Here is a 72,089-nt window from a genome sequence, read left to right on the forward strand (position 1 = left end):
TTCCCGCTGCTTAGCTGTATTTATTTTCCACTGCCTGCCTCTCTGCCTGCAGCACCACTAATGTTCCCAAAGCACCTGAAGTCATTTATTTTCTACCTCTGCCTATGGCAGTGGTATTGCACCCTAGAAGGTTTTTCTTGAAGCCTTCTGGGCTTTGTTGGGTGCGCTCTAGGCATGTGAGAAAATAAATGGGCATAGAAGCAGTATGTGTTAAATCCACAGCGGGTGTCTAGACTGCCAAGGCTTGTATATGTTTTCACTTTTAATAAGTGTACATAGATATATTACTAAGTATCTAGTAGACAAACATACTCTAGATGCTGGAAACTTGCTGCTCCTATGGTCCTCACAGGAGCAGTTTGAACAGCATCATCTTCCCTTTATAAACACTGTAACATTTCTCTAAGAACTTAGATTACTTTTGATGCTCTCCATTTAATTAGGAAAATCTCTGCTTGTTTTACAAGCTTTTCTGGGTCATCCAAAGCCCTGTGTGAGAAAAGATGCTTGGATGTTGCTGGGGTTGTGCGGGTCTCCCTGCTCTGAACTGAGCTATGCATGCATAGACCAAGGTTCAGCATTTTGGTTAAGAGGAAAGGAGCCAGTCAGCTGCTTTTTCAAAGAATGATGAGGTTTAGAGTGATTAAATGTCTACAAGCTTCTAAGGTAACAAGGCTTCAATTCTTCTGTGATTATAAATGGCTGAGAGTCAAAATGGGACTATTTATTTCCATGAGTGACTGCGTAGGAAGTGCCTAGTTCATGCTGTGAATAACTTGTGTTTTTCCTCTTCTTCATTCCCTCGGCTTCTGATGGTCTCTTGCAGACGAACTTAGACACATTTCTATTAGCTGTCCCCAGCTGGTGTCACTGGCATCTCCTAGATCTACACCAGCAGTTTTTTGGCCTCAGTCATTAAAAAATACATGAGTAAAAATACAAGTCACTGGCTCCAAGGTGGACATAGTGAGCTAGGCTTCTTTCCCCAGTATCTAGCCAGTCTGCATCTAATGGTGAGCCTGCAACCAATAAAGTCCTGAGGAAGGCACATAAGATGTAAAGCCTTTCCCCTCTTATTTCCCTTGGACTGTTTTTCCCATCTTTCCTCATGTGTTTTGCTAGCAGAAGCACCTGTTGTTTGTCAGACAGCTACTTAAGACTTAGGCTGGAACAGGCACATGATACAGTCAAAACTTTTGTAATTTGAACTCCTATGTAACTTTCCTACTTACCACAGGGGAGATAAATCCTCTTACCCACCTGTCAGGTAGGCCCAACAGAGCAGCTGGAAAGAAGAAAACAAGCTGTGCATGACCATCCAATCCCTGCTGACCATTGCGGGTGTTGCTGGGAGCATGCTTTGCTTTCTCCTGTGTAGGAGATATTACCTGGAGCTTTACCTCTGGGGTCTTCCTAGGCACTCTGGTGCTGAAAAGTCCATTCTGCTCAGCAAAGTCATCAGAGGTGAAAAAAGCAGTTTGAGCAATTGATAGAGCTTAAAGTTACAGATGAAAAGGGAACTTCTCATCAAAGGCTTCAACTTTTTCTATAATGTTGCTGCCCCCAGGCTTGCTCTGCTGATGACTCTCTGTTGGCCTGTGCTCCTTGGGGTCATAGGAAAACTGCTTTGTCTGTTGAAGATGGGGGTGGAGGAGGAGAAAATAATAAGTTGGTCTTTCTTTTTTCTTATTTTTTTCCTCTCTGGAATTGAAAAACATGCAGTTTTAGAAGACATTATGTCAGTCTGTTCCTGCTACGGAGCAAGATTAGTGTTGTATACAAATGGAGATGTTAGGAGAAAAATGTAATGCAAAACAATGTCTTGTTCCCATGCAAGCTAGAGTGGCTGCATAATAAATACAAGGCATCCAGTCTGTGTTTAACATACTTTTTTGAAGCCATGAAAAAACCTTCAGTAAAAGTCTCCTAAAAAGCTATGAAATGAAAAAGTAGCAGCTGATTCTTACAAATGTTTCTTCCTGGAGGTTTATGTTTATCTTCAGTATTTTTGTTTAGGATTGTTTGACCCTCACACAGCCCTGTGCAGAGGGCATATATAAAGTCAGAACAGCTCCATTTTGAAACACGTGGGGTGGCTTCTGAGCTCACTGGCTCTGCTGTAACTAACACTGCAGCACCTCTCTATCTCTCTCTTAAAACTGAGACATCAAAAATGTTTTCTCCAGCCTCCTCCTCCTGGCCACACTTCACCAACATGTACCTTGCAGAAGATGAGGGATAGCAATCCATGAACTTTACGGCTTCAGTGCTGGGGTTGTTCCTGGGCCAGCTGCTCCTCTGGGTCCTGCTGATGGTCAAGGTATGCATCTCTGGAAAAAGCTGGCTTCTGAAGCAAGAGGTATAGCATTGAGACCTATTTGAGATCAGTTCAAGTGCACTGATGAGCTGTAAAGCAATAAGGCATCTAGTAGGAACACGTAAGGTGGTATTTCAGCACTTGCCAAGGAAGGGCATTTATCTGCTATTAAGTCAGCACCCATCAGGATAACAACTAATTGAAACCAAAGGGACCGCTCACAGCGTAATATACCAGGCAACGTGAATAATGATAATACTATTTGGCCCTCAGTTAGTCATCTACAGTTTCCTTCTAGAGCTAGAGAGCTCTGGCTGTATCTCCTGCTGCTGCACGTGGGCTCTGTGTGGATTAATTTGTGCCTCTGAAGAGGGGTGACTGCTGCTCATGTCTGCAGGTGTTTGGCCCAATCTTACCCCTTCCATTTAAGAACTGAAAAATCAGTTATTTTTTTCTTCCTCCTTTACCACAAACTATCTGGGGTCTCTCAAGTGTCTCAAATAAATCTTTCTGATTTCTCTTTGTGCCTGCTAAATTATGGCATCTTTACTGCAGGATAACAAGCCTGGCTGCCTCCCAGCTGTTTTCTTTGCTGGTTGTCCAGCTGTTAGCCTGACCAGAAAGGTGACATGGATGTCTGTCACAACGCAGGGTTTGCCTTTTCTTTCACATTACTTATGTTGCTGTAAGTATACTTGATGAGGTTCAAACACATGAAGTCTGTGGGAATGAAAATTCCTTGTTATTGCCCATTAACATCTATGCAGGGAGACTGGTACTCAACAGTACCAGTGGATGGGGATTTTTTTTTCTTACTGCTGGGCTTGTTTCTTTTTGTAATATATCTTCCTGGAAACTGATTTTGGTTCTCCCGTTGCTGTCTGTGAACTTTAACAAGTAGACAGACTACTGTGATGGCTGCTGCTGCTGAACAATATTGGATGAGCAGACAGGGTTAGTGCTAAGTTTTGGAACACACTCAGCATGTGCCCCTTGAAGTCTGGATTCTTTCCTGGGACTTGAGGTCCTTCTGTGGACTGCTGCTGTGGCATTGCCTCTGCTCATTAGATTTGATACTTCTGTAAGTATAGAAAGGTGGCTTACTGTTAATAAGCTTCTCTGTTAATCTCAAGCGTGTCCCCTTACTGTGTAAAAGCTCCTTGCAAACATAGACTCCGAATCTCATCTTGGCTGTGCTTCTTCGTTTCTGTTTGTGCCATGCATTGCAGTAACGTATCATTTTCTGAATCCTGCCAGGAAGAATGTCTGCTATTCTTCATAGTCTTCTTTATAAGATGGCTTCTGTAGTGTTAGTCCTTGCCTGCTCTGGGAAACAAATACTTTGCTGACAGTGTTTTTCACTGATACATCTTGCTGTACTATTTTTGAAAGCTGGTCTCGTCTTTGCACTTGGGCAATTCTCCCTTTAGAAAATGTGACAATGAAACCCACGTGGCACCTTTTGTTTTCGCCCTAGCTGCTGATGAGTCATTGGTAGGAGACGCTCTCAATGAATTTTAAGTTTGCACAGCACCAAATGAAAGTACTTATTTGGACACTTCCAGTCGATGTTGTGCTCAAGCACAATAGCAGCAATTAACTTGAATGTGATTATTGTGATTTCTGGTTTTGATCCCACCAAAGATGTCCTCAAACACATCCTGCACTGTGAGCTACCAGATCTGAGGGTGGGAGGGCAAAGCACAAGGATGTGTATTTTGGCCACTTCTGAAAACAGAAGCATCTGGATGTAGATTCTGTCTAAAGGTCTCACCCTGCAAAAATGTCAGCCATCATAGTACCAGATTAGATCTTCACTTAGCTCCAGTATGTTTATCAAACTGCAAGGTTTTGCTTCCCCCATTCCCCTGCTTCTGCAGTCTAAAGCTGCTGAGGAGTTTCATAAGAATATGTAGCTGTAGTTCCTGTAAATGGGTGAGAAAAATGAACTGCCAACAGTCGTATACTTTATCAATTAGCAGACTGGAGCTGGAAAAAAGAATTATGCCCACTTGTCCTCAACAGTTTCCTGTTTACTGGATTTATTGAGCCCATTCAACTTGACTGAAACATACATCTGGATATGCAGGACTGCTGCTTAATATGTGTGAAGCGGGGGATTTAAAAATCAATCATATTGAGGAGCAACTATTTTCAATCCTTCACTCTTTCACATTTCTGCCTTTTCATTGTGTTCTCCAAGCTGTGAAAGCTTTTAATTTCAGTGTGTTTGACTGACACCCCAGAGGATGTGACTCATGAGTTAAGGGATGGACAGGAAGTGTTCAGTGGTTTCTCAGTAGGGATACATCTGTCCTGAGGCAGTTCTCCTTTTTAAGTGGCAGGGGGCTTTAGTGGGAAGAAAGGAGGTTTTGACTAGGAATTATAAAGGGTATCTAGTAGAGGCTTCTAAGAAAAATGCTCACATAAATTCTTTTAATTCTGTGCTAATAGGGACTTGTCAGTGAGCATCCAAAGGTAAAGTTTGGCCAAGTTTGATCAGCACAGAGAGCAGAAAAGGATGTGGCAGCCCAGAGTGCCTTCTTTCCCCAAGTTTCCCTGGTTGGAAGAGCCACTTCTCTGGTCTTGACAAGAGGTCTAGAAAGAAAAAGATTCTGCCTACACTAGAAATAAAGCTATGCAATATGCCTACGTTCTGACACAGAGCTCCATGGGCAGTTTTCTGTGGGCAATTTCTTATTCTTTCCTTGCTTCCTTATGCTGTTCTCTTTGTCATGGTGTCAAGATGTCCTGTGGATTTTATGACTTGAATTAGCTCATGCTAAGTAATTTACCTGAATGTTAACTATATAATAACACAGGGGAGGTTCAGGTTGGATATCAGGAAAAGGCTTCAGCCATGGGGAGGCTGGGCACTGGAACAGGCTCCCCAGGTCAGTGGTCATGGTTCCAGACTGCCAGAGTCTTAAAAAGGTCTATTGGTCAGTTTAATCCTACAGCCTAAGCTGACTAGAACAAGATATGTTGCAACTATAATGAGTCTATTTATTTCAGTGTATTCTTATTTATTTATCTTTCTGTTCCATGGGTTCAAACTCAGCTATAGCCCTAATCTATTTTATATATGGTTTTCCCTGGCTTCAAAGTTTTGGTTCAGACCCCTAGGAAAGTGCAGAGAGTTTCTCCAGACAGAAATCCGTTCAGCTTTCTGATGTGTCATGGAAAGACTTTTTTTGGGTGCTCATATGTGGAGCCAGTGAAGCGTTTTGAAGCATCCCTCACCTGCAGACCACTCTTCTGACTGCTTTGTGAGGGAGACGCTGGGTAAGGGATCTGTGAAAAGTAAAGCAGCTTGAAGCTTTTCTTGTGATCTTGCCAAGCGGGATAAATGGCTTCCCCATTTAAACAGGTCAGCCTCTAGGAGGTTTCTTTTCCAATTGGCTGCTGTGTTAGGGCACTCTGGGAAGACATTCTGTGATGTCTCGGAAAAGTTCAGAAAATGCATATAATGTTTCTCAGTCTTAAATTCTTTCATTACCATTGAAGGAACTTCTGGGATTTTGCTTTTTTATTAAAGAAGACTACAGGTGTGTAGGAATCAAACTTCATAAGCTTATGAACTTGAAGCAAATGAACGCATTTCCTCCAGTTTCCTATGGCTCTAATCTCAATAGGCTTTGATAATATAAGAACAGGGAAAGGACAGCTTGTGGTGATGGACAGTTTAATCTCACCTGCCTGCTGTGAAATACACTGGTCGATCTAGAGAACTGCAAAGTATAAATTGCCTTTTTAATACTGATAAACAATAAAGGGGTAAACAAAAACTTAAGGAAATATTACATCCTAATTGTAGTTATCTGCTGGGATCAACAAATCTGGTTCATCCCACAGCTTCTGCTGTTTATTGAGTCTCTCAGCCCCACAGTAATTATTTCCTTAGCCCTTAGTTTGTTTGTGCTGTAACAATGGCTTGAGGATGAGAAATTCTGTCCATGTTTATTATGCAACCAAAGCAGCTGACCAGCTAAGTATCTGTCTGATTTTTTTTTATCAAGGAGTTTGTAAGCAAACTTATAATCTAAATGATGCCCCGATGTAATGTAAAGAAAGGGAGGTGATGGATAATCCTCTACCCCTCTCCATCCCATTCCTTACAAGTCAATAAGCTGCATTCCGTGCTACTTCAGGCTGTTTGCATGGAAAAGAGGTAAAGAGGGAATAGACTGAAATTATGTAACTTGTTTAATCGTAGAATTATAGGGCTGGCAGCAATGCTTCAAGTCTCCCTCACACCCAGCCTTTACTTGTGCCCTCAGAAGAAGCAGGATCCTTTCAGAAACTCCGAGCTGAGTCTCGCCTCTCTATCACAAGGCAGAGATGGATCTTACCAGATTTTCAGGCTGATCTGATGAAAGAGAGATGGAAAAATGCTACATCCTGTCAGTTTACAATCAGGCAGCCTCCAGGTGCCACAGCTTGGGAGTACAAACACCATGAAGAGCATCTGTTTGAGAAGATCTAACACAGGGAAAGAGAATGAAATTGAGACTGGGAAGAATATCAGAGCAATGTTTCACATCAGTGAGGACTACTGAGTATGACTGGGAAAACAGCAGAAATGATCTTAAGAGTGGGGTGATAACTATGAACCAACCCATGCACACTGCCCTGTAAAGGAGGAGGAGCTTGTTATCTGCCTGGTGGGGAAACTGTACATCAATTGGTTGTTTGCAGTCTAATGAAGGATCCAAGTGTGCTGCCCAAAGGTGGACATTTTCACTGATTTGTGCCAGAGGAAGACTCCTGGTAGCACTTCAGCTCAGTCTGATTTCAGTGTGTTGCACTCATGTCTTATTCTAGTGAATTAGGCCAGAGTGGAGTCCTTTGTTAACATAGGGTGGTCAATTGTATTTTGCCTGTAAAGCTTTATTTTTTATGCCTTTTTCTCCTTTTGCTTCAGGATCCCAAGTCCCGAAGCATTTAGAAGAGCAGGCTCAGTTAGAAGCACTGTAAGGGCGGTGGAGATGTGTGGCTGCTTACAACTGTCATGGACAGATGTCATGGGAGCTCAGCATTTTGAACAAGAGACAGGCAGAGCTGTGCTGTCATGTCTAAGGAATATGATCCCCGTAAGAGGAATGATATCTGCTATCCTGTAGGGCATCATGTTGATGGGTGATGTTAGCCTCTGAACTGCTTTTCATGACACTTGAGTGGGTCACTGGTAGCTCCCCAAAGAATTAACTGCTGTGGTGAGGTGGGAAAAGATGTCTGACCTTGGATAGCTGGCCTTTGTGCCTCAAGCACAGCAGCTGGTGCCCTCCCTCTGCAATTGTTTTGTGGGAGTCTGGGAGGGCAGGCAGGCAGGCATGGAGACATCCCTTTCACAGAGCAGAAAGGGGCTTGTCTGGCTGTGCTTGTATGCTTGAAACGTGGAATGAACTTAAATATCCCCTTTAACTTTCTTAGAAGAAATCCCATTTGCATGTTACACCATTATTAGCAGAGACAATGGGACAAACACTGGTATCCTGTTAATTATGGGCATGCTAATGATATATACTTCTGCAGTCAAATAGCTCTGTAATTCTATTTCCTGTCTTAATTTTGTGCTTTGCTGTTTGAAATGTTAATGAAGCCAGAATTCTCAAAGGTCATCCTCTGAATATATCGGCTTTTTTATTTTTTATTTTTTTATTTTTAATTTTGTTTCAGAACAATTTAAATGAGGTTTTGTTCTTAATGTTGCTAACAATGTTAACTTTTCTGTTTAATTAATGAAGGTGTAGGAATATGCCTTGGCCCTGGTCAGCGAGCTAAATGAGAACAGCTCTGTGTTCTTCTCTAAACCATTCCCTGCCATTTTCTGCCCTGATATGTGTCCTGTTGCCCTGTTTCCCCCAGCAGCCCCTGCCTCTTTCTCTTCAAAGATGACATGGAAGAATAGTTAAAGGAAAAAAGAAAAAGAAAAAACAAGAACAAAAAAAACCCAACAGAAAAGTGCAAATTTAGCAGAACTGAGCATTGCATTTTCCACGAGGCCATTTATCATCCTCAGAAAGTTTAGGTTCTTCACAAATAATAAAGCAAAGAACTGGTAATTGCAGTTTTCGGCTAATTGGCAGAACTGTGTCATGCAAAAAGGAGAATTTCTACACTGCCTTTGCTGACGATACTTGAAGGTTGTTTTAAACTTTCTACTAAATTAAGTGATTGTCCCTTGTCCGGGTTCAATGTTAATCCAACAGGTGGGGTTTTCATTTGTTTTTAATACTCTTAGATGACGGCAAGTGTAAGAGGTTGTTTCCACCAACTCGATTTGTGTGATAAAGCTCTCCAGGTCTGTTGTATGCACCTTCATATTGTAAGCTAGGTTCTGCTTTCTTTTTCACTGGAAAGCAAATGGAAGCTCTGGGTTATTTGGTGCTTTTGTACATGACCATACAGCTTTTTGGTGCCTTAAATACCTCTCATGCAGCCAAAGCTTCTCAGTGGTTAGAAAATGCGGGAGCCGTTTGTCTGGCTTTTTTCAGTCTGAACTGCTGACAGTTTCCAGCTTTAGGAAGCTCTCACCTGGCTCCCAGTGTTTAAGTCTCTGATACAGTGAGGCTGAAAAGGAACTGGCCAGGGGGAGGATATGCAGGTATTTGTTTCTAATGAATTAATCGAAACTGGATCAGAAGGGAGTGGTGGAATTTTTAGCTAGCTAATCTATCAGCTGTACTTGCATGTACCTACAAATCTGTGCATGAGAGGCAAGCCAAGAGCTTCTGCAGTAAACTTGCTATTTTTCACATATTTAGATAGCGTGATCATCCTGCATGTGGAGGGCAAATGTGTGAGTGGAATTTTACCTGCTTCTAATATAATCAACAGAGAGTTTGCTTACTTCTCTCATACAACGTGAAGGTGACTTTGGTCTACCTCTTACATTTCTCACTTTACAACTGAGATTGTCAGTGTCTTTTAGCTTCACTGCCTAGGGCTGGATAGTTCCTCAAATATTATTTTACAGCAAGTGTTTCCACCTACAGCGCTGAATTTGCATGCAAGAGCACTTCAAGGGCAGCTTCCCAGCCTACAGACCCTGCTGTTCAGGTAGATAGAGGACAGTTAATCAAGTGTCTGAATGGAGTTCAGCAAGCTTTGCACAGGTATTCCTGGTGTGTCTCAGTGTCAAAATGGGGCAGTATTTACCCTGTGGTGAACAACCCTGGATGCAGATATAACAGCTGCTTGGGGAGGAGTCTGTGGCATTTGTAGCTCAAGAACACCCACTAGCTTAAAACCAGGGTTGTGGCCACATAAACTTCTAATCTAACACAACTGGAGAGACTATAAGCCTCTTAAACCAGCTTTTCCTGGTTTGTGGACATCACTTGTCCATCAGCCATGGTAGTAGAACTGCCCCAAAACTGGGGAGGAGAACCATGCTACTGGTTAATGTCTCCTGCAACACTGCTGTTCTGGGGGGTGAGGCAGTTCGATTATCTGAATGCTTACTACACTGATATTGCCAACTTTTCTTTTTTTCCTCCACTATTATAGATCTAATCATAAAGTCCAGCTTGTACCCAAAGCACTAGCACATCCATCAAGACGCATTATGTTCTCTAGGGCTTTTTATTTTTATTTATTTTTTTTAAATAAAGACTGTATATTTGGCATTATATAAGAAATCAGTTTTGAGAGAAGATTGATGTTTTCAGCAGATTTTGGTATTTTATGATATTTACAAAGCCCAGAGAAGTGCAGAGGGAGAAAAATATGACTAACTTTTCTTGAGTACTCCAAATAGTTAAATTGAAGTGAAGCTCTTTGTTGTTCCCCAGCAAAACAAAAACAAAAGTCTCTTTTGTTTTGTGTGGTAATTATGGATTTTCATGAGCACTCCCTGGTAATCAGGTTTAATGACACCAAACCCAAATCACATTATAGTCATTTTCCAAGGCTGTGTTGGAGACATGCCACATTAACCCAAAAGAACAAAGCTTTCGACGACAAGAAGAGTAAAAAGACAAAGGGAAGCAGCAAAGAAGTAAGATTTTTCTTACCTGTGACTGTACCCTTTGCACAATGTGATGCTGCACTAGAGGAATAAGCACTGATAAAAATATTGGAGAAATAATGTTGTCCTTGGATATCTTGGGAATCTAAGGGATAAACTTGTGTAAGGATTTACTCTTAATTTTATCTTCTTTACTATCATGTCTATTTGATTAAGCTAATAAAAAAACCGTGCTGCAGGTTGCATTATGTTATTTTAATATGCTCTTTTTCTTCTTGCTTGCTAAGCCTGACTTAGCTCAGTTGTCGAGTGCCAAGGGTTATGGGTTAGACTGTTCTGTGAGCTCATGAGCTGCAGAAAAAGGTTGGGGCTTGGTGGGTTGGAGGAACTTTCTATAGGAAACTAATGGGGGAATCTCATGTCTGCTGTGATGAGTAATGCTTTAGCAGATGCGCATGAAATGATGGAAATAGATCAACCGTACCACCACATTGAGCACTGAAAATAATTTTGGAAAGCCTGTCTATCCAGGCTATCCAAATAAAAACTTGATAGGAATTTCATTGCTGAGCTGAGGAGGGGATGTGGTCAAGAAGTAGGTAACTTAAAATTCATACAGGGAGCATGCTTTAACATAAATGCATGTTTTGAGTTCTGGTAAGATATGAAGTGTGCACACTGGCACACTTGTATCCATTTTTCTATTATGTCATATGCACTTATTAGTGAAAACCTCCATGTAATTTTTAATATGTGCTGAGTGAGTAAGATAACTCTCAGTGTGAATTTTCCTGCACTATAACTTTTGCTTTCTGGCTTCCACAAAGCACCGTAAGGACTTCATCTGTAATTAGTGAGTTGTTCGCATTGCTGTAAAGTGGTAACCTGCTGTAGCTATTGTCTTCTTGGCTGTACACAACTTTCAAAAATATGGTCTAGGATGTCATTCTTTTCTTTGTGGTTCAGAAAAGGAATCCATTTTCTTTGATAAAAGACCCATTGATCTTTGTGATCTATAAATCATTCTTTCAAAAGAAGCCCTTTGAAATATCAATTCAAGGTATTCTCACAGAATATAACTTTATAGCTTTTTCTAGTGATGGAAGATAATCCTTGCGCCTATCAAAAAGGAAAATCCATACTATTTTTCATTGAATTTTGTGACTTTAGTTGAAGCTTTCTGAAGGCCCAACATTACCATCTCTAGCCTTGTATACCATATGAAGTCAAAGCCTTTGTGTCAAAACAGCATTTCCTTACCTCCAGCAGAGCTTGAGATAATTGAATTAAAAACAGGACTGTACGAAACAGCACTCCTTGCAGCACTGCAAAGGCTTAGCACCTTTCATGAGGAACACTTGTGCTGTGTGTGATTTCTTCCTATTTCTATTTTTATTTTATTTTATTTTATTTTATTTTATTTTATTTTATTTTATTTTATTTTATTTTATTTTATTTTATTTTATTTTATTTTATTTTATTTTATTGTCTTTTAAGGAACTGGTTTTCCATTACTGTAAACTGCTTTAGGAGCCCTGATAAACTCTCTCCATAGGATGCGTTTCTTAGATGCCAGCTTGAAAGTGTCTTACATCCAGTGGAAATACCTGATCTTGCATAAACCTGTCCTGGACAAATCTGCCTCTATCAAGGCTACAGGCCAGGGTCTGCTAAGACTTTCGTATTTGGTGAAACAACTGGAGGGGAGGTGGTGAGTGAGTGGTGTCATCATGCTCTCACACCAGCTGTCAGTCCTGTAGCTATCAAGTTTTTTGGCATAAGGGTGCATTCACGTTTCTCCTTATGCAATAAAGGACTGAGACTTTTCTTTGTATAATCTGAAAACCATGGCCACATCTTCAAGGAAAGCACAATGTACGATAACAATGCTGGCACTATTGCTAGTGGAGGCTAGAGAGCGGGCCTGGGGTGGCTGCCTTTCAGTGCTATAAGTAATGAGCAGTCCTTAAGAGAACAGTTTAGAATTCCTCAGAGACGTTCAGAAACCTGCTGCACAAACCAAGGAATAAACGCAATGCAGCTCTTTTACATAAATAATCCTTTCTGCTTCTAATCTTCTGATTTATTCCCGTGGTGGCATATTGTTTGCGGTGTTTATCTCAAGGGACTGCTATTGATCTCTATTGAAGTGCTGAGGAAATGCATTTATCTGCATGAACCTGTGTCACTGTAGAGGCGCTCTGTGTGTGAGTGTACAGTTCTCCTCTTCGTGGTGATCACGCCTTATCTTTATTTCTCTTTTCCCTCCTCAGTTTATCTTTTGGGTGGCTGGCGCAGAGCAGTGGAATGCTTGGTGTGGTTTGTGAAACTGATTTAGGAAGTCAGCAGTGCTTCTAGTCCAGATCTTACCTCTTCAGTCTGTGACCTGACTGTGGATATAATGTGATTTGGTTTGGTTTTTTTTTAATAACTTTCTCACAGAGACATCTATACTTCAAGCATGTTCAGTGAAATTGGGGCACTCAGTAGAGGAGGGGAGAAGATGGTAGTGAGGAAATACTACCCAAACTGCATCCTTATTGAAGCTAAATAGGGTATTCCCAAAGGTTGAGAAAAGGACCAAGATCTGAAAGTAGCTGGAGTGCCATGCAGAAGGGGGAGGATTTTGTAGCAAATGTGTCCCTCTGTCTGTATTCTCCTCTGAGAATGTGAGGTCTGAAGGATTCTTCAAAGAGCAGAGCCTTCATCACAGGGTTGTCTCGTCTAAAACTGCAGAATAGAGTGAGAAACCTCTTAGGTCTGGTCCTCAAATGAGAAGATTAAAGAGAAAACCACACTTCTATTTTTGTTCATTTGTCCTTCAACATTAGAAACAAGGCAAATGTTAGATTTCTGTTAATTTTTTTTTTTCCTGTTATTTTTTTTTTTAACCTGGCTTGTATTATAGGAAATGTCAAGGTAACTGACCAAAGCTTTGGTATCATTCCTATGGGTTTTCCTGCCCCTTGAAAAAGGCAACTGAGCAGTTTTTGTGAGACCTAACATCCTGAAGATCCAGATCCAGAGCAATCAGATATGTCTTTGCCCCATTGCACAGGCTGTCACAGCAGCTGGCTTCAGGGCCTTAGGCAAAAAAATCTCCTTGGTCTTCAGCAGGATGCTGTGGAAGGAGTCTGAACTCAGATGAGTTCCTTAAAATCACCCGTAGAGTTCTCCTTCACATTTCTGTAAGGAGTTCAGATGCCATTTCACTGTCTTCCTTGGGATAAGTCAGCTTTGCTGTGGAAATCAGTGAGGCAGGCCATATCCTTGCTAGTTGTTCTGCAGAACCAACCTGCTTGTTCCTGTTGGCTGGGTGAATGGGATTTTGGAAAGATGCTTAATGTCTTTGAAGTATTTTTCTGGTTAAATATTGTTAATCGTCAGAACTATTCAGTTCTTAAGGTAATTTGTGGGTTTCTTTTTTTCTTTCTTTTTTATTTTTTATTTTCTTTAAATCCATTAAAGGCATGAAATGGAAAAAATTCTTTGGTTCAAGATTATTCAATGTAATTAGAACAGTGTCACTCATCTTAGTAAAATCCTCTATAAAAGTGTTTTTTTTTCCCCCGCTCTCGTTAAAACTTAAATCCATGATACATAGGAAAAGATACAAGTTATTGTTCATTTACTCTGTACCTCGCCATATAATATATTCCTAGAAATAGGAGGCTCTTGGTTTTAGTTTTATAAGTTGAATGCAGCTACTGCTACTATAGGTTGCTGCATGTATGGGAGGCCTGGAAGTGCTTTCTGCTGGTATCGGATTAACTACCTCTGTAATGTATGAAATCCTCATGTAAAGGATGGCTGTGCAAGAAGTGTGGCTGGGATGTGAAATATGGATTCACTGGACACCATTAGGCAAGGCAAGCTGCAACGTTATTATCTGCTTGTAGATTGTCTTTAATACCGGAATACATGTTGAGCATCCTTCTGGCCATCAACCAGATGCTGATTGTGACTTGTTGATTTCTCGATTCCAGCTTCAGCCATGACATTCCAGGCTATGAGGAATAAGTTACTCTTACTACCAGTGCTCGGGATGATAAAGAAACTGTTATTGTTTTTCTTCTTCTCTGCTTTTGTCTTTAATTTGATTGCATAAAACCTTATTTTTCATTTTCTATTTTGTTCCTGTAGATCTCATGGTTCAGTGGAAAAGAAATCATGGGATGCTGCTTCCTTCTGCAAGCTCATCACTTTAAATTTTGATCATTCGAGTTAGTATTATTTCAAGGACTGTTCATTAATTAGGATTTGGATTGCCAAATGTGACATTGTGCCTTGTGTAATCATGTATCAACATATCAATGACTGTGCTGTTCAGCAAACTCTAATAGCCATTTTGGGCAGATAAAAATTACAATAGAAATTAAAAGCAGATTTAAGTAGTTTTATGCTTATGCTTTATGCTTATGGCTGCATATATCTAAATTTTCCAAGTGTTTCATTTGATTATTCTGGACTCATCTATTATTATTGAAAGATTTTTCCCCCCTTTTCTATGCTTCTCATGACTTTTTTTTTTTTTTTTAAGTATCACCATTTGTTCCTCTCTCTGTGTGATGAAGAGACCCCCTCCTAGTTTTCTTCACAAAAGTTTGGCTTGCTCTCCACTTGAATCCTAGGAATGAATTTCATTTGTAGCCTGAAGATCCATAATCATTCTTTGTCTACATAGCTCACACCCTGTCAGAGGCTGCTGTTTCTTACAAATTGCTGAATACCTGCAGTGTTTTGCCTTCTTTCTGTTTGTAATGATTGTGTAACAGCTTCCACCATTCCCTAAGTGCTATTACTGTAGTCTGTTCTCAGTTTGCTGTGCTCAGTCTTGCACTTCAGCAAGCCTTTGATATTTCCAGTTGTCCCATGTGAAGTCTCCAACAGGCCTGATTTTACCTACCAAATACCCATTTTCCTTGGCTTTGTGAGTTACCACTCATCTGACAGTCTCTTAGATGGAACTCTATCCCTGTTCCTTAGTGAGGTTGGTGCACCTGGCTGGATTGCCAAAGAAGTTTAAAATGAAACTGTTATTTGGAGACATTTCTCCCGCTGTGCCATAAACTGAGGTTTCCCGTGAGCCCATGAGAGGTTATTAACAACAGGCAGTCATGGAAAAGTCTGTTTCGCAGGACACAAATAAGTTCTATGAAATATAGTCCAGTACATTATTATTACTGTGGAGCAAAGGAATCAGGTTTTATTTGTATGATCTGGAAGCTTTGGTTTTTGGCTGGATAGAATGACTGGAAGATACTGGCAGAAGCTAAATACCAGTAATAAACACTCTTCTTTAGTGCTTCGAGCTTGTATTATATTTTTCTGTATGTTTGTCGGTTTGATATGATTGTCATAACTCAAATCCATTTGTTCTTAGGTGTTTAGGAACTGCTGTGAGCAGCTACAAGTATCATCCATTTATTTGCTCTCCTACAGGAAGATGTGTAAGAATACGAAGTTGCCTGAAAGAGACCTTTCCTGAAGTACTGATTTTGGTTCTCACTCTACAATGTGACAAAGCCACCTTCCTAAGACCTTCATCTACAGGTAATATAACATCAGCTGAGTCCATGGTGCTGCTGTTAGATGCAGCCAAATTGAAAATGTATCATAACTAACAATGCACATTGTACATCAGCATACTGAATACATGCATATGACACAGTCTGTAGCTTGGGATCTCTGGATTCCACAGGTTGGAGTATTGGGCACCATCACAGGTTGTTTACTCACCTGTATGTAATGTATGCTCACTATTTAGCAAATATGATAAATCTGGTATCAAGTTCAATGATATGGTTGGTTGAGGGAATCAGGCTCAAAGAAGAAGAAATGGTATCAAAACCAGCTGTATTCTGAAGTGCTTTTGGGGTCCTACAGTTGATAGTTTCTGAAGTGCCCAAGCAGCAGGTTGTTTTTGTTTACTTTAAAGCTTGTTGCCTTCTGATTATTTTCTTTCTCTGGTCACTTTTTCTTAAAGGGAAATAATCTGAGTACCAGGTTTACCCACTGTATTTGTTTGTGCGTAGCTTCTTTGCCTTGTTCATGTTTTTGCTTGAGGGGAATGTTGTCTTTGGACTGACTAGGTACTTAGATATTTCTCCTATGTTAGATGAAATATTGTATCCTTTACAGGGTGGGGAGTGCTACCATTTAAGACGATGGAATCAGTCTGTTCCAAAACTGTTTTATATGCATTAGGATCAAGTTAAAGAAGTTTTTTTTTCTGTTGCTATGACCAAACTGTTTCGGTAGCTTTGGACCATTTGCATCCTCATCTTTGTATATTGTCATTCTGAAGTCAGTGTTTTCTACTGCAACACTGGAGCTTTTACAGATTTTGTATTGAGAAACTCTTCCTCAGTCTGGGAACGTATTTCTTGTACAGTCCAAATTATATTCACAAATAACTTGCCTTTGTGCGAGCCCCTACCACCTCCGTGCCTCAGCATGCACCGTACTTTTACAGGATGAATACATTAAAATGCTTAGGCATTCACGGCTGACATTTGTTCTGTTTAATTGAAATAATTTCATCACCTTCTAAACTAAGCTTTTATGACACATCAAAACTTTGGAACATTCTCTTTTCAATTATTTATAAGCCTTACAATATATTTCTAAATTTCTAGTTTAGTTGTCTCAAATCATGTTTTTATGTTTTCTCATAACAGCCTGCTCTTCATCTTAAGAATGCTGTCTAACCTCTAGCTTTCTAGAAAATGTGTCTCCTATGAGCTGTAGGATGAACACACAACACAATCCACTCCATTAAAATGCACACACCATAACAATGCTAAGCTTTTGATGCAAGAGTGCTTTCAAGAAACCCGTGTTTCTTTGTGCTATAACATGTCCATTGCTGAAAGTGGTCTAGTACCTAGAGCTGCCTAAATGAAGATTGTGTTGTAGCTCTACTATATTACAATGACAGTAAATGAAGGACATATTTTGTATTCACTTACCGTGTTTTTTTTTCCAATTTACTGAAATCATGGAAGTATTTATGGTTAGGTTACCTTAACTGAATGGTATATAAGCCCACTATATGGTGGTACATCTATTCTAAGAGTCTGTAATTGAATAAAGTAGGAAAACAGGGTAAGAGTTTATTGACAGAAGAGTGGTTCTGTGTTCACAGACTTCTGCACCATCTTGTCTTATTAACTGAAATGTTGTTTCCCTAGCATATAGCTGTTCTATGGTTGTCTTAATCATTTTGCTCTGTAGCCTCTAACAGCACCCTCAATGTGCTATTAGCAGCAGGGTCGTTCTGTAAATGAATAAGACAAAATATCTGTTTTTTTTCCTTTTTCCGGTGAAATTTCTCTGCCTACACAAGTTCTGTGTCCCTGGGAGCTGCAAGGAGTCAATCTTTGGTTCAGGTTGGGAGGAGTTTTATTTCTTTTTTTTTCTTCCTCCTTTTTAAATGTAGTTCAGCCAGCCACTTGGAAGGTGAAGATAAGATAGCACTGAGGTTGTCTGCAGACTCAAGTCACGAGGACTTGTAGGCTTCTCTCTCTGCTCACAATATAGTGTTGCAGCGGGCACTTCTTGGGATCCATGATGGTGTATATTTGATTCTAGTTTCAGTGCTTTTCTCTTGGTTTCTGAAGCTGTGTTCTTGCTAAGCAGGAAGGTGTTTTTGTAGTGTTAGAATTAGCAATCAGTGTTGGAACTAATACCTTTGCTGTGAGCTGGGCAAGAGCGCTTCAGAAATAGCGCATGGTTGTCATTAAATGCAGTGAAATGCGGCAGTGTCTTCTAAAAAAATTAACTTCCAGGATTTCCTGTGGAGCTGACTATTTTCTTGATCTTCATGTAAGTGCTCAGAATTAGTGCTCATAAAAAGATTTTAGTACTAATCCTCCTGTAGGTTCCTTTGAAATACAGTGTTAACTTTTTTTTTCTTTACTCCCGTAAAAGTTCTTAATGTGCCTCCTACGCTTCTTTCAGTGAACACACAGCCTCTGATTTATTAATGCACAACGTGTCCCAGAAATCAGTTTAACTGATTCCCATCCATCATTCAGCACCATTTCTTCTATTATGTTGCAGAGCGGGTGTCTTTGAAGCCCTATTTTGTATACACTGGGTGATAGTTCCGTCTAACTTTTCTGAAAAAGAGATAGAACTCACCAGTTTTATTATTTATGATTGAAGGGTGCATTAGTAAGAGCAGAGCCAGAAACCTACTTTCCATAAAAATGTTGAATACTGTTTTTCAGAAGCTGCCTTTCATTTACGCTTCTTAAGTTTTAGGAAATAAATTTAATGATCAAGAAAGGACTGACAGCACCAGTTCAAACAATGTTTAAGGCCAGGTCTGTGTACAAAAGCAAGGTCTGCAATCATACATTGTGCATTACAAATTAATCTAAACCGGAAATGTTATTTCTTGAAGGCCTGGAGCAAAGACGATATTTATTCCAGGCAAGTACCTTCTGTTCTGCCATGTTGTGTCTGTCCATTGCTCTTAGCTGCCTGTCATCTCTGCTGAATGCAAAATACATTGATTGTCACTTCTGCCCTCTGACATTATTGAAGCCTAAATAGAAGGATGTAGAGCTAGTATTTGTTATGCTACATCAGCCATAACATACTTCCTGTACCAAAACAGTCTCGTAGTCTCTGATGTTCAAAAGTAAGCAATGTCAGGGAAACAAAGACAAGCCCATCACTTGGGGACTTGTTTTATTAGCCTCCTCTAGCTAAATACTCCCTGACCTACATCTGGAGCTTGTCTGCAATTAGGAAATAACTATGTCTGCTGTGTTGAGCAAATCAGGAGAGAAGCTCTCAAAACAAGTGAGCAGTGGGTTATGCCTAAGCTGGGGATATTTAAGGCAGAATCCTGAAGTTCACATTCAAGCACGGAAAGTGAGTGACGTGGTAACTTTCTGGTGCACAATCCTACACCCTGGTCAGAAAGGTGACTGAAAGCAGCCCTCTGTGGGTTTGCTGATGGAAAAGCTGAGTTACCAGACTTTGATCCATAATCAGCACCATTTATTCACTGAGACGGTTGGGATGGCCCATGTTAGAGTCAGGCAGTCTCTAATCTTTAAGTAGGAAGTTTGCAAAGCCTTGGATCAGTTACATTCTGAGTAGGAATAAGCTCTGTTTTTTTGTGGGGATTGAATATCAGTAAGACTCCACCAGCAGGGCTCCCCTTTGCTCCCACAGTGAGGGGGTGTCCACAGCTCTGTACCTTTTCCCACATTTCATGGTGTCAGTGTGGAGTTTTTAACAATCAGCAGCACTTAAGTTAGCTAAGAGGCAGGCAGTGTGTTGGCACTGCCAAGAATGTCAGCAAGCAGTTTGTGGCCACCCCACATAATTGACACATCAGTGCGTTATTCAGAGTTTGCTCCGTACAAACTGTTAAACAATGAGTTAGGATTGCCAGCAAGGATAGTCAGTTTGGGAGTATGAAAATGTGTGCATCAGCATCTCTAAAATAAGAGAAGAAGAAGCAGCTTTGAGTCTGGGAAAGATTTACAGGTAGGCAGCACCCACTTGCTTTAATTAAGACTGAAAGAGAAGAGCTGAAGGTGACCTGTAGGGGTATAAATGAAGCTGGTGTGTGTAGTAGCAGAATAGGGATTAAAAGACCTGAGGAAGGGAACTGACTATCAGTGTTTGCTAGTGAGGAAGAGGAACCTGCAGCTTTTGGATGAGTACAGAGCTCTTCACTATTCAGTAAGAACCCAAACAGATTGAATGCAGTTTCCTCCTTTCTGGCTAAACAAAGACTGATGGAATATTACAATAAACTTCAGCCTTTTACTGCTTTAGTCAGTATAAAATTATAGAGAACAGGTCAGCCCTGTGAGTGCAGAGGAAATAGGTCAGGGGTAAAGCATATGAACAATAGCATCTCCATTTTCATAAGATATGTTATTCCTGTTTTGAGGCAGATTCTGGTCTTTGTGAAGTGCCAGAGGGCATCTGTTGTGAACTCTGGAACAGGTAGATGAATGGTGGCTGAATTTAACTAATATAAGGAAGCCTTCATTAACTAATGAACTGAATAAGTACAAAGAGAAACTGAGCTTGAATAACTCAGCTTCTCCTCTGAAAAGAAGAACAATGGCATGGAAATCAAATAACATACTCCTTACGTGGGAATAAATTTCTGGCCAATCAGTCCTTGATTTGTTTTCCAGGTTGTACCCGTGCTGGCAAGCTTCATTTCTCATGAGTTGCTGGTAGTTGCTGGCTCTGGGATTCGTGGGTGGTTTATGCCAGAAGGTGAGTCCCAGTCTTGGCATTTGAGCTTTGTGTTCCACATGCAATGTAGCTGTCAGCATTTGGGCTCATGACCTTATTCTGACTGACATATCCTGTCCTATGCCCTGGAAAACCCATATGTGCACAATCCACTGTCAAACAGAGTTCATAGAGAGAACACGTTATTCATATAAACCTTGTTTTGAAATCTTTGGTCTTGGCCCTTTTCCTGTTTATCTGTAAGTTTATTTACAAGACTGCTCTGTGTCCATTTGTGTCTAGATGATAAGTGACAAAATCAGATCTCACTTAAGGCTTACACTTGTTTACTTCTAGAAGATGGTGTGATATAGGTGCTAGGAGAGGTGAATCTATTGCAAAAAAAAAACAAAAATATTTCATTCAAAATTGAGCTTAGATACTTTCTTCTTGTAGTTCAGACTCTTTTACAAGGAATACAAATATGCAATCAGGTAATAGTGCAATCAGTGTCCTAATCAAAGTCAGGGGTCACTTGCTAGATGATCTCTTTGTTTGACACAAGTAGTAGGTGGCCAGATAGATAGTAGAGGACAGACAATTGCTATAGATAAAGAAACAATACAACCAAAATCAATTCAAACTTTTTTACTCTTATGACAGCAATATGAGTCATGCTGAAAAAACCTTCACAGCACTCCTTTGTTTTTTTTTTTTTCCCTGGTAAATGTTTCAAAGGCTGAATATGAAATTTGGGTACAATTATTATTCCATTAAAAATAAAGATGTACTGCATCTGATTTCACTGTGTATCCAAACAGTTTTTAACATTTTTTTTTTTTTTTTCCAGAACAAAATTGCACCAAGTAAATTTGTGCTAGAAACTTGCACTTTACACAGGAAAGAAACATTATTTTCTGGGCTGAGTGTACAGATGCTGCTGCTTTGGTACACGTGAAGTTCTTTTGTGTTTTATAGTCAAGTGTGTGATTTTTTTTTTTTCCACGTGGATGTACTTTTCTTTTGAAATGCCATAAAAATGTATTTTCTCCGCTTCCAAACAAAGATCAACAAGTATGTGATGCACTGACATGTCAGCAGTTACACAGGATAATTTTCCATGAAAAGGATGCTAATTAAACTTGAATCAAAATGAATTTGAACTAGAACTTGCCTTCTGGTGGGTGAAGCATGTAACAAAAGTAATAGCCTATGAAAAAATGGGACACGTGTATGAAGGTTTTTCTTTTGTGGTGTGGCACTCAGGAAAATACTCTTCATGTTGTGGAATTTCACGGTGCAGTGGTTGGTAAGTTTCTCTCTATTTCATTCCCCATAGATACTCTTGAAGCAGAACTGCTGAGTCACAGCCTGCACCAGTGACGGAGCTCCTGGTGGGAAGGCAGGGCCTACCCAGGGGAGCTTAAGTGCATGTAATGTGTCTGAGTGATTGGAAGGGCTGGAGCCAAGATCTACCCTTTCCAACACCTCATTTGAGGGTTGGTGGTGAAGGTGAGGATATCTTGTTGGAGATTCCTGTATACCTGAGGCCTTCTCAAAGTAAGTAGCTACTTTTCTTTATTTCTGTGTCTGCTGTGTTTGAGCAAATCCTCACTTGTTGCAGCCTGTGATCTTGCTCCTCTGCTGTTGTAGTTGTGCTTTCTGTTGTGTTACAGCCCTAAATTGTGCTCTTAGTCTGTGGTAGCTCTATGGGCTTTTTCCAGATCTTATTTAAAAACAAATGGAAAATGGGCAAAGTGGGTGTGAGAGTCAGATGAAAAAGTTTGGGTTTCACAGTGTCAACAACATGTATTGCCTCCTTTGGATTCCTTGACAGGTGACAAAAGATCAGAATTTCTATATTCTTCGCTGCACTATTTGTTACAAGGCTATACTACAAAAGGAGAACTGTGGTTTCTTTTTCCTATTTCCATTTCTTTTCTTCCTGTTCATTAAACTTCTCTTTGTAGAACACAGTTTATCAACTGGATGTATATGAAAGGATGCAGCCTTTTCAGCCAGAAATTTGACTCAAGCACTGCTGTTGAGAGGAGAATGCCAGTTGTGCTTGACAACTTAGTACTCTGTTGAGTGTGGAGTAGCTTTTGATTAGTTTTAGTTTTAATGTAGGCATTCTGCAGGTGAGAGGAGGTTCATGTAGAATCAAGGTAAATGTTTTTGAAAGGCTGTTTCATTTCATCAAGCAGCAATAATAAACTTGCAATTGTTGCATATATATTTCTAGGCAAGTCAGTAATTTGCTTCCAAAGTGATTTGGTTATGTTTGGCCACTCATAATGAAAAGCCTTATTCTGATTAATCTACAGCACATGTCAATTAATCTCTTGTGTAAGACTGAACTATAGTGCCTAATGTGGTTCTTCAAAGTGATAACCCTCTTATGCTTTGCTAAAAAAGTACTTGTCTTTGCAGTTCTGAAATAGATTAAATTAAATTTCACATTGTTGCTGTGAAGAGAGGAGGTAGGAAGAGCCCAGTCTCATAGAATCATAACTGGAAAGCAGTTTTGCTCTTCATGAACACTCTTGTAACCTCACTGTACTAACCTATGGGCAGAACCTAAAGGAAATGACATAAAATCCAATTTAACTTCAGACTCTTTCATTTTATAAGCAAGAAGAATTTGTGAATCTGCATAGATGCAATTGAACAAAATATGTAATGCAAGCCCTTTTTCATTGACTTAATTTAACCAATTTCAGCCACGTGTCAAATCACATGAGGGGGATGCTCTAGAAACTAGTAAAGTCACAAACCTCTTAACTAATCTTGTTGATGCTAATTTAAATTCTTGTAATAAATTTCTATTATAAAAATATCAGAGGGAAATAGGAAATGCTGGTACATAATGCTCAGGAGATATGAAAACTAGTCTGATTGGCTGGGAAACTCGTGCCTTTCAAAATTCCACACTTACGAGCAGTCCTATGAATGTTTTGGTCAGTTGCTGGCATTTAATGAAACCTGCAGAATTCATGGCATCTGTAAGAGTCCCACATTGCATTAGTTGATGATGGGGCTTGGGCCAACAGGCTCAGTGTCTCTGGATGATGGATCTCAGGTTGAAAATCACTGTGCTCGCTCACCCTTCTGATCATCCTGGACGTCAGATTCATGGGAAATCAAAGTTGCTTTGTTATGCTCATTTCTGAATGGAAACGCTTTGCATGCCTCTCATGTCTACATCTGGGCTTTGGGTCAGATGCTTTGCACACTCAAGATTTCATTCAGTAGCTGTGGCAGAGTGCATCATGTTAGGTTTTCATTCGTCAGTCCTGGGTGCTTGAAACTGTAAGGAAGAGCCATTCTCACAATATGAGTGAGAAACCTGAAGTTGTGGGGTCCTCAGCGCATCAGCTGCAGCTGACTAGCTAGTTAAAGATAATCTGGTCTTTCTAATTTAAAAATGTAATGTAAGATGATAAGTTAAAGGGAACACTGTTACGGTTGTACATGACGCTAGAATAGATTTGTCCTCAGTGCTGTTACAAAACAAGTCTCCACAAACAAATTTTAGTGTCTCATTAAAGACTGCTTTATTGAGAGCATAGTGAACAATGGATATTTAAGGTTATTTTTTGAGAGCAGAAATAATTTACGTTTAAAGAAAACTTTGACTTTATTTCTTGACCATCTTAAGCTATAAATCTTAAGCTGTGTTTTACTTGCTCTGTTATTACCAGAAATGCAGTGTAGTAAAACATGAAGTACTCAAAAAAAACCCCGCAAACATTATTGAAGTCTTATATGGGCACTTAATGTTGAAACATCTTTACTACCAGTTTATAGACACTTAAAATATCATTGTCCTATAAGGTCAATTGCTCTTGCAACTTCACTAATGGCAGTTACACTGCCTACCCTGTATTGCATTAAATCTTCGTGTACTTATTTAGAGTCATGTGCTTCTTCCACTTTCAATGCTCTTACATATGTTATAGGAATCAGAACTTTTAAAGCAGGCTTTTAAAAATCGGATGTAACTTTTAAATCATATGTGCCTTCCTTTTGTTTATTTCTAGAGCTGTTAGAGACACAAATGAAAATGCTTTTGTAATATAATTGATGTCTGACTATAACATGAATCTTGTCATATTCAACTTTTACCTCTGTTCTTGTACTTGTATCATTCTGCTCTTTTAGCAGAATTGAAGAGGATAGTGTCTGGTCTTGATAGCTTGGGTACAAAAAGGGATCTATGGCGAGTCCTAAATGAAATCATTTATCTGCTTTAAAACTATACTTCAAGGACTGTTATGCCTTCAGCAGAGATTTGCAGGGGAGGGGAAGAGATCAGAAGGAAAAACTGAAGCGATGGGTCATCATGACATAGTTGCGTACAAGCATCAATAAATACACTTCTTAGGGGCAGTTGCTGGTACGTCTTCCTCCCAGATATGAGTACAGAGGTGTGGTGTCTGCCAGCACCCACTGGGCAGCTCAACACACAGCTACATGCCACACACACTCAGGAGAATGCACAAAAGGTAATTTGTGTAGGCATAAATATATGTACCGAGAATATAATTCCTTAGGAGAAGGCAAGCTGATTGTTTGATTCAAATTGTTTCTTAATTGAAACACAAAACAGCTCCTCTTTAATCTTCAGAGTACTTGAAATCATGTCTAGCTGGGAATATATGAACAACAGTATATGAACTGCATCTTTGAGGAATGATGTCTCTACTTTTTTCCAGTAACAGATGCCATTTGGATTAACAAATAGGGATTCTCCTCACAGCAGCAGTATCTGATGGGGTTATCAAATTCTCTGAAACTAAAGAGAATGTGACAGTGACATCAATCAGATGTTATTGCTGCACATACAAATTCATTTGCTAGCCCAAGTGGTAGTTCATTTTTGTGCAGCTGGGAAATTCCTTTCAAGATTTGGTAATAGCTCAGCAGTGTGTATGAGTGGATTTGTATACATAAATGACATATATGGGTGCTGTGGCAGCAGTACAAAGCCATACAAATCTGGAGCTGTTTGTTCCTGATTTGAGGCTTTCCATCATCAGAGCTTTGTCTTTTTGGCCTGTGTTAAACATGGGGCGCATAACATCAAGTTGAAACTTGCCGTGGTAGATTCACAGATGTTTCACCTATGTATTTGTTAAATTAAATGTAGGTCTGTAGTGACAAATTTCAGTCTTGATTAAACCTACGTCGGATTATAGTCTGGTGCTGCAGTTTTCACGTTCATTTTGTAGTGGAGTAGGTATCAGGCTTAAAACCTTAACTTATATCCATAATATTTAGAGGATGTTCAACACTAGACTTCTGTTATAACATTGCCTTATGGTTTTAAATGGTAATTGCCCTAGTGGCTATTTTATGCACTCAAGTATAAGTGCTCTATATGTGTATAATACCTGGATTTAACAGTTGTCTTTGTTCAGAGCCATCTGTTGCATTAATTTCACAGTGTTTTCCAATATCTAGTAGCTCTGAATCAAAAGAATCTTGGTCTTTTCTGTTTCTAGCAGTTCTGGATTTAGAACAGTCTAGAAATTAAACGATGTCCTAATCTTTCCTTAGTGGCAAATGAGGGAAGAGTACTTGTCTGTGTGGGCATGGCCAAATTGTGGCACTGGGACTTACAGTCCTGATGTTAATCCATGGAGAGAACATCCTCCTATCCACACTGTTATTGGGCCATGAGAAATTAGTTTATTATGAACAGGATTTAGGAAAAAAAATTAATGAAGTGTCATTAAAAAAATATATATATATATACACATATATATTTTTTCTTAAAGCACCCTGTAAAGTAAAAGCATGAATTCAGTTTGTTTGTGGAGTCAGAGGCATCTCGATATGTATTCGCACTTGTTAATGAAGGGGGACAGCTGCCTGGAGATGCAGAAATTGTAGTTGAAAGGAACTCTGAGAAACACTTATAAGTGTATGTCTATGTATTTTTAGATAGTCTTTTGTACAGATTTGTATCTATTCACTGTAAGAGAAACGCTATCCTTTTACAGTCTCCATTGAGTGGTATTGGCTTTGAAAGGTATATTCCACCCCTGCTTTGTTCACATATGCACATTATTTCTATTTTAAGGTTTGCTGTGAGTAAAAGCAATCACTGGGTAGGATTCATCTCCTTACAACTATGTCTCTTTAGAGTCAGTGGAGATCACATCAGGACAGTCAGTAGATTCTCGAGTGCAATTCCTGCTATCTTAAAGCAACACTTAAATAGGTCAGATTAATTGTGCCTGAGAGGTTTATTTCTTTCCACTGATTATGGAGGGAGAGTAGATGTTTGTATCACAGTCATCAGCTCTGAAGCTCAGTGATGTGCATCCCACCTGTGGTGTCAGCACAGAGTGGTTCCTGCAGTGAGGTGCTTCCCATCTACTGGCCTCCCGCTCTGCATTTCTGTGGTTCTGCTTTCCTGCACACCAGTATGATTTTTGCCTTGACATTAGAGTTCATAAATGTGAAAATGTAGTCTCCAGATGTTTTAATTCTGCCTGTCAGCACAAGAACCACATTCTAAAACACTTCATTTGACATAATGCATAGGAGAGAAGTGGAGGTGCTGTAGGAGACTTTGTCAAATGGGTCCTTTGCTGTTACAACTAGGGCAAGTTAGCCCTGTTTTGAGCATGGTTGGATTATGCAACCTCCAAAAGCCTCTTCCAGTCTGGTTAATTCTATCACTCTTCATCCAGAGTTTTTCAAATTCATGGTTATTAGTGGCAGGTTTTAAGTTGGGCAATCTGTCTTTTAACAGGTCATAACATAGCAGCCAGTCTTGGGCCTGTACCTTGCTATCTGACCTATTCCTGGGGCTGGATGAGGAGAGCTGCCTGGATTTTCTCCATGAAGTTAGGCAGGATCTTCTGTAGGTACTCAGCAGAGCATTGCTTGGCAAACTTTTTTTCCCCTTTCCTTCCTCTACAAAGAATAAGTATATAGAATAAAGTGAAAGAAGATATTTTTCTGTTCTGCTAAGGCAATTTTGTAAGACTTGGCGTGAGTATCCTGGGAGTCTAAGCTAAAGATGGTGAACATATGGGAAAGCCCAGGAGGAAGCACAGAGTTTTAGTTTTCAAACCTTACTCTTGGATTGCTACAGTAATGTAATGAAAGGACATTAAATGAGCTGAAGTTATTAAACCCTAAAGGTTACAGAGTCCTATTGGGGGCCACATTCAAAATGTAATTAAACCAAGTCCAGATATTTTAATTTCTAGCTGGAGATTTACACAACATAAGTAGATTCTTCTTCCAATTCTAAACTTTATTGAAAATAAGCTTGTTAATTTGTTTATTTCTCTCTAGCAGTAACTGAATAGACATTGTTTAGAGCCACTTGGCTCTAGTAAAACAGTAGGTACCAGTATCAAAGAGTCATGGTTCAAATCAGATCATGTATCTGGGAAAACAGATGCTTGCACTCTGCTATTAAAGTCTCACTCCCCCAAAACCATGTAGTCTGCAAATGGTTATCCATTCTGATCCTCCAAGGCTCTCCCTGCCTGTTGTTCCAGATGGTCCATTGCTGGTATAATGCTCTCCATTACAGTGTGTGAGAGAACAGTGGTCCTAGAACTGTTAATTCTGCTTATTAGGAATATAGGATTACACTTATAAGAGGTTGTTTCCATCTAAAACATTCCGATTTCATTGTAAAATGAACTTGAGTGAGTTTAACTCTTCAAGAACACTATCTTTAAAAAACAAAACACAAGAACAACAGCAACAAAAAGTTCACCAAACATGAACACCACTGAGAAAAATCCTTAAAACAAGCCAAAATCCAAAACCAAGGACATATCTTTATGGATTTGACTTGGCTTCCTATTGCTGGATTGGCTCAGCTTTTAGTAGTCCCTTCTGTCCTTCTGTCTGACTAGCTGCTCTTCTCTGAAGGAGTCGGATTGGCTCTGCTATCTATTTTCCTCAGGGAGAAAGCTGGCATGTGGTTCAGGTGCCTTGTGCTGCAGTTTGCAGGTCTGTGCTGGAAAGCTGACTCTTGAGATGACCTGGGTGAAAAAGAAGACGTCACTCCCTCTGCCCCACATCAGTTTATTTCTTGGACTAATTCTGTGACCTGTTTGGGCATTGTGACTCCAAACAAGTTTATTCATGAAACACATCTTGAGTGTGTCCTGTGACTGCCTTGGAGCTGGGAAGATGATTTGAGGGGGCAAGAAGCCAGCAGTCTGCCTTGGTGAGTTGTGCGCACACTAGCTAGGGTTTGAGTGACCTGGAATGATCAGGCACTGGCAAGGTATACCTGGGTGCTGTGAAAAGGTGTGGATTAGAATTCTTAAGGTGAGGGGAGACTCAGTCCTAAAACTCGCTCCTTGGTTGTTTGTCTTGACTGTTGGAGGCAATGGGCTGGCACTGAAAAAATGCTTAAGTTTTAAATTCAGAACAAAAACCTGCAGCAAGCCAAATCACCTTATTTAGAACTTACTAATTGCTTATAACTTTGCTACATCAGTGAAGACATTAGTTAGAAGCAATTGTGGGGCAAGGAGGAAGATAAGAACATGTTTTTAAGACTGTCTTAATATTCAGTCGTACTAAACAAGGTTGCTATGCTTGAGACAACAAGAGTAGAGGAGAACTGCTGAGAGTTGCTCTCCTGCTGGAAGGTGTTTGTGTTTGGAAGTACAAGCACTCTGCCCAAGAGACAGCGGGCTGCAGGCTGGTGTAAAAGCTGCTTCAAGGACAGAATCCAGTGAGAATGGTTTGTATGCAGGTGGAGGAGAACATGAACCTTGGGCACCACTCTCCCTTTTTTGTTTTGTTTCTCTACTCTGATAGGGTTGTGTAGGGCTGGGCTTCTTAGAGGAGTAACTGTATTAAAGACAGCAATTCCTGAAAAGGTCAATTTAGGATACCTTCGTCTTGATCGGTAAACAGACAAAAAAATAGATGTGTGAGTTTTGCACTTGAATCTCGATGAGCAGGAGGCATGTGGTAATGTGTGAGAAGAGCCTCAATGTGCAGAGCAGCCCAGAGAGACCAGTTCAGCAGCAGATCGGGATGTGGGAGTCAGACAACGCTCCCACATTAATTAATGAGGTGAGGAAAGAAATAGAATCACGTGTTTTCCAAGTTTGTTCTCTAGAGAAGATTTATCTGGAAAAGCTTCTGTGTTGATTTAATGGAGATGTGCACACTATGAGGTGTTTGTATGAACAGTTCTGAGCTATTTGGATGCATGTCCCAAAAGCAGAGTAGGGCAAGCGGTGAGAAACTTCTCCCCTGCTTTTTTATTTGCTTACCTTATTTCTCACTGAACGAAGGTGCATTGGGTCTGAGGGCAGTGTCTGAGCCAGTTATTCCTCTGTCCTTCCGGGGTACAGTGCCAGTCCCTGCCTGTTCCCTGCCGGGTGTTTCCTGAGGGAAAACTGAATGAGGAGTGGGGAGTGAAGAACCTGTTTCCCCCAGGAGAGCAGCTCAGGGATTTGTATTGAAACAGGCCAGTGATTGAGCTTAGTCCTTAACCAAAGTGTTAATGCTGGCAGCTTGCCTGCACAGTATAAAAAAAGAAGTAAAAAAAAAGGTAGGGGGAAGGATGAGGGTGAAGATGTGGATGGAAAAGAAAACACAGCAGCCTGTACAACCCATGCAAAAGAGACAAAATGAATGTGCTACAAGGAAGGCAAGCTTCCTGGGTGAGGTCAGAATGGAGAGGGGAGCAGGTCACAGGCACAAGCTTGAGAAGGTTAGCTTTGAAAAGCACTCCAATGGCTTTTTTCTGTGCTAGGGAGCAGCAGCTGTTGGTTGTGCCTCTGCTGAGGTTGAATTTTGATCTACTTCAAGCTGCAGTAAAAAAGATGCAATATCCTCTGCAAAATGCCTGCTGAGCACAGAGCTGGGTTTGCAGGGATTGCATGGGTAGATCAGTCTATTGGCTTATTAGCTAAAATGATCAGGAATTGCATCACAATGGACTATCGATGTCCCATAGCAGCTGATGGCTCTGAATTCTCATCTCTTTTCTTTGAATATCTATTTTATGTATTTATGAAGAAACTTAAATTTATATTTATATACATGTATGTATATTTATGAAGAAACTTAAATTTATATTTATATACATGTATATATATATATATATATATATACATGTATGTATGTATATATATATATACATGTATATAAATATAAATATAAATATAAATTTAAGTTTCTTCATAAATTTTTAGGATACAGTGCACTCGTACCTTGTAACAATTGTATCTTCTGAGATAATTGTGCCCTTAATTTTTTCTGCTGGTGTTTCTTCTAGGCTTGCCATCTGTGGGACTGGCAGTCCTCAGTGGCTTCAAACATCCCAGTGAAATTTGATCTGATCTTTCCTTTTACTTTGTCTAAACAAGCATGGTCTAAACTAGTTGGTTCAGGGTGCATGGCACACAGAGCATGCTTGACTGAGAGTTTCCAGGCAGGGTGAGGATCCTTATGAGGAAAATCCATTCTCTTCAGTGAAAGCTGCCTTCAGAGCCTGGGAGCCCTGGGACAACTGCAGCCGTGCCTTGCAGTAATCTGGTAAGCAAGAGAAAGATGAGGCTGATTGGAAAATAAACCGAAATGATACAATATTTGCAATGGATAGCTTTCCTCCTGTCTCTGCATATATTGAAAGTTTGTGCTATTTCATGATGCCTCTCCTTTCCCTACCAAATGTTTTACTGTTTTGCTGCTTGCTCTGAAACTCTAGCAGAGACCTGCTGTGGTACCTAACTTCTAATCTGAGGGTCAGCAGATTGGGCTCATTCAACAGCAAACTCTGTGGTCACTAAAGTGTCACTGATGCCATGTCCCGAGATACATCCCAGTAAGGTTTTCCAGAAGTGAAAAGATGACAGTTCTGACAAAGGCCAATGAAGTGGGAATTATCAAAGCAATGTAAAAGGGGAGTGTGTTCAATGAAGAAAAGAGAAGTTTCCTTTTGGGATTGGGGGAAAGGACTGAAATGAAACGAAGCTTTCTTGTAAATATTATAGAGAAACTCTTTGCTGGCTTGGCTGAAAGACAAAGTTAGCATGAAGTAAACCGGACAATGAATTGTACAGACAGTTGGATAGGCAGGCCTTGGATTTCTTCATAAAGACCATTTCCTGTGTGTTGTTAATCCTGTTGATTTAAAAACAAAACAACAACAAAAGGTTTCCTTAATTGTCCAGAAGTTTGCTGGACCCAAACCTTGATGGTTATTACGTATTTTCCACAGATTGCACAAATCTAAGTTTAGTTTGGATGTCATTCTAGCTGACTCTTTTTCAGCCATGCAGTGGAATTTGAATGTGGGTTATTATAGTGGGTCCCTTTTTCCTTTACTGACAATTTTCCCAGCGGTGTAATCAGTCTGTGATAAGTTTTGATTCTGCGTTAACTCTTGTGAGATTGTTTTTATGGATTCATAAGGAATCAGACCTTTGGAACCTGCGTTAGCAGAACAGAAAAACTTTTCCTCTTGTCCTCTGGATGCAGAAACGTCGTGTCACCTAGAAAAAGTGACACAGTAATCACAAGCTGAATGTGAATTTGCAGAAGAGGGCTGTTATATGGTCCTTAGCTTAGAACTGCATGATGCTTCTTTAGAAGGGAGACCCTGAAGAGGCGTTCAAAATGGAGTACTTGATATGCTTCATGTAAAAACCAATGCCTTAGTGGAAATCATGTGTTGCATTTTAATATTTCTGGTTTTGCTAAGGGAGAGGAGAAAAAAATAATCCAGGTTGCTATTTCTAAATGAGTTCTAGCAGTGACCCATACAGTCCACCTTCTTCTTTTACACGGGCACACAAGGGATCTCTCACAGTAAAGAGTGCTAAGTTTGCATGCTTAAATTTAAAATCCTGCTTAAATAGAGTTTAACTAAGACCTTAACTCTCTTGACATTAGACCTAATAATTATTAGGCAAAGCAAGTACTGTCTTTTATTAAACTAATGGGTAGAGTTGGAAGGAAAAAGAAGACAAGCTCCTGGGTGTAAAAGAATTTGTCTTTTTTTTTTTTTCCCCCCCAACATCTCTTAGCGAGAGGTGGGGAGAATGAAGTATTTTCTCTTTCCATTCAGTGCTTTTCTTGCCCATGTCCTTGATTGACCATAACTCTGTTATATACTACATTATGAACTATTGCTGTTCTGTGGTTGTGTGATTAAAAATGAGAGAGGTCCTATTGGGGGAAGCTGCAGTCTGACTGGGACTAGACTCCATGGTGAGGTGCAGTAAGCAAAGGAGCAGCATCAGGAAGAGACAGTGAAAAAAGCATGTTTACAAAGGTCAGTTCTCCATGTGGTTTTGGTTTTGAAGACCAAGTACGTAATGCAGTAAGCTTCAGAAGCTATCAGCAGCTTCTCCTAGCTGACAATTCAGGTACTGGGGATAAAAGAAGTGATTTTGAAGGAACTGATGAAACTTGTGAGGTTACATGTTAACATCCAGTAGATGTGAGCTCCCAATTGCCAAGCTGGCCTCTGTGTTCTTTCATTTTTTGAGGCCTGTGGCAGATGTAGGAAAACATGAGGAATTCTGACCTGTGAATTAGGCTGGGATCTTTAATTAGGCAGGGAACACTTAGGAAAAAAATTGGCCTGAATGGGGATTTTTGAGCAATGAGCTGATTTGAGAGGTTCAGGTTTGATATCCTGCCAACTAAAGTTTTGCATTAATACTCAGGCCTCTCTTGCTGCGTGAAGTAGGATGAAATATGTTTGGGTTTGCCCAGTTTAGCAACATTTTAACTGGTACAAAGCACATATAAACTGTCTGCAGGCTGCTCAGTGTCCCTGACTCATGCTGGATACAAGCAGCAGTTAAAGTTACAGCATCCCATTCTCCAGCTGTGCCTGGTCTAACAGGGCAATATCTGCTTGAGACTAAGAATGGTGTGGGTCTTCCTGGCCAGTTGGAAGAAAGCTTTAGCACGCAAGCCTGGATGTGGAAACAGTCTCGTCTGCAAGAGTAACTCATTTCCATTGTTCTGAGACCTCATTTTCTATAATGATGTGGAAACACTGCTAATGAATTTCAATTCATGTTCATCAGATCTCTTGGATTTGATCAAATATAGGCAGGTCTAGTATAAGACTCAGTAAAAGGGGATTTAGTTTCTCAATAGCAGGAGTTATGTTCTCTCTATTGCCCTGTAGTATCCAGCATCAGAACTAAGCTTGGTAGAGCCTGTTGCAAAGGTGGAATGTGCTTAGCTTAAAAACTAGGTCATGGTCTGAGTAGGCAGTGATTAATATCAGGGTTCAGACCATGTGTAACCCATTTCTGTGAAATATTTATATTCTCAAGAAGGATTTTATCATGGGAGGATTTCCCAGCAGGTTAGGCATATACCTATGTAGCCTTCATTTTTCATGCTGTGATTTAACTGGGTCTATTCAAGAAATGAGTAATTGCTACATCATTGTGATTTTTTGCTTTATCTTAGAACTGCAAGTTTACCTGTTGCCTACAGGGTTCTAATATGAACCTGGTGAACCACGAACGAAATGCTGTTTTGGAATGTAGCTGAAATTAAATCTTGATGTGGATCCTTTGCATGATTTCTAGAATAATGTTCTGCAGGGTATCCCATAACACTGCTGTGATTCTAACACTTGCCTGTAAGAATGTTTCCAACGGCACTAACAGCGACTGGGAATCACTGTATGTTTTCATCTGAGATGTGTACTGACAAAACTTTTAGAAGAGTGTTTTGAGAATGTGATCATTTTCTATCACTTCTATTTTCTTGGAGTGTTTGCTGTGATCATAAACATAATAATAAGAAAGCAAGAGGATGAAAACTGAGACACAGGCAAGATCCACGTACTCTACCTGGTGCTAGTATTGCCTCGCTATGAGAATCATTGTTCTCATCAGCCACAGAAAATGTAGTTTAGTTTTGTCTTCTCAAGCTTATCTACTTTACGCAAGCAGCTCTAAGACACCAGGCTGAGTCATGCCTGGTATGCCTGGTAGATAAGTCTACTTCATGCAGTCATTTAAATTACAGTGCTTATCCCTTTCATAGCATAACGAGTCTTTTTTTCATCTTTGAAGTGCTTTCAGACTGTTTGCTCTTAGTTCACCTAACACCTGAGAGACAGTGACTGAGAAACGGAGGTTAAGGGGCTTGCTTCAGGCACAGAAATAGTTGGTGTCTGGGCTAAATTCAGGTTTCTGTACACTTGATTCCCATTCCAGAATTAGGAGCCTCCATTTAAAAGCCAACTAAAGCTTATATCTCCTTTTTGTTTCTTTACTTTTTTAAAGGGTAAAAACTATTTTGTTGCTCCACTGCAGCAACGCTAATGCAAGTTTTAATGTGGTAGCTGTAAGAAGGTATTTGTTACAGGTGACAGCTTAGAGTTTCTCATAATGACAGCTCCGTCTGATGGCAACAAAATTTTGAGAATCAAAGGTATGGATGTAATTAGGAATCTTGCTAATGATTCTGTGCGTTTTTGTTTTTTCCTTCTCAATGAAATGAGATTCACACAGATTAATTACTACCTGCTATAAATAAACCCTGAGAATGGCAATCTGCATCGCAGTGGCAGAGGGTAGCTGTCATTTAATATATCACAGCTTTCCACGCACCTGTTCACCCGGTACTGTTCCTATGGCAACTACACTTTATAAGGGAAGCTCTGCATAATTAGCATGGATCGAGGTCTATATCAATCAGAATGATTTGGAAGAGTATGGAGAGCCCAAAGGAGAAGGCAATGCTACTTGTCTCAGTAGGGAAGGTATCAGACCTCTGCTGCGTGCTACATAGTGAGGCAGTTACTAGGAGAATTCAGCAGAATTAGCAAATCTGAGGAAGCCAAATTATACAAAACAAGAAACTTTATCTTTTTTATTTTTTTGGTTATGAAACCATGTTAGAATGAGCTTTGAAAAGTGAACAAAGACAGAAAACCAAGCTAAAACAAAAACCATGCTTGCATAGGAGGCTTTGTTGCAACTTAGGACATTTCACAGAGTGCACAAGTGTTGTCAGCCTGGGGACCAGGCGGTGATGGCCAGCACTGCTTGTAATGTCCAGCTATGCCTTTTACCTTATTGATCTTTGTTTTTTGTCAAGACCTGCCAGACGCATTTCAAAGTGACAGATGCAGATGTGTGACCCGTGTTGCCTCACAATGCAGCACATTAAATGTAGAACAACAGCTTTAACTTCAGTTTTATTTTTTTTTCTTGGCTGCTGGTGTCAGAAATGTCACTTAAAAAAAAACAAAGCTCAATGATTTTATAAAATGCCTATAAAAAGAATAGTGCTGAAACTGGGAGAGCTTTGTGTCTGGTTGTGTGTGTGTGCACAGAACACTGAGCGAGTCTTCTAACACTGTCTTGGCTTCAAGTCTCATCTGGAAGTGACTCAGTTTTCAGTAGAGGAGCTGTATCAGGCTCTGCAGCTGTATGTGAAGTATATGACTTTTAATTCACTGGGGATCCAGTTTGAACGCAAGTGTTGATAGAGCAGAATCATACTTGTGTTGTAATAAGACTTCGTAATATGAGTCATCAAAGTATCTCAAAAGAAAAAGGGAATGAGAACTTGAAAATATGTGCTCTTCAGCATTAGTAATGCTGGAAAATAATTTGAAATACAATGGGTGTTAGAGGTCATGCAACAATGTGACAGTGTAGTATGTGTACCATCTTGGCTTTTGAAGATGCAGTTACTGAAATCGGTCTAAATTTGCAGAATTTGTAGATCTTGTATGATAAACAAGGTAGAATCCTTGGGTGATACTGGTTTGTGTTACTTCATCATTGCTGAGTTCTGCATTAGGTGACAGGCTGTAGGAAACTCCTTTGCTACATCTGAGTAAAAAGTCTAGGAGAGAAGGTGCTTTTTTTGCTTCTACTGGTTCTGGATTGGGTACTTGGTGGAGAGGCCTCCACTAATGCTATATGTGATTTTTTTATATTTTATTTTATTTTATTTTATTTTATTTTATTTTATTTTATTTTATTTTATTTTATTTTATTTTATTTTATTTTTCCCAATGGGGATGATGGTGGGAGGATTCTTGACTAAAAAAACTGGCATTGCATGCCTCTGTAACAGAATACAGAAAAGATACCCCTCTTAGGTTCTGTGGAGGACAGGGCAGGGACTTGAGTCCTTGATGTCTTGAGGGTTCCTTCCTGCATGATATCACAGCTTCAAGAGGCAGAGCTTTGGGTGCCTTCCATTTAAGCAGGTGTCTGCAACGCTCATTTTGGAGAATTAGTTTTGAATCTCCCTAAAGAGAGACAATGGAAAGAAGAGCTGGGGTGCAGCCTTAGCTGCGCTCATTCCAGCCTGGCTTTGCACCATTACCATTGTGGCCTTCCTGGGCAGGCTCTGAAGAATAATTTCAGATATGACAATTTCCAGTCAAATAAGAAAATGAATAAGGAGCTTAATTTCTTCCAGGAAAGGGCTGCAATTGAGTGAAGTTTTCTGAGTTGCAACTTTCCAGGGAGATAACTAATAACTACATTCCCCAGAAAAATCTTGCTTTTAGGAGCAAATCTGGCTTCAAGTCTCTATTCTAAGTTAAGGATTTTAGCTCTGAGAGTAATGATGCAATGTAAGTACTTTCATAAATTCAGTTCATTTAAAAAATATATATATTCTGTGGCCCCAAAGTGCTGGATCTCATAAGCTACCCATTTGAAATTGTTAGATAAGTGAGTTTTTTTATTGTTTTTCAGTAGGAAAACATAACCTCAAGATAAGGATTGTTTGGTGCAATCTATTCAGTTTTGGAGATGTGTTCTCTTTGGAGTTCTGCCTCATTTTACTTTTGTGTAAAGGAGAACTCAGTCCTTAGCTCCAGTGGTTCAAATCTTTTCATATTTCTAATCACGTTGAAGAAAAGGGGAAAAAACTTGGCCAGAAAAGCTTAAGTAATATGCGGTCCTAAGTTTTGGAAGGTAATCTTTGTACTCCATTAAGGTTTAAGGGCGGCACAGACAGTGGTTAAAAGAAATTTCCTAACCTATGTCAAATTATTCTGTGATCTACAAAAACAGCAGACTGGACTTTTCTCAGCATGTCTGCTTCTGTTTTTTTCCAGTGTTCATTTTTTGGTTATAAAATGCTATCCTTTTTGACATCTACTAAAAAATGCATTTAAAATCTTCCTTAAATATATGACCATCCATTTATCTGTGCATCGTAGATCTATCTGAAGTAAGAAGATGAGTAATATGTCTCCTGATGCAATGCTTTAAACAACTAGACTGAAGCAAAGATTATTTCTAAACAGATAATTTACTGTTTATTAAAGGGACTAGATTGGGATAGCAAGAAAAGGTCCTCTAGATCTGAATGTATTAATAAGGAAAAAGCCCACTGTCTTGTCAACTTCTGTGTCTACACCACCAGGGATGCTTCAGTGACAATTACTGAGAGATAGTTACTCATGGAGATTAAATATAAGTTTACTTCCCTCTTCCCCTGCCCCATCCCTCCTGAGCTTAGTGGTATTAGAATGGACCACTGTCATCCAAAAACTTGAGCGAAACCACTGAATCATTCTATATGTGCATTCAGAAACCCCTTTAACTACAACAGGCTTTAATCACTATCTATAAAAGAAATTGAGATGAAATGGAAGTCTGGTACGTGTGTTATCAGTTCCCAAAGCTAGCCAATACACTTGGCATAAAAATACGTTCATATTCCAGGCTTACTTTCAATGTATCTTGCTGAAAATGAAGAGACTGTACAAAACCATTCCACCTTTGAGCTTACAGCTGATTTATATAAGGTAGCAAAATGGGATCAAATGTGTCCTGATGTGTCTTCTAGATTGTGGTTCTTGTAGATTCATAAAACACTAGTAAATTCAGCAAATTTCACCCTCATGATGAATAGTTTCTTCAGTGAACAATGTTTAATAGACTCCAGGTGATGAGACAGGCAGAACTGCAGGAAAGATCTTTGAAGGTCTGAGGATTAGCAAAATGCATTTGGAGTTTGGGTTTTCCTTGTAAAATGTATGGTCTAGTTTGTCCCTCAAAGACCCAGACTAACTAGTTTCTTCTGTAAGCATGGACCTTCGCTTTGTTTTTCTTTGGTTTCCACACTTTGAATCTGTGTAAATCTGTGTGCCACGCTGAAGAACAGCTGTTGTGAGTTTGCCTATATTTCTCTCCTTCCCCCCCCCCTTATTTTTCTGCCTAATTTTTACTGAATCTGTCTTCTCTTGCAGCTTACTTTAGCTCATTCAGGGCTAGAGATCTGGAATGGGAATAGGAAAAGCAGTCAGTCAGATCTGTAAGCCTTCTTTGGCAAAAGCATTGGCACTAACTCTAGTTCTTCATCACTTTTATTACATCATTATGCTGGCTTACTACACTGACTTTTCAGTGTAAAATTGGCACAATGTGGGCTTTTGGAAGGTGGGGTTTAATGCAGGTACAAAGCCATGTAAAGCACTTGCTGGGGTTGCACACTGGAGGAAAGAGTAAGTAGGAAAAGAGGCAGATCCCTGTAGCGCCCACATGCTTTTATCTCAAACAGTGGATCTGTTTGTTTCCACTGGCATATGGAGGTGCTTTGGAGAGCAAAAGGATCCAGAATTTTGCCATCTGAGTGAGACTAGGAGTGAAATGTCATGTACCCTTATAGGACTCAATTAAAACATTTTGAAATGCTTGCATTGGGCATGCATACAAACACATTCAGAAGAAAGGCAAGGCTCGATTAATGATGGTGCATCAAAAGTTCAGCATCCTAAACCTTCCCTTTTAAACTCAGGGAGTCTTTAGAGATCTTGTCAACGCTGTTTATGTTGCTTAACAGTGTCTTCTGCCATTGACAAAGCAGCACTTCGCTTCTGTAGTTAATGTGGCAGATTCTCTCTGTCCCTATTCGGATGCTGATGGAAGTTATTTACAGCCTCAGCAGAAAGATCACACAGCGCTGTGATAACTGGCCCCTATCGACACTGCCAGGTTTCCAGGTCTGTAAGACAAATGTTGCTGCTGGCTCTCAGCACCCTGTGTGCCTTGCATTCTGATGCAGATTTTTATTACCTGGCAGGTGGCTTGGAAGAAAAAAGAGCTGAGATCAATAACTGCAAACGATCAAGTCATGTCAGAGAGGGGTCAGCAGCCAGCACTAGTGGAAGCTGCCCCTTGACACGGCTCTTGTGGAGGAGGAAAGGGCCTTGATTTCTGAAAAGCACTGTGCTGTGTTAAGAGTGCCTAATTATCGCTGTTGCTACGGCCGGCTAAAATAACAGAGGGCTTTGAACAGGACTGGTGAATAACTGCACTTAGCTCTGATTGTTGGCTGTGTTGCTGCTGTCTCTCAGGTCTATGCTGGGTGTTCCTGGTCTGGAGACCCAAATGCACAGTGCTGTGGGCCTGGGAGAAGACCCAAAGGCCTTGGGCAGCCCCACACCAACTGTGGCCATTTTGTGCCTGGGGTGGGCTTATCTCACCTGCTCTTAAACACCACCAGTGTCACCTTCCTTTAGCACACTCCTGTGTGGCAAAACCAAAACCAGCAATTTTTGCTCTGGTTGCCAAAGCAGAACGATGAGAGGCAAGGGCCTTGTCAGAGTTTCAGACAGAACTCCAGCAGATATAGCAACCTCTTCATTTCATCTTGGTTCGTATCTCCTTGGAATTAGATGAGCAGCAGATTCTGCAGTTTTCTTCCAGCGCAATCCAGGAAGATGTCTGTAAGCAATTTCTGCATTAAAGTCCCTATTTATATCCGTAATTAAAGAAGTAAGTATCGTAGTTATCTTTCTAATTTCATAATTACCTCTTTGAAATAATAGCCCTGTTCCAGGTGTTTTCAAAAATAAAACAGCCAGGGAAATTAATTTCAATTAGAATGGAAAAATACAAACTGAAGTGGAGTGTTTTTTTGTTTTTAAAGATAACAGAAAAAACAACAATAAAACACAACTGCAAAGAACAAAAAAAGCCCAACGTGCACTTCTTGGAGTGTACTTCATTTAGATAATTAAATCCGTACAGTGTGAATGAACCATTGGCAGCAGTGCCCTTTGTCAAATGACATTTAGAATGCATTAATCTGCTCAATTCTGAGGCTTCCCAGCAGCTTAAAACACATCTGGAGGCAGAAAAAATCAGTGATTTCTTAATGAGAGTGAATAGTCTTTTGGTATGTAATACAGATGCTCTAGGCTTTCTCACTTGGAAGATTTAGTAATGTTGAGAAACTCAAGCTGTATTCGTGTGAATTCAGAAGCAATCACAAGCTCATAAGCTTGTTTATGCTTATGTTTAAGTGTTTATGTTGGGGTTCAAAATAAAGACTTTTTTTTCCATCCCAAAGAAAATGAGAGAACCCATGAAGGAGAACACTCTTATCTCAACCATTTCTTTTCCTCCTTTCTCCCTAATCTTTCTTCCAGCACCTTTTGTATTGTCTGTTACCACTACAAATCCTATTTTCTTCTTGTGACAGGGTTGTAGGGGAAACTGTTTGATGTGGGATATGTGGAAAGGAGCTCTTAAGAGAGCTGCCAAAGCTGACAGATTTTGGGAGAAAGTCATGCTTGTTAAAGCTCAAAGTCTAAAGTTGAATTCTGTTAGCAGCACCTGTTCTCTTCCCTTCTCTGGCTCTTGGCAACCCTTCAAAGTGGTCACTAGAACAGAGCTCGTCAAAACAGATAAGGCCTGAAAGCAAATTATTAAGGTCACAACTCTCTTCTGGAGTCTTTCAAAGTGTGTTTGTTGCCCTTGTGATGTTGTTGCTCCTATCGGGAATGACATCAGTGAAGTACAGTAGAACCTACCTTCCTGCAGGTCCCCTTGTGAGCCATTAAAATTTGAGACTTTGAAAACTTATTCTGAGTTTTTAATTCATCTGTGCAGGCCTTTGGGGACGAAGCTTCAGGTTTCAGTAAGTGTTTGATACAAGAGAAGGCCTCAAAGTCTGGACCTTTGGATTTGTGTGACATCTGAAAGTGGCCTGGACATCTCTGAAGAGCGTGTTCTCGGGTTGGCTCCCTGAACTTCTCGGAAAAGATCTAACATTGTTCTTAACAAGTACGAAGAAGTGCTGTGGCAGATGGTGAAAATGAACAGGAGGGTTCATTTTACCTCTTTAGAGGTAAATTACAGTACTGGGAATACTTGGTGTCTAAAAGTATGTGCTTTGAGGCTTAGAGGGAACTTAATGATATCTGTGTTATGCTAGCCGTGTACTGTTTCCATTTCGAAGTAAGATCTGGCACGTGCCAACCTTTCCCATCACACACATCACCCGAACTAAATGATTGTTTTCAATTGCATTAATTTTTCTGAATAAAATGTTAGTCCTTTAAGTAATAATGTGGTACAACAAATTGGGTGGGAAGGTTCTATGTGGGCACTGAATAGGAATGGAATGAAAGATGACCAGGATTCATTCATAGAAAAGGTGCATTTCAAATTGAGGGTGGGACCGCAGATCAAAAGAAGAGAAACGGAGTGCTTATGATCTCTGAAATTAGTGCTTTAAAAAATAAATAGGGGGAAAAATAATTTTTGAACATTGCAAGATGTAAGGGAATTTACATTGGACGTTTTTCGTAAATGTTCTTTTTGTTAGTAACTAAGGCTTTTGCAGCTTGAAGACTTGATCCCTTGCAGCCTATCATTTTATCTCTCCTTGATCCTGCAGTGAAATCATAATACTTCATTTTTTTGAGCGATATTATGATCATTTCCATGGCAACAGACTGATGTCCAAAGTACAGGATCATGACTTCAGTGTAGGATCAAGGAAGGGGAGATAAAGTCCTTATTAAAATACGCACTTTGTCAGTAAGAAACGAAACTCATGAAAAATCAGTTAATTTTATTATGTGTTTCCTTCTCCAACTGAACATAAGTACAATAAAAAGTACCTTTTTATTTTTTTTAAAGAGGCTGTTTATTTTTGCTTGTTAATGCTGATCAATAAAACTTTGGCTTTAAAGAAAACATGAACAAAGGAATTCAAGCTATCATATATCGTATACATATATAAAACCTTACATAAAATCCTGATAATATACATATATATTTAAAAAACAGAGTGTTTTCTCACAATCTTTAGTAGGTCTACTGTTATGAAAGTAGACCTTCTCCCAAAAAGATTACTTTTGTGCACTTATATGCCAATTAGGAAGCTCCTGATCATCCCAGCTGTAGTTGTATTCCATTAGGCTCTCTTGGTCATGATATTTCTCTCTTAAGACATTTGTTCTGCCTCCAGTTACCCACATTAGGGAAAAAGAAATACTGGCCTCAGTGACCTATGCTGCAAACCCTGATATGTGTTTGGCAGAGGTGACTGCCTTCTGACCTACCAGATATTTTGGAGGGCATCATGAAAGCCAATGTTAAAAGATGCTATTGGCAGTCCAGAGGCATCAGAATTTTGCCAGATAAAAATGGTCAGTGTTACATTTGTTTTGTGCACTCTCTTTCCCTAGAACTGGCTTGGAGAGGTCACTGCATGAAGACTTTCTTGATGTTTCTAAGTAGGAGCAAGAAGGAAGCAAGGGATGTCCTGTTTTAGTAGTCCCATACTGAAAAATACACAGTGAGCTCTGTGGAATCGTGCCTCATGCAGTGGTTATTAGCAGAGGTTTCATACTCAGTCTGAAGTGGTTGTCAGTCCTGTCTACTCCCTCTCAGACCTTTTCTCTAACCAGTTGTCCTCCAGTGAGGCAGTACCAGGCTATCTGTATGTCTGTGATGTGTGGAAGGGCTGAACGTGTGGTTGCCAGACTGTAGTGGAGAAGAGGGATGGTAAGGCAAGGATGGATGAGGCTGGACCATGAATCCCAGCCTATCCCATGCTGTTGGCTTCTAAGAAGCCACTATGAGTCAGTCTGTGGTACTCTAATATACTTGCCTTTTGTCACTGGATGAAGATGTTGAATTATCTGCTATCACCCCATGGGCCTAGTTCTCCTCTGTCTTATACCAGGTGTGTCAGAAGTATTCCTCCTGAGACCAATATTTTGGTGTAAATTAGAGGAGAATAAAACCCTCACTGCAGTGGATAAAAAAACAGACATAGATTTCACGATCTCTCCTCCCATCAGTGTGTGCCTGATTTATGCACAAAACTCCTATTAGCATTGGTGGGAGAAGAGATAACTTACATTGCTAAACAGGTTGTTTTTTTTTTTCTCCTCAGCTACCTGAAGCTACTCAGCATAAGCCTGTTGTGAAAGTGATTGGAGATTTAGGAGAAGGAATGCCAGAGAGAAATAAGAAAAACAAAACTAATTCTAAACCAAGCAACTGTAAGAACTGTGGGCTTTTTCTTGTGATTTTCCTTGAAACCTAGAGTTTTTAAGCAACTAAATAACTATTCTTAATGGTTTTGAAGTCTTGGAGCGGCTCTGTGGGTGGGGATTTGCAGAGCCCCTGATGAAGGTGGATGTGAAAGGACAAGGAAAGCTCTTAGGTGAGAAAGCAGGAGTAATTTCTCTGCTCATTTCCCTTATCCCAATGTTCCTTGTGACAGCAGAACTCCGTAGAAATGCAGCTCTAGCCCTTACTATTTTGCAAATCAGGTTTTGCTCCCTTTTCCTTTTAATAAAACTTCTGATCTCATTGCCAGCCTCAGAGCTGTAACATTTAAGATTAGTTTTCCCTCTCTCCCTCCTTCTCTGCAGTGTCTTCTGAATTTCTGTGACTCTTCTTGAATTTCTGGTCTCTAACAGAAAACTTGTTGTCTTGCCCTTATATACAGCCACCAACTTACTCACTGAAATTTTGGGTAGAACCTACCCATTTTGCTGTTTTCCAAGTGCTGGCATTGCAGTAAACTCTTGAAGGCAAGAGTTAACCTTTTTAAAGCAGAAGCATACAGGACCCACATAGACTCTATAGTCTCACTATATTCTCACACTTACCATTTCCTTTATTGATTTGCCTGTCTAAATGAGTACTTCTAAACTCTGTGGGAGTTTTCCAATTAGATAAAAGGCAATTCATGTCACCCTGCTGCAGCTCTAACAGCCATAACCAAGAGCGTGCGTTGAGGACTCTCAGCAGAACAACCTGGTTTAATCAAGGCAGCCCCCTTTGGTGCTGCCTCATCTGTAGGACATCTCTCAACATGCTTTCTTTACTGGAACTTTAGAGGAATGGGCTGCAGCTACACTAACAGCTAGATGGCTAGCAGAGAAGATGTGTGAGCTTCCCTCTCTTCACCTGTTTGGGGAAAGTGCTGCTTCTTTCAGAACACAGGTGTGATGCACGCAGAGCTTGGCAACTGTCATCAGCTGGAGCTGCCTGTAGCATCACCCTTTTCAAATGAGAACAAAATGTCTGAGAATGGCACTGCTGCTCATGTGAATGGTGTGGCTTCTGTGAGAGCTGAAACTGATAAACTTGCTAACAGAGCCAAGGTAGCGTTTTCTGAGTCTTATGCGTTTGCTGGAGAGTAATGGACTCTGTGTTTTGTGAGAGAAACTCATTTTCTTGTGTGCCTGGAGAGTGCTTATGTACCCTGTCCTGAGAAGCAACTGATGGACAACCTCTGGGCATGGCTGAAGAAACCACAATGGGAAGTGGGGGTTTCAAATTGAAACTCCATTGAACATTTAATGCTCTGCATCCTATCCTGGCTTTGGCCCTCTAAGTTTCTCCCTGCTGCTGCCTTCCACCCTCCTCTGCTGTATGCCCTTCCTAGCTGACCTGTCTACCTTCAGAAGGATCTCCATGCTTTTTGGTTTACTCTCCTGCATCAGGTTTCCGGTGCCTCTCCTTGGTTACTCCAGTGAAACAGCCCACACAACTACCCATCTTATTGAGGCTGCGAGCAGTCTCCGGGCTCTGCATGGCTTTTAAAGGCAAGGAAGTCCCTCACATCACAAGGATAATGGTCCAGCAGCCTCCTGTTAGCACAACAGATCCCCAGCAGGTCCTTCTTGACCTTGGGCCAATAGTAGGATTTAGCTGCTGCTGAGAGGAGGCTGGGGAAGGCTCAGGAGGGAAATGTCCCTCTCATCCAAGAGGAACAATTCTTGGGCCTGAGGGGGCTGAAGCAGAATTTAGAGTAGCACAGCCTGGTCCCACTAGGTGGGAACCCATCATGAGGATAAAGGGATGGGGAAGAGATGGGCATTTGTGGCCTCAAATATTTGTTATTAGGAGAGAAATGTGTCCGAGTATACAGAACTTCATTTGCTTTGCTTCCTACCTGCAGTCCTCTTGGAAGACACCTTTGCTCAGAATTGTTGAGTGGCACTGGGCTGAAGCAAGGGAGATGGGTTTCTCTCTGTGTACTCCTTGGTCTCATTTACTCTTTGGTGTATAGTGAGGGCTGCTCATAGCTCTTTCCGCCCACAGAAAGAGCTTGTAGCTTTGACTGTAGAAGACAGATGTAGATGTGACCTATCTAGATTCTGAGCACGACTGAAATTTCTTTACATGTGTAAGATCTCCACAAAATACTTCTCAGTATCAGATGCTCTTTCTCAAGGAACTGGGCCATCTAAGAGCTCCTTGAGACTCTGGAGCAGTGCTGCTATGTGCCCCAAACTGCGATCAGAGTCCTGTGGAATATTGGGTGGCTGAGGAGTATTTTTCAGTTGCAACTTCCCACACTGTCACTAAAGTTACAATGAGGACTATGTTAATTATTACCAATGCATTTTGTCATTGTCAGAGTTAATGCTGAATATTATTCTTTCTTTTTTTTTTTTTCTTTTTTTTTCTTTTTTTTTCTTTTTTTCCCAGCAGGGAGAAGTGAAAATCCTGTTATTTTATTTTTTATCTAATATGATTGTGATATTAGTAATGCACTTTTTTTTTGAGTAATACAACTCTTTGTTCAGCCTTAGCAGTGTATTTGGAGTAGTGGTCTCCTCTTGCTGCCTTGTGTGTCTGCTGGGATGAATGCTGCAGTAACTCTGTAATCTGTAGCCCCTTCTCGAAGTGTACCAGCTGCCCTAACATTCTCATTCTGCTGCCCTTTGTTGTGTGGCTACATAAATCTTTCCATCAAGCACGGTGCCCCTTAGCTGAGAACACCTCAATCCGCTGAGGCATTAGACTTTTCTGAGGAAACAGTATGGCTGAAAAATCTTGCTTATTGGCAGCGTTGGAGAATGTTGCCAATAGGAAAACCCGTGATTTGTCCCTCCTGCCCGCACTACTGCAGTAACCCCATGGCTGACCTGCAGCCTTGCATTGTCAGTATGTTAATGCCACCTGGCTGCTGTAAAGCAGAATGGGAGACGGCTCTGCTCTGCTTGTCTCTCTTCTGGAGTGTTGCTGGCTGTGCTGATTTCTGTCTTCTCTACTCTGCCTACGCATCCACTAAACTTGTAAGAACTCAGTTATGTTAGAGGCTATACCCTCCCCTTTCAAATTCGGGTGAAGTTAGCTACTGAACTCAAATGATAGGGGAGGACTTGCAGTTTGCACATTTGCTGGACAGACAGCATGAATATATCAGCACACTACTATTAGAAAACTAGGCTAGAAATAAATAGTAAAATTCCTGTGAATTTATGATGTGGTTCTCTGTATCTTAAACATCCTCATGATACTTGACTCACTTAAACAAATCATTATAAAAACATTCAGTGGGGGAAGTTAGGAAAAATCCCCTAACGATCATGGCAAATGCTGCTTTTCAGCTCTCACTGGAGCACATACCAAGACGCAGAAACCCAGCGTCCAGTGCTGTGATGACTAAGATGCTGCTTCTTTCTCACACTGAGAGACCGAGGGCAATGTGAAAAGGAATAAGAAAAGTAAAAGTGTAGTGGAGATGAAAATTATTTGATGGCAATTAACATGTTTTTCCTACACAAGACTAAGAAAGTTCTTCTTCCTTTTTAATGTTTAGAATGCCCCTAGCTGTAAATCTTACAAGTGTATGGGAGGACTTTATTAATTTTGAGAATTCTTTAACCTTGCTTTACCATCATCTGGGAGGCACAGCTTTACTCAGGAGTATGTAATTGCTGAACAAATGCTGCATCCGAGGGTAAGATGAATAGAATTAAGGTTGCCATGGGTACTTCACTTTTGAATTTCTTTACTTTGGAATTTAAAGTCTAAACATAAAAAATCCCAACAATTTTTAGCGCTGAATACACGTGTAAATTAATGTCTTAGCTCATGGCTGCAGTGTAGCCATTACTGTCTAATGTATAATTCTCTGTATACAGACAGCTTTGTTTTCACTTGTTCTCTAAGTTTTTAATTGCCTGATGTTTTGCAGTACAACATAAAGCACAGGTGTTCAGAAAAAATGTAGAAATGAAGGGAAAAAATTAAAAAAAGAGAAGCAGGTTATCTTTTGACTAAGAAATTACCTCTGGTGTTTGGCAGAGCGAAAGGGAAGATAAATGATGATCAGCGTTCGGCTGGGGGTTTTATGGGTACTGGTGCGGGCTATAAAAAAACAATCAGAAGGAGTCTGTGAATAAAGGCATGTAAATGTCATTGATTGGGGGAATATCAAATTGCAGAGCATCTCTTCTCTTATATGCAGACCTGGGAGCCTGTCTCTGAGAGGGGGGTTATCTGATTCCAGCCTGAAGGTTTCATTGTGAAGGGAGGTTGTGATGAGGAGGGGCTTGGCCTCTTCTCCCAGGCAACAAACAGGACCCAAGGAAATGGCCATAAGTTGTACCAGAGGAGGTTTACACTGGACATAAGACGGAACTTTTTATCTGAAAGAGTGGTCAGGCACTGGAATGGCTGCTCAGGGAGGTGATGGAGTCGCCGTCCCTGGCAGTGTTCAAGAGGCGTCTGGATGAGGAGCTATGAGATATGGTTTAGTAGCTTGTGGTAGCAATGGTAATGGGAGGACAGTTGGACTAGATGATCTTGTAGGTCCTTCCCAACATTGTGATTCTATGATCAGAAAGTTGTATTACATTGTTTCTGATGTTCATGCTGGCACCTCATGGATAATGCAGTAGGTGCTGCCTTGAGGTGAGGGGCACTGAAACGATCCCAGGAGGGCCAGACTCACCTCACTGCTGCTGATCTGCCTGGGACCTCACATGTTTGAATGGGGCTGTTAAGTTCATTTTCTGCAGTGTGTTTCTGAAACCTGACAGAAAGACCACAAGACCCTTTCAGGCCTGAGTTACAGGGACAGTGCTCTCATCTGCCACTGAATTAGGCACAAGGGAGGATCCCAATATGTTCTGACCCAAGCTACACCTGGTTGAAGTACTCTTAATGAAGTTCGTGTAGGGTGGGAATTTCAAGAGAGTACTGAGCAAGCAAGCAGAGAAGTGATGGTTATGTAGGGGCGTCTGCTGGCAGGGCTAAATTCCTGCCCATTTCCAGAGATGCATTGATAGGCAACTCTACCTCTTTGAGTCTTGTGAGATATTCTGGGAAATGTCTTTTTAATGGTAATAGCCACAAGTTATAAGGTGTGCCTTGAGACAGGATGGCTTTTATATATTCTTACCCACATTACAAATTGTGGTACGTACTTGTGGTATGAGCTGGTGTGTGTGTTAGTCTTGATAGAGTTTAGTCATTATTTCAGCGTCAGTGCTTTTTAATCATGCTTCCCCTGTCAAACATAGCAAATATTTCCATTCTTCACTCGGGTAGTTTTTTCTTTTTCCCTGTAGCCCTTCCAAACGAGACAAAGCAATAGCATTATTTTAGTTCATCTGTATGTTTGTGCATCTCTGCTCTTAGCAAAGAGCATGCTAAAATCGATGTCCATTGAGGAACTGTTGCTATTGCCCTTGCTGCCTGATACTCCACAGTAACTGTAAACTGAAGTCCACTGGAGAGTTTGGGGTTAGAAGAACGCTTAATATCAGAAGGGAACCCATATGGTAAATTGTCTTAAGACTAGTTGCTGGAGGATTTGTAGTTTCTAGCCAAAGCAAAGCAATAGTGGATATTTTGAAGAGAAAGAGCCCAAATTTCACTAAGATCAACAATGCTCAGGCTGGGATCTAGAGAGAGTAACTGTGGAGTTCTTCTGATTTGTTCCCTGACGTGTGTTCTAATCTGGGACAACTCATTTACTGAACCTCTAGCTTTGGGTTTTCCTGGCTGTAAAATGAAGATGTGAAGGTTCACAATGATTAAGATGAGAAATGTTATGCAAGTGCTGGAGGAGAAGGGAATGAGATGCTCCTTCTCAACACCAGTCCTTAGAGGAATGTCATTGTGGCATTGTCTGAAATATCTTCGTCTTCACTGTTTTACTCTTCTTGCACTTTCTCCTTTGGGTTAACCTTTTTATTAAGTCTCCAAACTGGCTCAAATTCTCTGTAGACTTAAAGTGAAATGCTAGTAGAGGGGTTTGGTTCTTTAATTCCATGGGGACTGAAACAGAGAGGAAGAGGCCTTAGGAGAGGGCCTAATCTGCAGTGTCAGAAAGGGCTAGAGAAGAAAGAGGAGTTCCAGAGAAAGCTGATGAATTGTGTATATGTGAGAACAGAATGTAAGATATATTTCATGGAACAGTTCTTGACAGAGGCGAGGTGGAAAAGCAGTCCATTGTGCACCTGATTACCTTGATGTATTCTGTGGCAGGCTGTTGTTGGATGGCTTTCTGGCTGGATGGCTTTCTGGATACTTGTCCTGGGGTGCTGCAATATAGCCATTCCTCTTCAGCCCCCAATCTCTTACTGTTATTTTAATATTTCTTTTAGATGTCTCTCATCTCCCATGAGTAACTAACCACAGGCTATCCTGAGCTCTTCTCTATCTGAGATTTAATATCTTTGATATTAGAGATTCTTTCCATTACAACTCTGTAGTGTTTTTTCTTTCTGTTTATTGACATACGTGCACTAAATAAAACAATGTTAAGCCCTGTTTTGTAAAAGTTCTTTGGAGCATTATTCCATATATTGGAATTTATAGTTCCCTATATAGATTGCCTTGAAACCTCAACAATAGATTTGAAGAACTTTCTGCACACAGTTTTACTATTAGTCTGGAAGCTATTTTATGTATATATTCTTTGTGCATGGGCTCCCTCTGGAGCTTTCTCTTATTAAAAAAAGAAAGAAAACCCTTTAAAACATATTTAGAGGGAGATTTTAATAAAAAGCATCAGAAGTGCTGCTATGTCATTGCAGGGTTCAGTAGAGCACTGTTTGATATCAGTGTTAGGTACGTGAACAGAGTCTTACTGTATTATGCCATCTGAGGAGAGGGGCCCTTATAATTAACATCTAGTTGGTCTTGGAGAGAGCCTTGTGTGAAAACAATGCCTCACAGTGTAAGAGTAATTAATTACAGTACTCTGAAGATGCAAAGTGCCATGTAAATCCCAGACATTCATCATAGCGTTTAGACTCTAATGGCTAATAACAGATTTGATTTCGCTTTCAATGAATCATCATAATCAAAGAAAATTTTGCTTCTCTGAATATTTTCACTATTTTCCAGATGTGTTTTATTAGAGTGTGAGCACAGAGGGAGGAGAAACATTTTAATTTACTGAAATCCAACTCTGCCAGTATTGGTGCAGACACTTCCAGTGCTTTCCCCTTGGAAATTCTGGGAAATTTTTGGAAAGAATTTTATGTGTGAAACCTATTCGGTGATGCTGAAGCGTTTACCAGCATCTAGTGGCTGGCAACCCTGCCTGCAGTGGGGCGTTGGAAGTTGGTGATCCTTGATGTCCCTTCTAACACAAGGCATTTAATGATTCTGTGCTTTCATAGTTTTCCTTATCGAGGACAAAGTAAGCAGTAACATCTACATTGGTTTTCTCTGAAGGGAAGATAGTAAAAGTCGTATTTCCTTGAATTATGTTACTACTTTTTGAAGAGCTTATAGATAGTGTTATTCTGAGGAGCATTTTCTCTTTATTTTAATAAAATTGGATATAATTGTTCTGTGACCAGCTACATGTACTTTTTAAAAGATGCAGTCTGATTGACAACAGTAACAAAAAGACGTTATGTACTTGGATTTTTATCCTGTGATCTGCTTCCCAAGAGTCTTAAACTGAGCAGGGTTGTAGTTTGCTCATGTCTCAGTGCACTGTGACAGGTGCATCAGAAATTCTGTCACCCTTCTGGCCATTACTGTTTTTATCAGAGATTTTAGTACCTTATCAGATTTGAAGGAATTTCTACCGCATAGCGGCGCGACTGGGTTTCTGTTTCTTTTTTGAAGCTATTTCAGTGTTTTCTTGGTTTGTCTTCCTTGTGTTTAACATGAATGGAGTCTTGTACAATTAGCTTACAGACAGTGATGTGATAGAGATATTTCTTGCATGGTTGTAATGAATTTATGACTCTTCTTATAAAGGCATTCTGATAACAAACAATCTTTTTCCTGTGGAACACAGGGAAGGAGGCCAGGATGTTCAGCTTCAACAAAGATTCCCCAGTCATTGTTATATATATATTTTTTTACTCTATGGTGAACCAACTTTTATTTGCTAGTATTAGAAGCTCTTTTGCACTCCAACTTTTGGCAAGAATGACCCAGTGAGCACAAACACTGTTGCTGGGTACGTAGAATCTCTCAGTTTTGGCTGGTGCTCCAGACCCCTTCACATCTGGTCAATTTTTCTCTTGAAGTACATTGGTCTGATTAATTGTCTGGGGTGAGAATATCACAGGTGTCCATACTGTTCAGAGTTTCTTCTAAACGTGGAGGTCTACACAAAGTGCATGCTCCCTTACGCTGGTATTAATCATCCTTGCCTATGCATCTTATTTTTGCAGCATTCCTTCCTGTAATGGGAGGTTGTTAGTGGTTTTGCTGGTCTTGCTGCTTATTTTTATTTATTAGCCAATGCAGGACTAATAGTATATCGGTTTTAAAAAATAATAGAGCCATTATCTTTGAGACCACTATAAGTTGAGTTACTTCTTCCATTAATAATTCACATTTTTAGTCCATTTGCAAATTAAACATCACATTTTCATTTTTAACATCTACTGCTCTTTGGAAAAATTTAATTTCCTATCATTGTCTCATAATTAAGCTCACTGTGCATACTGTGTAACTTAAAGGACTCTAATAAGTAGGACATAGAACCAACTGTTTCAAATCACTGCCCTTTAGAGTAGACACATTGAACATAAAAGTGGTTAAAAAAATGAAAAAGCAAGGGAAGCAGCAAAATCCAATGGGATTTTGTTGTTTCACTGAGCCATGTGCCTGGTACTGTGACTGTGGTCCTACTGAAAAAATGTTTCTTGACACTGTGGTAAAATGGGAGTTACCTTTCAGGCTGAAAACTTTTAATGAAGTTCTGTTGCAGTTTGGTTTGGCACACAGCACACGCAGGTGTTTTTGCTCCATTTTCTGTCTTCTGGATCCAGCCACTCTTTTCATGTAGCGAGAAACAACAGCAAGGGCTTCAGCCTGGCAGGGACTGCATGGGACTGATGCTTTGCAGATGGAAAGCAAAGTGCCTTACCCAGGCAAACACAGAGGCACGGCAAAAGTAGGACTGCAGGGAGGTGAAAGAACCAGCTATGGGTCCAACAACATTAGTAAGTTAATTTTCTGGACATCTGTTCAGATCCCATGAATTGTAAAAGGATACATTTTCCCCTGGTGATAGGACCCCACAGTTTGCTCCCTGAGATTTCCGCCTCTCTTTGCAGAGTGAATCTCAGGTGTTTTATGAGCAAATGAAAACCAAGATTTGCCTTGGTCCTGTGCTGTTAACAAGGCTGATTTTCCTCTGTCTGCTTGAGCTGCTGCTGATGCTGCACAAAGCCCAGCTGGTTTTGCAGGAATGGAAATGATATTCCATGAATGATATGAAAGGCATAGAAAGGCAAGAAAGAGGGAAAGTAATCGTGTGGGCTCAGCTGTTTACTATTTTCAGCGTACAGGAGACTTTTTCTGGTCTTCCTAAGTGAACCTGGTGAACTGAATGTATAATGTTAGCTCAGACCATGGTTCCTCAGTTTTCTGTGGTTTGCTAAGTAAGGACAGTGATTACAATTCTTCTTTTTCCTGTAGAAGATCACTGAAAACTAAATGAAAACCGTGCGCTTGTGCTGCACTTGCTGCTATGTCTTTTTCTTCCTCTCTCCCTCCTAACTACCTCCTGACCCAATTAATTGATGGAGAGGTAGAATAATAAAAAAGAATGAGTTCACATTAGTTTCTTGAGCAGAGGTGTCTCATTGAAGAAGATGGGTCTTGTGCGTGCTCCCACAAAGCAAAAATCCTTGGAAAATGCACACAGAGTGCAGAGCTGTGCTTTGGATCAAAACTTTGTAGAAACTAAGCTTCTTAGTTTTGGCTGCTGATGGCTCTGTTAGCTTGTCATTTTAAATGCATCAAGTTCCTCTTTGTGATGGCTGAATGAGTGTTATTCCATTCATTTGCTTTATGTGAGGACATTTTCCATACAGTTGATGCATGAATGGGTTTATGGTCCAATTTAAGATGAGTCTGGGGTTCTTCTGGAATGCTCTGCTCTACCTGTAAGGCTGGTGATTCATAAGGCAGGAGGGGTTTAACATCACAGACAAACACTGATTTATAAGAATATAAAGTGTTAAAACATTCTTTTTCCTCTTATAATTGTCAGTCCTAAGTCTCTTGTGGGGAAGACATATTTCACATTAAAAAAAAAGTAAATGCCACAGTTATACTGAAGACAAGAAGGATTCTTCCCCTCCCCACCCCAGTTTGATTAACCACAGCATTGTTTTTACTCTTGAACATTACTTGTTTCCTCTTCTATCTTGTACCAATAATATCCAGAGAGTGCTTGTACAAGCTTAGAGATTTTATTCCTTAATTTATACTCCAGGGGGTACATCTCCCAGAATCTTTCTAAGGAAAGGCCAGGGAAATGAAAATTGTTGGAGTTCTTATAGCCGCACCACTGAAGTATTTTAACCTTTTTATTGCTGTGTGGGTACATGCCTACAAATATTACCACTGACCTAAGTTTGTTCCGGGTTATAAAACTGCCTCCTGTTGATAAATGGGACTTGTCTTTCCAGAGACCAGGAGGCCAAGTATTTTAGGCCTCACATGATTATGATTTCCTCTTTTATTTCTGCTTATATGAGCTTAATCCAATACCCAGTTGAGGAGATAAGTCTTCCTGTTGACGCATGCAGCAATTGAAGGAAAAGATACAACAAAGCTGTTTGAAAGTTTCTGGTAGTTTATTTTTGTCAAAACAGAAGTGATTTGGTGGTTTCTTTACAGCTCTTCTCTCTGGCTGTAAATATGCCTGGAGAGGGAGCCTCAGTTCTAAACCAGGAAGAGCAGCCCTGAACCACTTACCCCATGCTGCTGATGAGTGTCTGAAGTGTACAGGACCCTTTTGTATTCTCTTTTTGCTACCACGTATAAGAAAGACCTTTTATTTTCATTCTTATACAAAGTGACATTAAGTTAGGTCTGCTTTCCCAACAATCCCACTGATGCATATCTTGGACTTTCTCCTTTGGGCTGCTTCTACAGCATGGTGTGATTGCAGTGGTACAGGGGTCATCCTAGGTGGCTGAACTTCCCTTCGTGCAGAGGGCCATCACTGAGCCCAGAGGAAACGTAACTTCCACAGGAGTCCTAGTCTGAAAGTGAGCAAGGACTTTAAAGTGGCCTTTAGGGGCGAATTTATGTCAGCCTCTGCACTCTTCCTTGTGTTAAGCATGCCTTCTGTCATGGAAAAATCCAGGCTTGATTATTTTCATGGATGTATTTCTCAAGCGTATTTAACTCTATTCCTTTCCTCCTTCAGGACTCCAAATAATGTCTTGTGTAATTGCCATTGCGAGCAAATTTTTGGAAAGAATATTGCATTTGAGCTGTCAGCAATGCAATAATATAATAAGCAAATACAAGGTATGGAATAGGGTTGCATTCACAATATCTAAGTGCGTGTATACATAAATGTGAAAACTTGTATGCGTCATATATGTGGAGTGTACATAGGTATAAGTATCTATGTATGTACATGTAAGGAGATTCTTTTACTGCAAGTGGTATTGGTCAGCTGAAATCTGTGAAATAATAAAGTAATCCACATATTGCATGTTGAGAATGAAAGGGAGAAATGTGCATGAGAATACATTGAAAGATCATGTAGCTGTACAGTTAAAGTAAATGTCTCAAAGTTTCAAGAGAAAGTAGGAAAAATACTCTTTACAGCTGTGCACTTTGCAGTTGCTGATCTATGCAAACTGATAAGACTGATAAGCATTTTGGAAAACAGACCAATAGGAAGGGGAAGCTTGTAAAGTCACCTCCCCACACAAAGCAAACAAACAAAAGAAGATAATTCTAGGATGCAGAAATGGGAAGTAATTGCTTTGCTGAGTACCTGAGATACTGCCAAACTCTTCACCTGGTGTGGTTTACTCAGTTTTGGATATCACGCTAAAGAAAGATGTGAACAAACTATAGAGAGCTCACAGAAGAGAATAATCAAAGTGGGAAAGACACACCTGAATGAAGCAATTTCTCAGCATAGAGGGAAGGTGACAGGGTGGGATGTGGTAATGTTTTTCAAATATCCAAGGTGGCTATGTGAGGAAGGAAATAATCTATTTTCGGTATCCAGAGAGTTGTTTGCTAATATGAGTACCGTCATCAGATGCAGAATTGAACTAGGATTTCTTATTTATTTTGTGAATCAACATATGCATGGTCATGTATGCAGCCATTGCTGAATTTGATGGATTTTGTTGGCTCTGCACTACATGCATATGTTGCAGATATCAAAAAGAAAAGTGTATTTTACCAGAATCTATTTCCTTACATTTTCTTGGTGGCTTTTTCTTGTCTTGCTCCCACTCTTGATGCAAGTTCATAATAAAATTAGGCCAACTTGATTCGTTTTTACGCTTGTGGCCTTTTCTTTCTGTAAAGCTGAACTAGATCCACAAAGAGACATCACAGAATTTGGCATCTTTATCCCATCATGTGCTAGGCTGCCTAACTCTAGGTGCAGCATTTGGGAGCTGAGCAGAGGGGCACGATCACCACCTTTCACTTGCTGGCAGCACTTGCCCTCATGTAGCCCAGGACACCATTCACCTTAGTGGCCAGGGCTCCCTGCTGGTTCTGCCTAGTGTCCAGCAGAACTCTGTCTTACTGTCCAGATGGTTGGCACCATCTATGAAAGAGCCTGGTGATTTTTCTCCTCAGTTGCAGAAATTTGCTCTTCCCTTCACTGAGACCCACGGGGATCCTGCCTGAAATGTAACAGTGGCACAGCAGCAGGAAAAAGGGGAGAAAGCATTTGGGGTAGGGAGGCAATGACCACTATGCTGTTGGCAGCACCAACACGATTCTGCATCTCTGTTTCTGCTTGATTTCCATGGTGGAAGTGGACAGCAATGACAGGAGTCCATGGGAGCTGATTTGTGTCCCAGCTGCCACACAGCCCCAGTCTTGCCAGCTCCACCACTGTTGTATTGCTGCTGCTGGTGGGGTGGAGTCTTCCTTGGTGATGGCAGATCCTAGTAGTTACTGGCCTTCCTGTGGGAGGCTCACTGGGTCCCCCCCAGATGGGCTGATGCCACAGGGCCCTGCCGTAGGCTCTGCCAGTTCCTCACTAGATGATGCATGATCCACAATGAAGGTGGAATAGATGCAGCTCTTCTGCCATGGTTGGCACCTCATCCCTGTTGAAGCTGGTTGGGCTGCTGAACTGGGCAGAAAGTATATTACAGGTGTGCTTGCTACGGTGTTTCACTTCATTGAATAATACGAGATTAATTCTCATTTTTCCTGTGTTCCCTTGAACAGCCACAGGAGCCTCGTGCTATTTGGAGTTTTTTTAAAAGCAAATTGAGGTATCACATATGAAGCTGTTCTCCATTTTAAAAAAATCGGGGGATTCAAGTAAAAAAAGATCATGATGTAACTTAAATGTTTCAAAAATCAAGGGTATCACTCAAGGCTATGTGCTGCTATTGGATTGGAGTTTGATTCTTTAGTGTTCCATGTGTTTTCCTTCCTCTGATGAGTTCCTGCATTACTCACAGTGGGATGGTTTGGGACGGGGTCTGATTTTGTGATGTCATCACGCAGTGTCATCACATGCAATCATAATCGGTCCATCTTCTGCTTATTAGGGTCTTTGTCTCTTTTATTAGTAATATCAGGAGTGCTGATTTACGGTCCTAAATTTCAAAGATGAAATTTAACACCCTCTATCTATAAGGACAGAAATATGGAGAAAGCAGCATGGGCAGCATGGGTAGGAACAGCAACGCCAGCAATCTTGTCAAAAACACAGAGACTTTTTGTTCTAAGTTTTAAGGGATGTTTATTAGGTATTATAAGCAGCAGGCCGAGAGGCAGATGTTGGGCTCCCGGCCCGCCGGAGCCGTGCTGTGACGGCATTGCGGTGCCGGCCTAGTGCCGCCGCCGGGGCCGCCTCTTGCAGGGCGGCGCAGAGTCCTGGGGGCTGCTGCGGGCCTTCCTCTTCGGGGGGCGCCGGGGCCCCCCAGACGAGCGGTCGCTGCCCTGGGAAGAGGGACCCGCTGTGGCCGCCTGCCCTGGCTCCGTGCTGGGCCCTGCGGTGCTGGTGGAGCGGCCTGGGCCCGAGGCAGGAGGCTCCTGATGGGAGGTGCTGGTGCTGGTGCTGGCTGCAGGACTGTCCTCCCTCCCTCCAGCAGCACGGGTGTCCTGGTGGTCCAGCTGGTGGCGGATGGTGGGGCCGTACAGGGCTGCAGCGATGCCGATGAGCCTTCTGACGAAGGGCACCACGTCACCACTGGTGGTCATCTGCAGCGCCTGCACCAAGGCCTCCTGGTCCAGCCCGTGCTGGCACAGGAAGTTCACGGTGGTGCACTGTGCCACGTAGACTTCCCACCAGTCGTCGCTGGACACCTCATGGATCTCTCCCTGCAGCCATCGGAGCAGGGGTCCGAGGTCTTCCGGATGTTGCTGGAAGAAGGCAGCCCAGACCTCGGCTGGGAAGTTGTGCTCAGCTGGGATGAGCACCGGCTCTGCAGGCCCCTGCTCGTCCTGCAGGCCGTCACCTGAGTGCGCTGCGGGCTGCGGGACAGCACACTCCAGGTAATCCTCGTCCGACCTCACCGAGTATCGGATGGTGGCGACTTTGTGCCCGCATACGGCACAACTCGGTTTCTTCTGTGCCCACCAGACGGCACAGCCGTAGCACAGCTGGTGCTGGCAGGGGGTCACGTAAGCCACATCCTCCCGTACTTGCCCACAGATGGGGCAGGTCCAGTCGGATGTTGCATCCATGGCCCGGGCTGTTCGGTGGGCTGGGGAGAGCTGAGGTCGGGAAGCTGCTCCCCTCACAGGTGCTGCAGCAGGCAGAAAGATGGTGTCACCAACTGCAAAAGACAGAGAGAGGCCACGGTCACTCACTGTCCCAGTCTCTCATCAGCAAACCCTCCCGGTCCCTGTTCCCCTCCTGCCACTGCGGAGGCCATGTCCCCACGGGCATAGGCCGGCCTGGGGAGGGGCCCTCAAGAAGCACCCCCAGCTTCTGGCGTCAGGCATTGCCACGCTGCCCACCTGCGCTGCTGCACGCTCCTCTCCTAGATGTCCCAGACGCCTGCAACCAGCAGGGTCGGGGTACAGCTCAAGAGGCTCTGGGACGGCGGCTGAGTGCTGCGCAAGCAACACCCAGATCACGTTCCAGCTCCAAAACTCGCCCTGTCCACACTCCAGTCCTCGCACACTCGCTCGGTTGGAGGCCAGGCACGAACTGCTGGGCTGGGCTGCTGCGCCCGCATTGGAGCAGTGTGGGCCAAGCAGTCACAATCCATCGCACGGAGATGTCACAGACCAGGGCTTGGCCGTGTTGCTGGGCCTCGCCTTCACTGGGGGACATCACCACCCGTCCCACAGCGACGCCGTCATCCACTGCTTGCTCATCACTATGCGCCAGCCTCACGTGCTGCACGTTTTATTATTCAATAAAATCTCCTGCTTCCCTCTGTCTCTTGAAGTTGGTGATCTTGGAGATCTTTTTCGGCCTTCATGAATCTATGATTTTGTGTTACCCAAGATCACTCTGATTTAGATGCTGAGGGAAACCTTTGTTAATGAATTTTCACTGCCAGTGTATGGAATCTGTTTTAAGATTTGTTTATCAAGTAGTTTGAAGAAGGTAAAATAAGAAACAATTTTCTATCCAAGTATTTAGTTGGACATATGCTGCTGGTGTAAAGGAAAGTTACATGGTTTTTTATTATGGAAGATTAAAAATATTTTTTTTTTCTGTTTTTTAGTAAAGTGATGTTTTTATTAGTAAGTATATAAATTTTATTCCTGTACATAACACTGTGCTTTAGCCATTTTCATAAGCCATCTTGGAGTAGATTTATCTTAGAGTAAAAAAGTTACTTCTTACATCCAGTGTCTTGTTTTTCTGTTTTGGAAGAGATACAAAACAGAAGTCAAATGCACATACATCAAGTTATTAGCACTCAGTGGAGAAAATGTAGTGCATTACCAACAACAGTTCAGCTCTAGCTGATCTCCAGACAAAGGTACTTTATGATTCTTACACCTTCACTTGTATGGAGAGCATATCTACTGTCACAGAATATCGCCCAATTGAATGCTGTACTGGCACTATGTAGAAAATGGCACCCACATAAGTGAATGGATGTTTTGTTACTGCTTTCAAAGTGCTACTGAGTATCAGACTTGCCTTGTGACTTGCATAAGGACTGTCCTATTTGAGTTGTGGCTGAATTGATGCTGTCTCCCAGCAAGTGGTTTTGAGGCTTCTCTCTTTCAGCTAGCTTTGAAGGCTCAGGGGCAGCAATTCCTGGCTGAAGGTGAAAATTCTACTGCAAAAAGATGAACTGTCCCCTCGCTAGTGCTTGCTTGTATTTCTGTTCTATTTGGAGTATAATTTCATTTTGGGCCTTCTTCCTCCCGTGTCATATGAAAGTTCTATGCTTCTTTTTGGGTATTTTTTATTTAATTCCTGTCCAGAGGGGTATAAAATGCAAGATGAATTAAGCTCCTTGAAGATAGGAACATCTACCTCTTTTCATGTACCATTTTGGGTGAATGTATATAAAATGTCTAAGAAGATGTTTCATTGAGAAGTAATCTGAAACCTATGGACTGAGTGACAACAAGTTTGTTTTCTTTTGACATGAAGGACCACGTCAATTAATGTTTGAAATTTAAATGACCTTGTGAAGGAGAAAAATAAGTACTAGCACTGTCGAAGGACCTCATGGGACTGGTATCTAAACCTTTTTCTACTAAGCACGGTCCTTTTCAGTGGGGAAAAAAATATTAAGAATATTAAGGAGAATTAGAACTGGATTTTCTTTAAGGTCCTTTCCAACCTGAGCCATTCTATGACGCACTGCTTGCTCTCTTCTGAACTAGAAGAACTTTGCCCTTAAACTGATGCAAATGCAGTAGCTGACATAGAAGAACAAGAATGCTCTCTGAGAGTTTTTGTTATGAAATACGTCAAATTTGGGTACCTTACTAAAAATACATTGTGTTTTGATCTTATTGGCTGTTGGAGCGCTTGAATAGTTAAAGAAACATTGAAAACCAGGATATTTCTGTTGTGAGGTGACTGTCGTTTGAGTTTTCTTTCGTGATGAGCCTTCTTATTTTAAAGGAGCATGATCTTTGTACTTCTTGTTTATCACCTTAATTTTTTATGAATTCAGAATGCTTTAAGAGAACTTGCTATGTCTCTTTGTTTATCTTTTTGCTTTTGTCACTATTAGTTTTGAACACATGAATGTGTGATCAGCTTTAAGAAACTGTCCGGACACAGACCAGAAGAGGAAAAGCTGCCGCAAAGACATGCCATGGTTTTTAACCTCCCAGCAGTTAGCTTGCTCATTCTGACTATGCAATTTTTTAAAAGCCTGCATGAATCCTGGTGTAATCTGAGTCTGCCACACTGTGATTTATGACACCTTAATGCAGGAATTTAGATTTTTGCTTGTCTGCCATGAGGCACCAATTGTAGTAAAGAGTTAACGAGGGGACATGAGTAACTTGAGCACAGAATAATTTTGCTGCCATAGGTAGGATTTAAGCCTTACAAACCTGAACATTGTGTTATAAATATGGTAAACACTGCCTCTTGTGTATGCCATTTGACAAGGAAAAAGTAGGCAGTGTGTTTGGAACTTGCTCCCTATAAATGATAGGACACAGAGCATTCATGCATAATTTTCTGGGGTCTGCATGTGCAGGCTGGTACCAAGTTAATATGCCACATAGGTGCAAATACAAAACATGAAAAAACCACTCACAAGTTGTTCTTGAAGTTTCCATCAAATGCCCTTTGAGTTTATACTTTATTTCTAGGAGTCCCTTATATTTCTTTTTATTCAAGATGTTTGTCATGATGCATCGGATGCAGCACAGATGGGAAATGAGATTTTTATCTGGAAATGTGTATTATCTTTTACAGAAGCATAGAGTCCAGAACAACTCTGAAAAATGAGTTTATCTGTGCAGCTGCCTGGGAGAAGTCTTTCTTAGTTTCTATAGGTACCTTGTATGCTTAGTGGGAATGCATGACCAGCCACTCTTTCTCTGATCATGCAACCTAATATATTTAATTTCGTGGGTAAGGTTCAGAAAAAAGGTGGAAGGGATTTGTCAGGGAATACAGCCAGTACGTGTTTGAAATGTTTCTTTAAACTTGGCTCCTTTAACTATAAAGCTAGAAATTTAACTTGGCTTCCTGGGCAAACTTCAGTCGTCCTGATAAACATACACAAGGATGTTTGGATAACAAAAGAGAGAGCATTACCAAGGTGATGCTTAATTGAGCTAAATCCACATATAATCATTCCTATTATAGTGAAGTGCTGTTCCTCTTAGATGAAGTAAGCCACTTAGAAAATTCTGCAAATGTTTCATTGTGTTGCTGCTGCTTCTCTGACTTACACTAATGAGGATGAGGAAATGCTCTACTGAAATCCGTGGTGCTAAGCAACTGTTAAACATCATTTGACATGCCAATATTAAGACAGACTTATGTTTTCTTTGATTTTCTTTTAGTAAATTATTCATTATTATTATAAGTGATTGGGCAAAACTTCAAAAGGAAGAAAAAAGCAGCTAAGGATTGAAACAGGAGGAACTCACGTTGAACTGTTAATACGAAACGATCCCAGGAGGGCCAGACTCACCTCACTGCTGCTGATCTGCCTGGGACCTCACATGTTTGAATGGGGCTGTTAAGTTCATTTTCTGCAGTGTGTTTCTGAAACCTGACAGAAAGACCACAAGACCCTTTCAGGCCTGAATTACAGGGACAGTGCTCTCATCTGCCACTGAATTAGGCACAAGGGAGGATCCCAATATGTTCTGACCCAAGCTACACCTGGTTGAAGTACTCTTAATGAAGTTCGTGTAGGGTGGGAATTTCAAGAGAGTACTGAGCAAGCAAGCAGAGAAGTGATGGTTATGTAGGGGCGTCTGCTGGCAGGGCTAAATTCCTGCCCATTTCCAGAGATGCATTGATAGGCAACTCTACCTCTTTGAGTCTTGTGAGATATTCTGGGAAATGTCTTTTTAATGGTAATAGCCACAAGTTATAAGGTGTGCCTTGAGACAGGATGGCTTTTATATATTCTTACCCACATTACAAATTGTGGTACGTACTTGTGGTATGAGCTGGTGTGTGTGTTAGTCTTGATAGAGTTTAGTCATTATTTCAGCGTCAGTGCTTTTTAATCATGCTTCCCCTGTCAAACATAGCAAATATTTCCATTCTTCACTCGGGTAGTTTTTTCTTTTTCCCTGTAGCCCTTCCAAACGAGACAAAGCAATAGCATTATTTTAGTTCATCTGTATGTTTGTGCATCTCTGCTCTTAGCAAAGAGCATGCTAAAATCGATGTCCATTGAGGAACTGTTGCTATTGCCCTTGCTGCCTGATACTCCACAGTAACTGTAAACTGAAGTCCACTGGAGAGTTTGGGGTTAGAAGAACGCTTAATATCAGAAGGGAACCCATATGGTAAATTGTCTTAAGACTAGTTGCTGGAGGATTTGTAGTTTCTAGCCAAAGCAAAGCAATAGTGGATATTTTGAAGAGAAAGAGCCCAAATTTCACTAAGATCAACAATGCTCAGGCTGGGATCTAGAGAGAGTAACTGTGGAGTTCTTCTGATTTGTTCCCTGACGTGTGTTCTAATCTGGGACAACTCATTTACTGAACCTCTAGCTTTGGGTTTTCCTGGCTGTAAAATGAAGATGTGAAGGTTCACAATGATTAAGATGAGAAATGTTATGCAAGTGCTGGAGGAGAAGGGAATGAGATGCTCCTTCTCAACACCAGTCCTTAGAGGAATGTCATTGTGGCATTGTCTGAAATATCTTCGTCTTCACTGTTTTACTCTTCTTGCACTTTCTCCTTTGGGTTAACCTTTTTATTAAGTCTCCAAACTGGCTCAAATTCTCTGTAGACTTAAAGTGAAATGCTAGTAGAGGGGTTTGGTTCTTTAATTCCATGGGGACTGAAACAGAGAGGAAGAGGCCTTAGGAGAGGGCCTAATCTGCAGTGTCAGAAAGGGCTAGAGAAGAAAGAGGAGTTCCAGAGAAAGCTGATGAATTGTGTATATGTGAGAACAGAATGTAAGATATATTTCATGGAACAGTTCTTGACAGAGGCGAGGTGGAAAAGCAGTCCATTGTGCACCTGATTACCTTGATGTATTCTGTGGCAGGCTGTTGTTGGATGGCTTTCTGGCTGGATGGCTTTCTGGATACTTGTCCTGGGGTGCTGCAATATAGCCATTCCTCTTCAGCCCCCAATCTCTTACTGTTATTTTAATATTTCTTTTAGATGTCTCTCATCTCCCATGAGTAACTAACCACAGGCTATCCTGAGCTCTTCTCTATCTGAGATTTAATATCTTTGATATTAGAGATTCTTTCCATTACAACTCTGTAGTGTTTTTTCTTTCTGTTTATTGACATACGTGCACTAAATAAAACAATGTTAAGCCCTGTTTTGTAAAAGTTCTTTGGAGCATTATTCCATATATTGGAATTTATAGTTCCCTATATAGATTGCCTTGAAACCTCAACAATAGATTTGAAGAACTTTCTGCACACAGTTTTACTATTAGTCTGGAAGCTATTTTATGTATATATTCTTTGTGCATGGGCTCCCTCTGGAGCTTTCTCTTATTAAAAAAAGAAAGAAAACCCTTTAAAACATATTTAGAGGGAGATTTTAATAAAAAGCATCAGAAGTGCTGCTATGTCATTGCAGGGTTCAGTAGAGCACTGTTTGATATCAGTGTTAGGTACATGAACAGAGTCTTACTGTATTATGCCATCTGAGGAGAGGGGCCCTTATAATTAACATCTAGTTGGTCTTGGAGAGAGCCTTGTGTGAAAACAATGCCTCACAGTGTAAGAGTAATTAATTACAGTACTCTGAAGATGCAAAGTGCCATGTAAATCCCAGACATTCATCATAGCGTTTAGACTCTAATGGCTAATAACAGATTTGATTTCGCTTTCAATGAATCATCATAATCAAAGAAAATTTTGCTTCTCTGAATATTTTCACTATTTTCCAGATGTGTTTTATTAGAGTGTGAGCACAGAGGGAGGAGAAACATTTTAATTTACTGAAATCCAACTCTGCCAGTATTGGTGCAGACACTTCCAGTGCTTTCCCCTTGGAAATTCTGGGAAATTTTTGGAAAGAATTTTATGTGTGAAACCTATTCGGTGATGCTGAAGCGTTTACCAGCATCTAGTGGCTGGCAACCCTGCCTGCAGTGGGGCACTGGAAGTTGGTGATCCTTGATGTCCCTTCTAACACAAGGCATTTAATGATTCTGTGCTTTCATAGTTTTCCTTATCGAGGACAAAGTAAGCAGTAACATCTACATTGGTTTTCTCTGAAGGGAAGATAGTAAAAGTCGTATTTCCTTGAATTATGTTACTACTTTTTGAAGAGCTTATAGATAGTGTTATTCTGAGGAGCATTTTCTCTTTATTTTAATAAAATTGGATATAATTGTTCTGTGACCAGCTACATGTACTTTTTAAAAGATGCAGTCTGATTGACAACAGTAACAAAAAGACGTTATGTACTTGGATTTTTATCCTGTGATCTGCTTCCCAAGAGTCTTAAACTGAGCAGGGTTGTAGTTTGCTCATGTCTCAGTGCACTGTGACAGTGGATGAGGTGCATCAGAAATTCGGTCACCCTTCTGGCCATTACTGTTTTTATCAGAGATTTTAGTACCTTATCAGATTTGAAGGAATTTCTACTGCATAGCGGCGCGACTGGGTTTCTGTTTCTTTTTTGAAGCTATTTCAGTGTTTTCTTGGTTTGTCTTCCTTGTGTTTAACATGAATGGAGTCTTGTACAATTAGCTTACAGACAGTGATGTGATAGAGATATTTCTTGCATGGTTGTAATGAATTTATGACTCTTCTTATAAAGGCATCCTGATAACAAACAATCTTTTTCCTGTGGAACACAGGGAAGGAGGCCAGGATGTTCAGCTTCAACAAAGATTCCCCAGTCATTGTTATATATATATTTTTTTACTCTATGGTGAACCAACTTTTATTTGCTAGTATTAGAAGCTCTTTTGCACTCCAACTTTTGGCAAGAATGACCCAGTGAGCACAAACACTGTTGCTGGGTACGTAGAATCTCTCAGTTTTGGCTGGTGCTCCAGACCCCTTCACATCTGGTCAATTTTTCTCTTGAAGTACATTGGTCTGATTAATTGTCTGGGGTGAGAATATCACAGGTGTCCATACTGTTCAGAGTTTCTTCTAAACGTGGAGGTCTACACAAAGTGCATGCTCCCTTACGCTGGTATTAATCATCCTTGCCTATGCATCTTATTTTTGCAGCATTCCTTCCTGTAATGGGAGGTTGTTAGTGGTTTTGCTGGTCTTGCTGCTTATTTTTATTTATTAGCCGATGCAGGACTAATAGTATATTGGTTTTAAAAAATAATAGAGCCATTATCTTTGAGACCACTATAAGTTGAGTTACTTCTTCCATTAATAATTCACATTTTTAGTCCATTTGCAAATTAAACATCACATTTTCATTTTTAACATCTACTGCTCTTTGGAAAAATTTAATTTCCTATCATTGTCTCATAATTAAGCTCACTGTGCATACTGTGTAACTTAAAGGACTCTAATAAGTAGGACATAGAACCAACTGTTTCAAATCTCTGCCCTTTAGAGTAGACACATTGAACATAAAAGTGGTTAAAAAAATGAAAAAACAAGGGAAGCAGCAAAATCCAATGGGATTTTGTTGTTTCACTGAGCCATGTGCCTGGTACTGTGACTGTGGTCCTACTGAAAAAATGTTTCTTGACACTGTGGTAAAATGGGAGTTACCTTTCAGGCTGAAAACTTTTAATGAAGTTCTGTTGCAGTTTGGTTTGGCACACAGCACACGCAGGTGTTTTTGCTCCATTTTCTGTCTTCTGGATCCAGCCACTCTTTTCATGTAGCGAGAAACAACAGCAAGGGCTTCAGCCTGGCAGGGACTGCATGGGACTGATGCTTTGCAGATGGAAAGCAAAGTGCCTTACCCAGGCAAACACAGAGGCACGGCAAAAGTAGGACTGCAGGGAGGTGAAAGAACCAGCTATGGGTCCAACAACATTAGTAAGTTAATTTTCTGGACATCTGTTCAGATCCCATGAATTGTAAAAGGATACATTTTCCCCTGGTGATAGGACCCCACAGTTTGCTCCCTGAGATTTCCGCCTCTCTTTGCAGAGTGAATCTCAGGTGTTTTATGAGCAAATGAAAACCAAGATTTGCCTTGGTCCTGTGCTGTTAACAAGGCTGATTTTCCTCTGTCTGCTTGAGCTGCTGCTGATGCTGCACAAAGCCCAGCTGGTTTTGCAGGAATGGAAATGATATTCCATGAATGATATGAAAGGCATAGAAAGGCAAGAAAGAGGGAAAGTAATCGTGTGGGCTCAGCTGTTTACTATTTTCAGCGTACAGGAGACTTTTTCTGGTCTTCCTAAGTGAACCTGGTGAACTGAATGTATAATGTTAGCTCAGACCATGGTTCCTCAGTTTTCTGTGGTTTGCTAAGTAAGGACAGTGATTACAATTCTTCTTTTTCCTGTAGAAGATCACTGAAAACTAAATGAAAACCGTGCGCTTGTGCTGCACTTGCTGCTATGTCTTTTTCTTCCTCTCTCCCTCCTAACTACCTCCTGACCCAATTAACTGATGGAGAGGTAGAATAATAAAAAAGAATGAGTTCACATTAGTTTCTTGAGCAGAGGTGTCTCATTGAAGAAGATGGGTCTTGTGCGTGCTCCCACAAAGCGAAAATCCTTGGAAAATGCACACAGAGTGCAGAGCTGTGCTTTGGATCAAAACTTTGTAGAAACTAAGCTTCTTAGTTTTGGCTGCTGATGGCTCTGTTAGCTTGTCATTTTAAATGCATCAAGTTCCTCTTTGTGATGGCTGAATGAGTGTTATTCCATTCATTTGCTTTATGTGAGGACATTTTCCATACAGTTGATGCATGAATGGGTTTATGGTCCAATTTAAGATGAGTCTGGGGTTCTTCTGGAATGCTCTGCTCTACCTGTAAGGCTGGTGATTCATAAGGCAGGAGGGGTTTAACATCACAGACAAACACTGATTTATAAGAATATAAAGTGTTAAAACATTCTTTTTCCTCTTATAATTGTCAGTCCTAAGTCTCTTGTGGGGAAGACATATTTCACATTAAAAAAAAAGTAAATGCCACAGTTATACTGAAGACAAGAAGGATTCTTCCCCTCCCCACCCCAGTTTGATTAACCACAGCATTGTTTTTACTCTTGAACATTACTTGTTTCCTCTTCTATCTTGTACCAATAATATCCAGAGAGTGCTTGTACAAGCTTAGAGATTTTATTCCTTAATTTATACTCCAGGGGGTACATCTCCCAGAATCTTTCTAAGGAAAGGCCAGGGAAATGAAAATTGTTGGAGTTCTTATAGCCGCACCACTGAAGTATTTTAACCTTTTTATTGCTGTGTGGGTACATGCCTACAAATATTACCACTGACCTAAGTTTGTTCCGGGTTATAAAACTGCCTCTTGTTGATAAATGGGACTTGTCTTTCCAGAGACCAGGAGGCCAAGTATTTTAGGCCTCACATGATTATGATTTCCTCTTTTATTTCTGCTTATATGAGCTTAATCCAATACCCAGTTGAGGAGATAAGTCTTCCTGTTGACGCATGCAGCAATTGAAGGAAAAGATACAACAAAGCTGTTTGAAAGTTTCTGGTAGTTTATTTTTGTCAAAACAGAAGTGATTTGGTGGTTTCTTTACAGCTCTTCTCTCTGGCTGTAAATATGCCTGGAGAGGGAGCCTCAGTTCTAAACCAGGAAGAGCAGCCCTGAACCACTTACCCCATGCTGCTGATGAGTGTCTGAAGTGTACAGGACCCTTTTGTATTCTCTTTTTTGCTACCACGTATAAGAAAGACCTTTTATTTTCATTCTTATACAAAGTGACATTAAGTTAGGTCTGCTTTCCCAACAATCCCACTGATGCATATCTTGGACTTTCTCCTTTGGGCTGCTTCTACAGCATGGTGTGATTGCAGTGGTACAGGGGTCATCCTAGGTGGCTGAACTTCCCTTCGTGCAGAGGGCCATCACTGAGGCCAGAGGAAACGTAACTTCCACAGGAGTCCTAGTCTGAAAGTGAGCAAGGACTTTAAAGTGGCCTTTAGGGGCGAATTTATGTCAGCCTCTGCACTCTAACTTGTGTTAAGCATGCCTTCTGTCATGGAAAAATCCAGGCTTGATTATTTTCATGGATGTATTTCTCAAGCGTATTTAACTCTATTCCTTTCCTCCTTCAGGACTCCAAATAATGTCTTGTGTAATTGCCATTGCGAGCAAATTTTTGGAAAGAATATTGCATTTGAGCTGTCAGCAATGCAATAATATAATAAGCAAATACAAGGTATGGAATAGGGTTGCATTCACAATATCTAAGTGCGTGTATACATAAATGTGAAAACTTGTATGCGTCATATATGTGGAGTGTACATAGGTATAAGTATCTATGTATGTACATGTAAGGAGATTCTTTTACTGCAAGTGGTATTGGTCAGCTGAAATCTGTGAAATAATAAAGTAATCCACATATTGCATGTTGAGAATGAAAGGGAGAAATGTGCATGAGAATACATTGAAAGATCATGTAGCTGTACAGTTAAAGTAAATGTCTCAAAGTTTCAAGAGAAAGTAGGAAAAATACTCTTTACAGCTGTGCACTTTGCAGTTGCTGATCTATGCAAACTGATAAGACTGATAAGCATTTTGGAAAACAGACCAATAGGAAGGGGAAGCTTGTAAAGTCACCTCCCCACACAAAGCAAACAAACAAAAGAAGATAATTCTAGGATGCAGAAATGGGAAGTAATTGCTTTGCTGAGTACCTGAGATACTGCCAAACTCTTCACCTGGTGTGGTTTACTCAGTTTTGGATATCACGCTAAAGAAAGATGTGAACAAACTATAGAGAGCTCACAGAAGAGAATAATCAAAGTGGGAAAGACACACCTGAATGAAGCAATTTCTCAGCATAGAGGGAAGGTGACAGGGTGGGATGTGGTAATGTTTTTCAAATATCCAAGGTGGCTATGTGAGGAAGGAAATAATCTATTTTCGGTATCCAGAGAGTTGTTTGCTAATATGAGTACCGTCATCAGATGCAGAATTGAACTAGGATTTCTTATTTATTTTGTGAATCAACATATGCATGGTCATGTATGCAGCCATTGCTGAATTTGATGGATTTTGTTGGCTCTGCACTACATGCATATGTTGCAGATATCAAAAAGAAAAGTGTATTTTACCAGAATCTATTTCCTTACATTTTCTTGGTGGCTTTTTCTTGTCTTGCTCCCACTCTTGATGCAAGTTCATAATAAAATTAGGCCAACTTGATTCGTTTTTACGCTTGTGGCCTTTTCTTTCTGTAAAGCTGAACTAGATCCACAAAGAGACATCACAGAATTTGGCATCTTTATCCCATCATGTGCTAGGCTGCCTAACTCTAGGTGCAGCATTTGGGAGCTGAGCAGAGGGGCAGGATCACCACCTTTCACTTGCTGGCAGCACTTGCCCTCATGTAGCCCAGGACACCATTCACCTTAGTGGCCAGGGCTCCCTGCTGGTTCTGCCTAGTGTCCAGCAGAACTCTGACTTACTGTCCAGATGGTTGGCACCATCTATGAAAGAGCCTGGTGATTTTTCTCCTCAGTTGCAGAAATTTGCTCTTCCCTTCACTGAGACCCACGGGGATCCTGCCTGAAATGTAACAGTGGCACAGCAGCAGGAAAAAGGGGAGAAAGCATTTGGGGTAGGGAGGCAATGACCACTATGCTGTTGGCAGCACCAACACGATTCTGCATCTCTGTTTCTGCTTGATTTCCATGGTGGAAGTGGACAGCAATGACAGGAGTCCATGGGAGCTGATTTGTGTCCCAGCTGCCACACAGCCCCAGTCTTGCCAGCTCCACCACTGTTGTATTGCTGCTGCTGGTGGGGTGGAGTCTTCCTTGGTGATGGCAGATCCTAGTAGTTACTGGCCTTCCTCTTGGAGGCTCATTGGGTCCCCCCAGATGGGCTGATGCCACAGGGCCCTGCCGTAGGCTCTGCCAGTTCCTCACCAGATGATGCATGATCCACAATGAAGGTGGAATAGATGCAGCTCTTCTGCCATGGTTGGCACCTCATCCCTGTTGAAGCTGGTTGGGCTGCTGAACTGGGCAGAAAGTATATTACAGGTGTGCTTGCTACGGTGTTTCACTTCATTGAATAATACGAGATTAATTCTCATTTTTCCTGTGTTCCCTTGAACAGCCACAGGAGCCTCGTGCTATTTGGAGTTTTTTTAAAAGCAAATTGAGGTATCACATATGAAGCTGTTCTCCATTTTAAAAAAATCGGGGGATTCAAGTAAAAAAAGATCATGATGTAACTTAAATGTTTCAAAAATCAAGGGTATCACTCAAGGCTATGTGCTGCTATTGGACTGGAGTTTGATTCTTTAGTGTTCCATGTGTTTTCCTTCCTCTGATGAGTTCCTGCATTACTCACAGTGGGATGGTTTGGGACGGGGTCTGATTTTGTGATGTCATCACGCAGTGTCATCACATGCAATCATAATCGGTCCATCTTCTGCTTATTAGGGTCTTTGTCTCTTTTATTAGTAATATCAGGAGTGCTGATTTACGGTCCTAAATTTCAAAGATGAAATTTAACACCCTCTATCTATAAGGACAGAAATATGGAGAAAGCAGCATGGGCAGCATGGGTAGGAACAGCAACGCCAGCAGTCTTGTCAAAAACACAGAGACTTTTTGTTCTAAGTTTTAAGGGATGTTTATTAGGTATTATAAGCAGCAGGCCGAGAGGCAGATGTTGGGCTCCCGGCCCGCCGGAGCCGTGCTGTGACAGCATTGCGGTGCCGGCCTAGTGCCGCCGCCGGGGCCGCCTCTTGCAGGGCGGCGCAGAGTCCTGGGGGCTGCTGCGGGCCTTCCTCTTCGGGGGGCGCCGGGGCCCCCCAGACGAGCGGTCGCTGCCCTGGGAAGAGGGACCCGCTGTGGCCGCCTGCCCTGGCTCCGTGCTGGGCCCTGCGGTGCTGGTGGAGCGGCCTGGGCCCGAGGCAGGAGGCTCC

At 40.9% G+C, this 72,089-nt stretch overlaps 1 long non-coding RNA gene across 4 annotated transcripts; it reads left to right on the forward strand.

The window, feature by feature from the left end:
• The first annotated feature begins 15,605 nt into the window (after nucleotides 1-15,605).
• LOC146760341 (uncharacterized) lies at nucleotides 15,606-41,489 on the forward strand. 4 transcript variants are annotated; one of them, XR_014947677.1, is made up of 5 exons: nucleotides 15,606-15,842; nucleotides 20,465-20,549; nucleotides 21,847-22,067; nucleotides 27,274-27,384; nucleotides 28,490-28,870. It is a non-coding gene; the product is annotated as an uncharacterized LOC146760341 (long non-coding RNA). The 4 variants fall into 4 exon arrangements; XR_014947679.1 differs by lacking the exons at nucleotides 27,274-27,384; nucleotides 28,490-28,870 and adding an exon at nucleotides 41,372-41,489 and having other exon boundaries at nucleotides 15,617-15,842; XR_014947676.1 differs by lacking the exon at nucleotides 28,490-28,870 and having other exon boundaries at nucleotides 15,618-15,842; nucleotides 27,274-27,695.
• The last annotated feature ends 30,600 nt before the right edge of the window (nucleotides 41,490-72,089 follow it).

This window comes from Coturnix japonica, chromosome 6, assembly GCF_054131305.1.
Source record: "Coturnix japonica strain WE chromosome 6, WE-NBRP24, whole genome shotgun sequence".
Lineage (NCBI taxonomy): Eukaryota > Metazoa > Chordata > Aves > Galliformes > Phasianidae > Coturnix > Coturnix japonica.